Source organism: Eulemur rufifrons, chromosome 6, assembly GCF_041146395.1.
Source record: "Eulemur rufifrons isolate Redbay chromosome 6, OSU_ERuf_1, whole genome shotgun sequence".
Classification (NCBI taxonomy): Eukaryota; Metazoa; Chordata; class Mammalia; order Primates; family Lemuridae; genus Eulemur; species Eulemur rufifrons.
The window spans coordinates 23,939,575-24,011,663 of record NC_090988.1 but is presented as its reverse complement, the minus strand read 5'-3'; the positions used below and the strand labels follow the sequence as shown (position 1 = coordinate 24,011,663).

General features: G+C 38.1%; 1 protein-coding gene across 1 annotated transcript; it reads left to right on the top strand.

Annotated features, from left to right (window-relative positions):
- The first annotated feature begins 28,465 nt into the window (after nt 1-28,465).
- On the top strand, nt 28,466-68,200 carry FDX1 (ferredoxin 1). Its single transcript, XM_069468964.1, has 4 exons — nt 28,466-28,843; nt 34,318-34,442; nt 61,196-61,325; nt 66,088-68,200. Exons 1-4 carry the CDS (start codon nt 28,659-28,661, stop codon nt 66,200-66,202), a joined length of 555 nt encoding a protein of 184 aa, XP_069325065.1. The 5' UTR covers nt 28,466-28,658; the 3' UTR covers nt 66,203-68,200.
- Nucleotides 68,201-72,089: the final 3,889 nt, after the last annotated feature.

Below are 72,089 nucleotides of genomic sequence, written 5' to 3'. Positions count from 1 at the left end.
CCATGCGTAATTTTTAGGGAGGCTTTAACCTCTCCATGAAAACTCACTTCTGTTCAACATTCTACAGATGGTTTTTGAACACCTGAAGTGTGCCAGACATGTCCTAGGCAACGAGGGTATAAAGTAGGTAAGTCTTGGTCCCCTGGACTTTAGTTCAGTGGGGAGCTTGTAGATACCCTCCCTTAGCGCTCAGAGGGATTAATGCAATTGAGCAGAGTTGGGGTGGGAGGGAGGTCCTGCAGTGAGAGTTTTATTAACTTCATGATAAATCCATTTCTGGACTTGAGGAGTATTAAAAAGACCTTGTACTCCCAATCTCTCCCTCCATAGTCCTATTATGATATGCCTAAAGTTTCTGTCATTATTTTCATTCTGCAGGTAAGAAATCATAGGGCTTGGTGATATTGGAAATACTTGGGTGCCAGAAAACACGTAAGCCTCCCATCTTCAATTATCCAGAGCCTAAAAAGCCTCTGATGGATCAGGATTGGAGGATAAAGAAGGTGTTTAAAAAATGCCACGTTCAACCCGGGTGTGGTGGCTCACACCTGTAATCCTGGCACTCCGGGAGGCCAAGGTGGGAGGATTGCTTTTGGCCAGGAGTTCCAGACCAGTGTGAGCAAGAGTGAGACCCCATCTCTACAAAAATTAGAAAAATTAGCTGGATGTTGTGGTGTGTGCCTATAGTCCCAGCTACTGGGGAGGCTAAGGCAGGAGGATCCCTTGAACCTAGGAGTTCGAGGCTGTAGTGAGCTATGATCACACTACTGCACTCTAGTCTGAGGTGACAGAGTGAGACTCAAAAAAAAAAAAAAACGTTCATTGTAGAAAATTTGAAAAAGCACAAAGAGCAGAACACCACCCAGAGATAATCATTGTCAACCTTTTTGGTGAAAATCCTCCCAATCTGTTTTATATCCCCTCAAATTTATAATCTGGTTTTTTTTTTGTTTTTTTTTTTTGAATAACAGTGGTCAGGAACATTTTTGGGCTATGCATTTTTGTAAATGTATACTTTAATAGTTTCAGAAATTTTTTCTCATGAAAAGTAAAAATAAGATAACCAAACACTATTGTTGAACTTATCCTAAAGACTAGTCAGGTGATGATTACAAAAAATAAAAATACAGTTGCTGCCACCTAAAGGGAAAATGCTAAACTGAAATGACACTTTAAGGTGATGTTTGAAGTATTAAGAAATTAAGGGGACTCATTCCGTGTTTTTTTATTTTTTAATTTTTCTTCCTTTGGTTGGTTCTTTCCTCCATTTAAAAAATTATTCATTTGAATAAATAGGTAATACATTCACTATCATAAAATTTTAAGTGACAAAATGATATATAGTGAAAAGTAGCTCCCTTAACTATCCTTGCCTTCCTGACCATAATTCTCCTCCACAGAGTCAAATTTGAGCAGTTTCTTGTGTGTTTTTCCACAGATAGTCTGTACATACATAAGACTCAATGTTTGTGCATGTGTGTATATTTTGATACATATACTTATTTTTTCTCACAAGCAATAGTATATTGGACCCACTAGTCTCTACTTTGTTTTTGTTTGTGTGTTTTGTTTTGTTTTGTGCTGTTTCACAGTTCATGTTAACATATGTTGGGATTTTTTAAAAATATTTGCATTGTACTTAATTTAACAATGATCTGTTTTATCAGTCTCCAACTTAATGCATATTTAAGTTATCTCTAGTTTTGCCATTTCTTGTTCATTAATGGAGTGCCCTTCTTTGTATCTAAATCTTTTCACGTGTCAAAAATACATATAGACTATGATCTTAGGAAGGAAATTGTTGAGGCTTTTATCTCTTATCCCCCTTGCATCTAGGAAGAATCTTGTGACTAGTTCTTTCCAGTGGAAGGAATGTGAGCAGAACCGATGCGTGTCATCTCAAGTGGTGGCGGGATCAGGGGCAAGGGTGGACAAGCAGAGACCACCTAGCTCATGGCAAACCAGCACCAGAGAAGGAATCGAGGGCTGTGGATCCCAGGTCCATGTGAATAGTTCCACTGTATCCCCAGTGTCAGCCCTGCACCTCACTCCTGCCCCTGCTTGGTGCTTGGTGACCCTGCGTCTGGCCTCTCTGGGAAAACTGATTCATGTCCTGTGTACATCCCCTTCTCCAGGCTCTCAGGTTGTAATTTACTCTGATGAGTAAGTTGCTGCTCATTCTTTCACTTTCCATTTTCAAAACCTTCTCAAAATCTTTTTCTGTTATTCTCTTCATCTTTATGCATTATATCATCTCCTTCCTATAACTGTTGTTTTGGTGGATTTTGGGTAGATTAGGGAGTGTATTAGTTTTCTAAGGCTGCTGTGACAAATTATTAATACCACTAAATTAGTGGCTTAAAAAACAGAAATTTGGCTGGGCATGATGGCTCATTCCTATAATCTGCACTTTGGGAGGCTGAAGCAGGAGGATCGCTTGGGGCCAGGAGTTTGAGACCAGCCTGAGCAAGAGCAAGACCCCATCTGTACAAAAAATGGAAAAATTAGCTGAGTGTGTTGGTAGGTGCCTGTAGTCCCAGCTACTGGGGAGGCTGAGGCAGGAGGCTTGCTTGAGACCAGCAGTTTGAAGCTGCAGGGAGCTATGTATGATGACGACACTGCATTCTAGCCTGGGTGACCGAGAGAGACCCTATCTGAAAAAAAAAAAAACAAAAAACAAAAAAAACCAAAACCCAGAAATTTATTCTCTCACAGTTCTGGAAGCCAGAAATCTCCTGAAATCAGTTTTACTAAGCATAAATCAAGGTGTTGGCAGAGCCATATTCTCTCTGTCTGGAGGCTCCAGGAAGAATCCTTTCCTTACTTCTTCCAGCTTCTGGTGGCTGCTGGCATTCCTTGGCTTGTGGCTACATCACTCCACTTTGTGCCTCCATCGTCACATTGCCTCCTCCTCTTCTGTCTGTGTCAAATCTCCCTCGGCCTCTCTCCTATAAGGACACTTGTGATTGCATTTAGGACCCACTCATACAATCCAGGATAATCATCCCATCTCAAGATCCTTAACTTAATCACAGCTGCAAAGTCTTTGCCACATAAAGTAACATTCATAGATTCTGGGGATTAGGATGTAGACATATATTTGGGAGCCATTATTTAGCCGACTACAGGGAGGGATGATAAAAGCATATGGTTAATCCAACATATTTAATGGGCATCTTTTCCATGCTTTCTTCTAGTACCCTTAGATTTCCTTTTATGTGTTTAAATATTCGATCCTGCTGGACTCTGTTTCAGAATGAAGCTTCCCTGTAATCCCAAACACCAGTTATTAAATACTTTGTCTTATCCGCATAGGAATGAAATAAAGGTGACTAGCTCTCAAAAGGGAAACAAAACCGCATTTATTTTCTTGTAACATATACAAAAACATTTTTAAAAGAAAGTAAAAGAAAATAGATATAATTTTGGGGAAATTGCCTTTGCTCATTGTAGCTTCTGGAGGGTGTGAGTGACAGATGTGCCCAACTGTGCCTGGAGAACAGAAAACCCCTTCTCCAGTATCAGCCTTCATCTTAAGGGAACACCCCAGCCCCAGGCACCAGGCTGGAATGTTCCAGGCACTTAGCTTTACACCTACAGACAAACAACAGTGGGTGCACTGTGTGGGTTAGGGAATGATATCCTTGTACTCTTTCTGGCCCTTCCCAGCCTTGCCTACAAGCCTGTCACTGCAATTTATGGAGTGGGTGGTAAGAAGACAAAGCAAGCTAGGTCCCTGATCAGACCTCCTCGGGACCACAGGCCTGGCTGCTCCTCACACTGAGCTTGAAGAGTGAAAAATGTTCACGTTTTCACCCCGATTCTGGCACATCCTGATGCAAATAGCCAGTTGCCTTTGTAGGAGTTTCTGTGCAGGCTGTGAATAAAGATTTTGTATCTCAGCCTTCTTTTCATTCATTGAAGGACAACTTATTGTACGCCGGGATAATTGTTCTGTTTTAAAGCACTGTAATTTAGTTCCTTTCTGGGCCTTCTATGTATGAGTCACTTTCTGTAGTAGTGCTAAGAGATGCAAATAGAAGAATATTATTTCTGAAAGCTTGGGATTTCAAGCTGGGTCTCTTATTTCTTTTCTCTTGTTAGTTTTTGTTGTAATTGTGACATTCATGTTATTAAAAGAATGGCAGAATTGGAATCAGTATTTCATCCTGAGTACTAATGTAATAAGCTGCCTCTTGATTTCACAATGCTCCATTTCTTTCATATGTGTGGGTCACTGTCATTTGGTTTTGTTCTTCTCCACCCCTGAATTCTCTATCTCCCACTGATGTATACACATGTATCTCTGATAGCCTAGATTTTTCTTTATCGGTGATCTAGATTTTTGTGTATTCTCTTTTGTTACCTTTCATACCTGCTAGTATCCCTCTTTAAGTTTGACTCTCTTATACTTGTCCAATACCAGTTTTTCCTTCTCGTCATGGTACAATAACTTGGTTCTAATTTTCTATTTTTGTTCAGACTGTGCCAAAGGGAGAAGAAAGGAGATGGTGAGTTGAAAGGAAGCTGTAGATAAACTAAGAAGAAAACAAGAGGGAGGTATAAGGAGGAAAAGTAGAGACTCTAAAACAAAAATCTTGCATCTTTTCCTGCTTTAAAATTTGAACCCAAATTCAATTGGGTTCAAAGTGCATTTAATTTTGAACTATATGGAATAGCTGACATATGAACAAATACCATAGGAGTAACAAAAGTTAAGTCCACAGCCACTTTTCTTGTATCTCCTCCTTTTTTCCTTGGCTTTCTTGTGAAAACCTTAGCATAGTGCACTATTGCTTGGCTTACACGATGTTTATTTGTTTATACAAGTTGCTAAGGTGGGAGGAGGGATTTCAGAATCAGAAACACCTGGTTTCAAATCTTGGCTTTGCTATATGACCTTGGAAAAATTATATAACCTCCTTACACTTTAGCTTTTCCCTAGTAAGTATTTAACTTCTGAGAGGTAAATGAGAAAATGCATATAAAAATCTTAGTATAGTGCTTGGCATTTCAGACAACCTGAATGTCAAGTATGTTATCCAGTGAGTAATTATTGAATATTTACCGTATGCTGGGCCATCTGCCAGGTGCTGTGGATGCCTGTGGTGAACAGGACAGATAAGATTCCCGTCCTTATGAAGCTTGAATTCTGGTGGAAAAAAACAGACAATAAATATGTAAACAAATCCATAACATAATTAGAGATGGTGAGAAGCCATGAAGGAAATAAACAGAGTGTGTGACCAGGAATAGCAGGGAGGAACTATGTCAGCCGGGGAAGCCAAGGGAGGTTTCACCGCAGCCTGAAGAATGAGAAAGAGCCAGCAGTGCCAAGAGCTGTTTAAGGCAGAAGAAACTGGGTCACTGGCTTAGAGAGAGATTGGGTTCTCTACTTGCTGTCAGAGGCCAGCAGTGCAAGGTTCCTCCTTGTCTTCTTATGGCTTATGTCCTTCTATAGCCCCGGCCACTGAGCATAGGCTCAGACTGCGACTGTGACTTGCCATGCTCATCAACTTCCTTATCCAACTTCAATTCAATGGTTGATCATTGTAACCACCTCCTTCAATAGACCCTAAACGCCCTTGTCTGTCTTGTGGTACTGGATCCTCACTTGGCCAAACTCTGACCCTGGTTAGATCCAGCTCTCCACCCGACTCCATGTCTGCATTCATGGAGTATAGTGAAAGAATAGCCTGCAACCTCATTGATTAGTGGTATAGTCTGAATGTTGGTGTGTTCCCCCAAATCATAGGTTGAAACGTAATCCCCAATGTGATAGTATTAAGAGGTGGGGTTTTGGGGGAAGTGATTAAGTCACAAGGGCTCCACCTTCATAAATGGGATCAGTACCCTTATAAAAAAGATTAAAGGGAGCATGTTTGTGCCTCCTTTCACCATGTGAGGACACAGCAAGAGTTGCCGTTTATGCTGGCACCTTGATCTTGGATTTCACAGCCTCTAGAACTGTAAGCAATAAATTTCTACTGTTTATAAATTACCCAGTCTAAGGTATTTTGTTAGAGCTATATGAACAGACTAAGGCAACTGGTCTCACTTCAAATTCACTGAAGTCCTTATGTTGCCCGGTAATCTTATGAGATTCCCCTGGTACCTCCCTCCCCCACTTTCCTCACTCTAGGTTGATGAAGAGTGGGGTTGAAGTATCATGATCCCCACTCCCCCTCCACCAGGTAGTTAAGAAGAGGGCAGCCTTGTGAACCCAAGCTTGCTTAGCCCCGGCTCCCCTTCCTGCCACACTCTCTCCACCCCATACCATGCCATTCTATTCTTCAAAACACAGCTCTTGTCTCTCTAGAAAGTTGTGTTCTTATTCAGTCAAGCCCACCAAAACCTGTTCAAAGAGTTAAAGAAGGCAGGTGACTCTTGGTAGCCAACAGGAGCTTACAACAAAGGGATGGGAGTACGTAAGACAGGGTCATTTTTTACTAATTGCCCCATTATCTTTGGGCAAATCCTCAATTTCTGTTTCTGAGATTTGTTCTGATGATGATTTATGGGAGAACATTTAAAAAGTAGTAGAGCATAAGCATATCCATGAACTATAATCCAATTCATGATGCTAATAAAATTCATTGAATTGGATTATAATTACTTCTTATATTATTAATTACTGCATGTATAATCAATTAGTCACAGGTATTACAAACCTTTTTAATATTTTTTCTCTTTCTCTGCTTCAAATACACACTTGTTCACCATAAAACCACAGCCTTATAGCTTTAATTTTAATTATAGTTATATATTATATCATTAACATATGATTAATATTAAGTAACATAATAATTATATTATTAATAATTATATAATTTAATAATTATTAGTCTTTTATTTCTAATCCAGGGAGTATCATCCAACCCACCTTAGTTTCTAAAGTTCAAAGTTTTGTATATTTGCAAAAACAAACTCCTGGCATTCAGATTAAAATCAAATTTGTCGTTCTTTCCATTGCTCACTGCTTTGCCTTGATGAACTTTATTAGTTCCTTTCAGGCTCCTTTCTCTCCCTTCACTCCAACTGCCTGGGTAGAACTCCGGTGGGCGGCCTCCTCTCAGGGTCTGGAATCCACAGTGGATTCCCAGGTCCAATCTCCCTATGAGCGATTTTGCAATGCACCAGTCTGTTTCCTTTCTACTCGGGCCCCATCTAGTGGACTAAATGACCAGTGCTGCCAACATTTCTCCCTTAGGGCTTTGTTTGCAATTTTCAAATCAGGTGGAAATCTAATACCTCTTCCCTTTATTAAAATAAAAACTTTAGACAAATTAAATTTAACCGAGTTTAATTGAGCAAAGAACAATTTGTGAATTGGGCAGTCACCAGATCAGAATAGGTTCAGAGAGACTCTGGGGCTGTCACATGGTTGGATAATATTTATGGACAGAAGAAGGAAAATGACATTCATAAAATGAAAGTAAGGTGCAAGAACAGCTGGATTGGTTACAGCTGGGCGTTAGCCTTATTTGAACAAGGTTTGAACAGTTGGCCCCCTGTGATTGGCTGAAACTTGGGTGCTGTGATTGGCTGAGATTTGGTTGCTGTGACTGGCTGAGACTCTGCTACTTGTTACGAGAGGTTACAGCCTGTTTACACAGTTAGGTTACAGTTTGCTAGGTATGGAGAAACCTTTAAGCTGAACTTAAAATACATAAGGATTAAGCTTTAGGCTATGCTTTATTTAACTATTAAACTTAATGTAACACCTTAAAATTATTGTTCTAGTTTATTCGTGCTGCTTAACAAAATACCACAAGCTGGGAAGTCCAAGATCAAGGCACTGGAGGATTCAGTGTCTAGTGAGGGCCTGCTTTCTCATGAACTGTGTGTCTTCTCACTCTGTCCTGATATGGTGGAAGGGGCAAAGGAGCCCCCTTGGGTCTCTTTTATAAGGGCACTAATTCCATTCATAGGACTCCACCCTCAAGACCTAATGCCTTACCAAAGGCCCCACTTGCTAATGCCATTATCACTTTGGGGGTTAGGCTTTCAATACATGAATTTTACTTAATTTTGCCTCTTTCAAGTTCTCTGCTCTCTTCTTGGACACAAATACGTCTGGAAGCTGGAACCTTCCATTCATGTCACTGGTTCTCAATTGCTGTTTTCAATGTGCAAAAGTTGCATTTCTGAAGGACTTTACATTGATAATATTTACCTCTACTAGGATCGCAGGGACTGACGGGGACTTAGGTTCTAAGTGAACACATTGCTTACACAGCTTTCCAGTCCCTTCACCCTCCTCATGTCAGGGAAATCTGGTCTACCAGGTTATCTACAAATTTCCAGCAGTTGGAATTGTATTTCTGGCTGTTTCTACTCTTAAGTCTGAGGGTCAGTTTCTTCAGTTCATTGTTGTTTTTTTTTCCAGCTAATATTTATTGAATGTCTACTATGGGCAAAACACTGATGTAGGCATCAGGAGTATATTAAAGTTGCTGCTCCTCTGAAGGATATATTCTGGGAGGTGGGGAAAGGGTTGACATGGGGACAATAAATAAATAAGTTAAATATATAGTATGTGAGATGGTTGATAAATGCCATAGAGAACAGTAAAGCAAGGAAAGGGAGATAGGAAGGGGGGAGGTGGGTAGTTGCTCTTTTATAATTTGCAAAAGCTTCCCTAATAAAGTGACATTTGGGAAGATGCCTAAAGAAAGTGAGGGAGTGAGGTGTGTGGCTATCTGGGGGAAGAATTGTATGCAAAAGGAGCACGAAGTGAAAAGGCCCTGAGGTAAAAGGAGTGGGTGGCTGGGCTGTAAAGGAACAGGTGAGAGGCAGGAGATAAAATCAGAGGGGCAGGAGGCTGTGGGTCACATGGGGCCTTGCTTGTCACCTTAAGGATTTTTACCTCTGCACTGCATGATCTGGGAAGCCATTTGAATACTTTGAGCATGATCTGACTTGCATTTACTATAAGATTGTTCTGGCTGCTGTTTTGAGAATAACGTACAGGAAGTGTAAATGCAGAAGCAGAGAGATAAAATAAGAGGCTATTGCAACAATTCAGGTGAGAAATTATGGTGGCTTGGACTAGGGTGATAGCAGATGGAGGGTAAGAGGGGTCTGACTTTAATAAATCCTAAGGATAAAACTGACCAAATTTGCTGATTGATTGGGTGTGGGATGGGAGATAAAGGGAGGCCTGGAGCATGACTGCAAGGTTTTTGGCCTAAGAAAACTAGAGGATGGAGTTGTGATTAGTTGAGATGGGGAAGACCGTGAGAGGGGAAAGTTGTTTTTCATGGGTGATGATGCAGAAATCAGTGATTCCATTTTGCACATGTTAATTTGAGATGCCTGTTAGACATCCAGGCAGGGATGTTGAGTAGGTAGTTAGAAAATCTGTTTTGGAACTCAAGGTAGAGACCTGAGCTAGAGATGTACATTTATGCTTCAGCAACATATAGATGTATTTTCAAGCCAGGAGCCTGCATGAGATCCCCTAACGGAAATTGGGAAAATAAAATTTTGAGGATTGATCCCTGGGGCACTCCCACTTTTAGAGTTGGGGACATGAGTATAAACCACCAAAGGAGACTGAGAAAGAACAGTCCCCAAGATAGGAGCAGAACCAAGAATAGTGTCCTCTAAGAGGACAAAAATTGTATTTGTGACGTGATGACATGACAAATGCTGCTGATGGATTAAGTAAGACAAGGACTGAAAATTGACCATGACATTTAGCTATGTGGAAGTCACTGGTGACGTTGACTTAGGTAATTTCCATGGTGTAATGAAGTGAATGTTTAAATTTAATGGTTTAAAGAGAAGATGGGAGGAGAGAAATAGAAGCCAGAGTATAACTCTTTTTAAAATAGTAGTCCAGACTGGAAACAGCTGACCCATCAACAGGTGAATACATAACCAAATTATGCATGTCCATACAATAGAATATAAGTCAGTAATAAAAAGGAATACGTTGCTAATAAACACAATTGGAATGAATCTCAAAAACATGATGCTAAGTGAAAGAAGCCAGAGTAGAAAGAAAGAATAGAAGGAGAGAAATGGAAGACAGAATGTACATAACTCTTTTGAGCAGTTTTTCTGTAAAGAGGCACAGAGAAATGGAGCAGTAGCCAGAGGGCAATGGGACATTGATATTTTTAAAATCAACTTCATTGAGGCACAATTTACATACAATAAAGTATTCATATTTAAAGTATACTCTTCTATGAGTTTTGACAAATGTATATACCCTAGTATACCACCACTACAATCACTATAGAGAATATTTCCATCACTCCAGAAAGTTCCCTCACATTTCTTGCTGTCAGTACTCTTGCGCCCATACCCCCAGGCAACTGCTAATCAGATTTAGTTTTTTTGCCAGTTCTAAACTTGATATGATAGAATCGTACAGTATGCCATCTTTTCTGTCTGGCTTCTTTTGGTTAGCATAATGTTTTTGAGGTTCATTCCTGTTGTGTTTATTAGCAGCTCATTCCTTTCTATTGCTGACTTGTATTCTATCATATAGACATACATAATTTGGTTATGTATTTGCAAGCTGATAGGACAGTTGAATTGTTTCCGATTTGGGTTATCATTAAAAAAGCCACTAAGGAAAATTATGTACAAGCCTTGTAAGGATGGCATTTCATTTCTCTTGGATATGGAATTCTTGCTATAATATTAATAAGTGTGTATATTAAGCATATGTTTAACTTTATAAGAAACTGCTATAATGCCCTCCCAAGTGAGTGTACCATTTCACATTCCCACCAGCAATGTTCCAGTTCCCTCACATCTTCTCCACACTTGATACTGTCATTCTTTTTAATTTTAGCCATTCAAATGAATGTATGGTAGTGTATTTTTGTGGTTTTGATTTCGATTCAATTCAATTTCAATTACTGATGAGTAATAACGTTGAGCATTTTTTCAAGTGCTTACTGGCAAACCCTGTATATTCTTTTGTAAGGTGCTTGTTAAAAAGTTTTTGCCTATTTAAAAACTGGGTTGTCTCTCTTTTTGTTATTGAATTGTAAGAGTTCTTTAAATTCTGGATACAATTCCCTTGTTAGATATATGTGTGGTGAATATTGTCTCCCAAGTCTGTGGCTTGTCTTTTTATTTTCTTACCAATGTCTTTCAAAGAGCAGCAGTTTTAGTTTGGATAAAGTCCAATTTATCAATTTTTCTTTTATGGTTTGTGTTTTTGTGTCCTATCTAGGAAAGCTTTGCCTACTCCACAGTCATAAATACTTTTTTCCTGTGTTTTATTCTAAAAGGCTTATAGTTCAGCTTTTCTGTTTAAGAGTATGATCCATTTGAGTCAATTTTATAAATGGTTTGAAGAAAGCGTCAGGGTTAATATTTTTTACCTCCCCCCAAAGGTTATCCAGTTATTCTAGCCCAATTTGTTGAAAAGACTATCATTTCTTTGTTAAATTACTTTGCATGCTTTGTTGAAAGTCAGTTGACCATACAGGTGTGGGTTTGTTTCTCCACTTGGCATTCTCCCTCTCTCTCCTCGTCTCTTCCTTCTTCCTTAGTTTTTCTTTTTCTTTTTTTAATTAACAAAAGTTCATATTTTATTCATGTTTCCCTACTTAGATTTCCTTAGGACCCAGTGGCTTTTTTCTGTCCCACGATCTCATCCTGGATACCACATTACATTTAATCATCATGTTTCTTCATGTTCCTCTTGGCTGTAACAGTTTCCCAGAATTTCCTTGGTTTTGATGACCCTGATGGTTGTGAGCAGTACTGGTTGGATATTTTGTAGAATGTTTCTCAACTGGGGCTTCTTTGAGTTTTTATAATGATCAGTCTGGGGTTTGAGGTTTGGGAGGAAGACCACAGAGGTAACGTGCCATATTCATCACATCATATCAAGGGTACCTATTGTCAATATGATTTATGACTGTTCATGTTGACCTTGATCACCTGGCTGAGATCGTGTTTGTAGGGATTGTCCCTGAGCAAGAATTGGCTTGAGCTCAGAGTCAGCGAAGCTAGACGTGCTTCTTGGGTCCAAAGGTCAATGGGTCCAGAACGCTCGTTGAGGCCAGAAGTCAATGGGTCCGGACACGGCCCATTGACTGCTGAATGCTTCCTGGAGCTAGCGGTCAATGGCCTATTGAAATAGACAAACTGTTTCCTATGGCAAATAGCCAAGGTGTGTCTCATTGTCCTGCACGGGTAATGAGGTCCAAGGGTTAAGATGCAAACATTTGCCTTCCCTTGAGCAATTTCCATAAGAAATGGAACATGTCGCCTCAGGGCTCTAAAGATAGTCACGTACCAGGAAGTAGCTGCTGGACAAAAGGAGTATAAAAATAAAGCGACTGGTGCTTTCTGCACTGCAGTCTTTACCGCCTTTGTGCATCTGCGTGTTTCTTTGTGTGTCTATATGTATGTTTATGTGTTCATTTCCCGTTCTGTAATCGGGCCGCAACAGTGTTTCTCAGGTGTCTCCAGTATAAAGTATTGTTTGCTCCTCTCTGTCCATTCTGTACTCTTTTGAAGGTAGGTCACTATGCACAAATCTCACTTTTGGGGTGGGGTGGGGTGGCGGTAGGGGTAGGGGTGGGGGTGGAGGGCCGGGTAAGCTCCATTTCTTGAGGGTAGAGTATCTACATAGAATGATTTGGAATTTTTCTGCAGGGGAGGTTTGTCTGTTTCCTACTATTTGTTTATTTGTTCAATCACTCATTTATGCCAATGTGGATATTTATTTTATACTTTGGATTATAATCCTTTATTACTTTAGTTTGCACTCAAATTGTTCTCTTTGGCCATTGGGAGCTCTCTCGGTTGGCTCCTGTGCCCCTTTGACACACCCTAATCATTGTGTGTGTTTGTGTTTCTGAGCACTTCCTTACTTTCTGGCACTACAAGATGCTCCAGGCTCATCTTGTATATTTTCTGCCCCAGGCCTAGAATTAACCATTCCTCCAGGGATATCTTTTTTTATTGGCAAATGGTATTAGAAACCAAGATCTACACATTCTACTTCTATTTTTAATGGTTCATATTATCAATATGAAGAATAAAAGAGAGGATATCACCATAGAATTCTATAAATACTTAAAAGAGAATAAGTGAATATTACTAATAATTGTGTGTCAATAAGCTTGACAACTTAGGTAAATTTGACAAGTTCCCTGAAAAAATACACACACACCATTGAATTTGCTACCAAAAACTTTCCCATAAAGAAACCTCCAGACCCATATGATTTTTGAGAGTTAATTCTATCAAACATTTAAAGATAAATAATACCAATATTACCCCAACTCTTTGAGAAAATAGAAGAGTGAACTCTTCCCAGAACGTTTTATGAAGTCAGCATAAGCCTGATACCAAAACCTGGCAAAGAAATTAAAAGAAAAGAAAATTATTAATTTTTTAATGTTTTTGTGAAAAAATTATAAACTAACACCACTGCTTAACATAGCTACAAAAATCCCCTCTCAAATATTAGCAAATGAAATCTAGAAATATAAACAAGGATAATATATCATGACCAAGTAGGTATTATCATAGAAATGCAAGGTTCATTCACATTAAAAAAAAATCAATATACTGAAAGGGAGAAAAAGTAATAACTTTTCCTCACCCCTTGCAAAGATCATGGCTGACACTCCTATACCAAAAGACAGATCAACAAGAGAAAAGCATAACAAATATAGTTAACAAAATTTTATGTGACATGGGAACCTTTGGGAATGATGACCCAAAAACCCAAGGAAAACTGTGTTTTCATGTTATGTCTAATGAAAGAAGTGGATAGATGTGAAACATGATTAGACAAAAAAGGTATATGCTAATGGTAAATTGGGAGGAACTTAGCAAGGTCTGTTTGTTCAGATTCTTCCTGGCTTCCCTGTAGCATTTCCTCCCCCTCACCGCGACCTGCCCTGCCCAACACACACACACTTGGAATGAGGATACTATGACCTGCTCTCAGGGGAGGTAGCTCAAAGAATTCCATTATGACCATGCTTCCCATAGAAATGGAGGAGAAGGTCAAAGGGACCATTTTGCATCTGCAGCTTTCTCAATTGCCAAGGTACCGTATTTTGTGGTATTGTGTTTTGAGCCCTGACAATATCAACATATGTTTTCTATTTTTTTCTTGAAGTAATTATGTAGCTCATTGTGAGTTTCATATTCTTAGGCATCATAATTTTACACTGCCTGTAGTTTAATACCTGAAAACAGTTGCCTCATATATTTTGTCCAGTTGCAGGGTGTTGGCAAGTGAGAAGACTACCATTTACTCTATAATAGCCAGAAATGAAACTCAGGAAGATGTATCCTTAAGATGGGAAATATTACCACATTTGCACATTGATGGAAATGGTTCAGTAGACAATGAACAATGGATGATGCTTTAAGTGTTGATTTCTTGAACAACGATGGGAGGGTTTCCCTTAATCCCTTTCTGGGCAATTTGCCATTCTAACTTTAGGCTCTTAAGAAATAGGCCTTTTCTGTCCCTCTCTAGCTATTCCGCTGTAGCTTCTGCTGCTGTTTTTTTGTACTCCAGATTATCTAGTCCCTGTGGGACTTTGCCACTCTCTGACTGTGAGTACATAGTAGATCCTGCCAAACTACATGAAAGGAAACAAATCATTAGCATTGAAAGAAACTATCTTTGGATTGAGATCAGAGTTCGCAACCTAAGGATTGAGCCTGTTATTCCTTTCTACTTGTGGTTTACTTTCTGGGCCTTAAATGTAATATAGCCATAGCACCATCCACATATTATCACTTTCATGTGCTTTCTAGATATATCTTCATGAGACAACTTGGATTTAGGACCTTGCTTCTTTGCTTTAATAGATAATATTCTCTGGTCCTCTGGCAGCTGTAACCTGCCTGGAGATTTAGAATCTGCCAGAACTAATTACTTAGTTAGACATCCAGTTAGTTTCCTTTCTAGTTAATCCTATAGGGCAATATACATCATACCCTTGGCTATTTCTGGTCAGTATACTCTAAAATCAAAATGATTCTGTATGTCCTAGTTCCAGACTCCTGGTTATGCCTTCACAGTACACATTTTTACATTAATGCTAATCTTTATTTGATCTTGTGGTCTGGAGGTGTCATCACTTCCCAGGCAACTATCTTCGCATTTCAATTAGAGAAGCCAGACATGGCATTCCCCACAAAGCAACAGGATTCCCTCTTATTCCAGTGCATCTGTGCCAGAGTGGCATGCTGCCTCTACTGCTGAACACAGAAAAGTCAAGTCTTGCATAATTTTTTTTAATTCCACCTCACCAGGCAAGCAAGTTTTACACTGTGGTATGGATCATCACCACCCTCATTTTGTCTTCAATGCTGCATAAAGGATTTATAGATACCTGAACACATATATCAGGGATCAGCAATGTAAGAACAAGACAAAGGAGCTCAGTGTGTAGAGAGAAGATGAAACCCAATCACTCTTTCTTAATAGTCACTTGAGAAGAAGCACAAGGGATATGAATGGTGCTGGCAAAATGGAGTCATTAAAAAGGCAAGATTATCTGACCCAACATACAACTAAAAGAGCTAGGAGAACAAAAAATGAGAAGAGTGTGAAGCTATATAGGCATAATATATATAAATCAAATATCGAATATGTCATAAATTATTTATGTACAATTATATGTGTAAAAATATAATTATATATACTTAATCTTATCTACTGAAATTGGTTTCTTTTATGAGGAAAACTTTTTCTAACCAACAATTAGATGTCAAGGAACACAGTGTCAGAATGTATATGATAATTAATATTTATTTATCATAATCTGTCAGATTATGTGATGACAGCAACAAATAAAATCTGATTGCATCCAAGAGAGATTTTATTTTCTTTTCCTCCATCCAAACACATCAGGCTATTTATTATGTTTTCTGTAAAAAAGCTCATGCTGACTGAGTTGCAAGCCAAAGTAGAACAATTACTAGAATGAGTTAGAGGAAAACAAGGTGCATTAAATGTATTTAGTTTATATAGGTAGGCAGGGAAAGAGTATGAGATTTTAAAGTAAGAAAACCTAGACTGAGTTCTTGAGTGATTACTTATAAATTATATGTCCTTGGGCAAGGTACTAAACTGTTCTCCAAACCTGTTTTTCATCTGTAAAATAAAAGCAATCATAGTAACATTGAGGGAGCACATACTCTAGGTCCCAGGCTAAGTCCTTTATTTGCATTACCTCATTTGGTCTTCACTTTATCTCGTTGAGATAGATACTGTTATATGCCCAGTTTACAGATGAGGAAACTAAGACTTGAGAAGTTAAGTAACTTTTTAAGGTCACACAGCAAGTAGGTGACGAAGAAGGGATTCAAAATTTGACTCCAGAACCCAGGGTCTTAACTATTACATTCCACTCTACTACTGCTATGGTTTGGATATGGTTTGTCTCTGCCAAAACTCATGTTGAAATTTAATTGCCAATATAAGGTTATTGGGAGGTGGAACTTTTAAGATATGGGACCTAATGGGAGGTATTTTGGTGGTGGAGGCTCCACCCTTGCAAGCAGCTTGGTGTTGTGTGTCGCCTCTTCATACACGTCCACTTCCCCATTGACCTCCTGCCATGTTATGAAGCAGCACAATAGCCATTACCAGAAGCTGAGCAGATGCCGGCACCATGCCCCTGGACCTTCCCAGACTGTAGAACCATGAGCTAAATAAACTTCTTTTCTTTATATAAATTACCTAGCCTCGGGTATCTGTTATAGCAACAAAAATGGACTAAGATAACTACCTTATTATAATAACACTGTGATAACCAAAATAGATAGTGTCTATTAAAATGCTTAAAGCACTTTATACATGTTAATTATTTTTATCTCATTAGAGGGGGCATCATTAAAAAGTAGAGAGATAGTAAGATATAAAGAAATAAACATTGAGATTGTTACTCAGGAGTCCTGGGATTCTAGTCCTGTTATCTATAAATTAGCTGAGTGACTATAATAAGTCACTTAACATTTTGGGCCTCAGTTTTCTTTTCTTTTTTTTTTTTGAGACAGAGTCTCACTCTGTTGCCTGGGCTAGAGTATCATGGCATCAGCCTAGCTCACAGCAACCTGAAACTCCTGGGTTCAAGCAATCCTTCTGCCTCAGCCTCCAAGTAGCTGGGACTACAGGCAGGCACCACCATGTCTGGATAATTTTTTTCTATATTTTTAGTTGTCCAGCTAATTTCTTTCTATTTTCTTTTTTCTTTTTCTTTTTTTTTTTTTTTTAAGTAGAGACAGGGTCTCGCTCTTGCTCAGGCTGCTCTCGAACTCCTGAGCTCAAATGATTCACCCACCTCAGCCTATTGTGAATAATGCTGTAATAAACATGGGAGTGTTTTTGATATCTTTTTCATATACTGAATTCCCATCCTTTGGATATATACCTAGCAGTGAGATTGCTGGGTCATATGGTAGTTCTATTTTTAGTTTTTTGAGGAACCTCCATACTGTTCTCCATAGTGCTTGCACTAATTTACATTCCCACCAACAGTGTATGAGGGTTCCCCTTTCTCCACATCCTTGCCAACATTCATTATTGCCTGCCTTTTTGATAAAAGCCATTTTAACTGGGGTGAGATGATATTTTATTGTAATTTTGATTTGCATTTTTCTGATGACTAATGATGTTGAACATTTTTTTCACAGTCTGTTGGCCATTTGTATGTCTTCTTTTGAGAAATGTCCATTCAGATCCTTTGCACATTTTTAAATTGGATTATTTGACTTTTTCCTATTGAGTAGTTGGAGCTCCTTATATATTCTAGTTATTAATCCCTTGTCAGATGGGTAGTTTGCAAATATTTTCTCCTCTTATGTGGGTTGTCTCTTCACTTTGTTGATTGTTTCCTTTGTTGTGCAGAAGCTTTTTTAACTTGATGTGATCCCATTTGTCCAATTTTGCTGTGGTTGCCTGTGTTTTGAGGGTATTACTCAATAAGTCCTTGCCCGACCAATGTCCTGAAGCATTTCCCAATGTTTTCTTTTAGTAGTTTCATGGTCTCAGGTCTTAGATTTAAGTCTTTAATCCATTTTGATTTGATTTTTGTATATAGAGAGATATTATTCTGCATATGGATGTCCAGTTTTCCCAGCACCATTTATTAAAGAGATTGTCCTTTCCCCACTGTATGTTCCTCAGTTTTCTTAATCTATAAAAATGATAAGGTATCATTTAGTGTCTTCTATCTGGGAAATTATGTCATCTTGTCATTTTATGATCTTATAGATCTAGCTCTCTCATATACTGACTCTACGTTTTCTCTTAACAAGACACTGTTGCATTTTTCTCCTTTGCTCCTGCCTTGCTGAATGACTTGAGTTCACATATCCATTATGTGAACAAGATTACCAAAAAGTACAACATGATTAGAAAAATCTATGAAAAATAGAAAGAGTAATCTTTTTTGTTTTGAAAGTTTCATTTATTCTTTCTTTTGGTTTGTTTTGTAGGTAAAGCATATACATTGCCCAGAAGACAAAACACTATCACAAGTCAGACATTGAGAAGTCTTGCTCCCTGCCCCCATTCATTTTTATTTATCCTTCCAGTGTTTATCTATGCAAGTTCAAGCAATATAAATATAAATATTCTTCTTTTATCCCCTTTTTTACATAAAACATAATACATTACATTCACCGTTAGACATTTTGGTTTTTTCACTTAATAATATATTTTGGAAATTACCATATATCAGTACACAAAAGAGCTACCTTCCCTGTTTTGTTCAGCTTCATATTGTTCAATTATAGAGTAGAACCATAGCTTATTGGACTAATTTCCTAATGAGTACACCTGCGGTATGTTTCTAATATGTTGCTATTACAGAAAATGCTGTAAATTAATAACAGACATCATTTCATATTATATACAGATGGATCTGTAGGATAAATTCCCAAAAGTGGGATTCCTAGGTTAAAAGGTACATGAATTTGTGTTTTTAAAAAAATATCATAACATTGCCCTCACTAAAAGTCAGACTCTGCACACCAATTAGCAATGTATCAGAGTTCCTGCTTCACAACAGCTTCACCAACACAATGTGTTGTCAAATGTTGGATTTTTAAATAATCTGATAGGGAAAATGGTATGCAGAGTGATTTTAATTTGCATAAGGAAGCTTTTAGAAGAGTAGGGAAGTTACATGCCCATGAAAATTTAAGGCAAGCTTTGATAGAAATGGATTCTTTAAAGCATCCCCCAATTCTGAAGTTTTGCAATTAGCCAATATATAGAAACTCTTGTAAATAACAATTGGCATTGAAACAAAACAAAATATTTTTCTGTAATCCAAAGCTTTTTGTCAGCCAAGTTCAAGGAAACTTGGCAATTGCGCACTACTCAGTCTCAAACCAGAGAGATCAAATACTGCATTCCTGAGGATTGGCCTTGAGCTATCCCACAGCATTGTCAACTGAATTTTCTTTATTGTTGGGCTCTCATCTGGTCTGCATATTAATAACATCAAATTAATAACTGCATGTTAATAAACTTCAAAGGCAAAATAACACATATCTAATGTCCTGAGCAGATATCCTACATCAAAATGTCAGAAACAAGATGAGATACAGAACTGTAGGAAATTTTCTTCTACATTGAGTCAATTGAATTCACTCTTTTCCCCCACCCAATCCCCCCAACACACATACACACCGCCCCCCAGCAGAAGCATTTCTTTCTAATTCAGAGAAATAGAAATGTATAGATTCTATTCAATTTTCCTCTTAACTCTAAAGGTGAATAAATCCTTTCTTTTGTAGAATGCTATATAAAATATGTACTGTGATTATATGTTATAAAAACTACTATACCAAAGACCATTTCTTTTGGTAAGACTCCAAACCTCATTTAATTTAAATATACACTGTGCTTCAGTTTATTCATCAGTAAAATGGTAATGATGCTGATACCCATCTCATAGTGGTTCTGGTGAAGTGTAAAGTCAAAACATGTAAAGCACCTAGAAGAGTGCTTGGCATAGAGTAAACAATACATGTTCACTATTATAATATTTATTCTTTTGTTAGTAAGAAATTTATTATGACCATAGAATCTTTGGACATGGTGCCCATGGCACCCATGGTGAACATAATATACATTATTTCTATATGTTGAGGAAAGTCTTGAAACCTTAATAATTAATGTACAGTGGTCAAAAGCAGCTCAGAAAGTAAGATGATGGAAAGAACTCTCTAATGGTAAATGTTAATGCTGAACTTGTGTGATATTTAAACCAAAGTGCTGGAGGCAAAATAATGGCCTCCATAGATGTCCATGCTGTAATTCTTGGTACTTGTGAATATGCTACTTTACATAGCAAAAAGGATTCTGCAGATATTATTGGGAGTAGGGACCTTAGGATGGAAAATTGTCTTGGCTTATCAGGATGGGCCCAAATTAATCACATGAATCTTTAAAAGCAGAGAAGCTTTCCTGCTGTGATCAGAGAGATATGATGGAAGAAAGGTCAGAGAGATGCAAGTGAGGACTTGACTAGTGATTGTTGGCTTTGAAGACAGAGGAAGCCAGCCAAGGAATGTAAGCAGTCTCTAGAAGCCAGAAAAAGCAGGGTAAGTTCTCTCCTGGAGGGTCCAGAAAGGAGTGCAGCCCTGCTGACACCTTAATTTTAGCCCAGTGAGACACGTTTCAGAATTCTGACCCATAGAACTGTAAAATAATAAAATTTGTTATAGCAGCAATGGAGAATGAATGCACCAAGGTCACAATCTTTTGCAAGGATATAAAACTTAAGTCCATTTATTATATGTTTTGTCCCAAAAAATCAAAATGAAACATGTCAGAGAGGAATAAACAGCACCACATATTATGTATTCTACTGACTTGAACCACGGATGAATTAGATACATAATATGCCAGTTTGCTGTTCCATAAACATTTGAAGTGGCTTAGTCCAGTCCTGAGGCTGAAGAAAACTTCTGACCTGTTGGAAGGAAAATCAAACCACTGCTGTCACTCAAATACCTGGGACTTTCACACATAGATGGACAAATGTATTGGGGTGACTTTCTCATCCCTGCTGAAACTGGATAAAGTTTTTGGCAAGAAATTATTTGGATAAAATTTCCAAAATTAAAAATATAGCCTACATTACCTTTCTAAAATTGTAGAGTTAAAGAAATTTCAGACCATTTTCTCTGACTTAAAACCTAATGAAAATGAATTAACATTGTGCATTTCACCTTTCTCAATAGCCATAGTGTAAATAAAGAGCTTCTAATACACTGAGCTGCAGTGCAATATGGTACTGAAAACAGAGCATGCCAACAATGAGCTATCAGAATTCTATACATATCTCAGGGTAGTTAACTTATATATAAATCTATTTGGAAAGTTTCTATTCATTTTCTGAAGTACCTATGTTTTAGAACAGCAATAGGTAAATAACCCTTATTCTAACTTATTTCAACTATATTGTAGTCTCTATGATATCAATTTTTTGAGACTTAGGCTTTCCTTATTACCCAGTATATTTTCAATTTTTATGTGTTCCCTCTATGCTTATTGAGAAACTGGATTATTTAATTGGTAAGTAAAGATTATTACATATGTCAAGTTTTCCATGTTTACTAAATGTTTGATCTATCAGTTACTGAGAGAGGTATGTTAAAAATCTAATATGATTGTATATTTGCCAATTTTCCATGTTACTGTGTCATATAGACACACACAGACATACACACAAATATAGATTTAGATAATTTCAAGTTTAGAGTAGCTAGGTATTCCAGGTTAGTTTAAATGTTTAGTATTACACAGTGACCATATTTATAATGTATTTTCTCCTGGAAAGTCCATTTAATCAGGCAGCAATATAGAAAACTAGCTTTATTTTGATCATATTTACCTAGTATTTCTTTTTCTATCCTTTTATCTTCAACCTTTCTGTGTCTTCAAAGTTTTGATGTGTCTCTTCTAAATGTGGTAGACTCAGAATTTTTTTTCACCCTCAATGAAAGTATGCTTTTTCATTGGTGTATTTAACCCATTTACTTTTGATATATTTGGACTTATTTTCAAGATCTCCTTTTATACTTTAAAAATATGTGCCTTTCTAATGCTTTTTCCCCTCATTTTCTTCTTTCTTTTGGAGTTTAAATGATGCATTTGTCAGGATAGAAGTTAAACTGCTTTAACAAGGAGACTTTAAAATAAGTACCTTAACTAGGACAAAAGTTTATTCTCTCCCTTGGAACACTTCAGAAGTAGGCTGGGAGCGGGGCACTGTGTCTTCTGTGGTAGTAGGTGACTCTGCTACTTGAAGTCATACAACGGCCCCAGCTGGTAGGTTGGCTCTGACATCTTTAATGTTTAGCTCCTATTTTTGGATCTCATGTGGTCACTTCAGTTGTTGCCATTTTCTAGCCAGTGGGAAAGAAAAATAGGAAAACAAACAGCTTCCTTATACAAAGTTACCTGGTTGCACACATCACTTCCACTTGCATCCCATTAGCAAAAACTTGATTATAGCAACACACATAGCTACAACAGAAGCTGGGAAACATGGTCTCTGGCTAGTAAACCATGGGCTTGGTTAAAATTCAGGATATTCCATTATTAAAAGGAAAAAAGGGAGAAAGGATCTTGCAAATAACACTCTGGTTCTTACTACTTTTTTTCTGTTCTATATGATACAGTATATTCATCCAGTAATATAAATACAGCTTTATCTTGCTTTTTAAAAATCCTCTGATGAGATCACAGTTGTTGTCATTATTTTACAATCAACTGTTGCTTAGATTTACCCATATGGTTGCTATTTTTTTGCTTATTGTTTCTTCTTGTCTCTTAGACCTTCCTTTGTTTTGAGACAGTCTCGCTCTGTTGCCCAGGCTAGAGTACAGTGGCGTCATCATAGCTCACAGCAACCTCAAACTCCTGGTCTTAAGCAATCCTCCTGCCTCAGCCTTCTGAGTAGCTGGAACTACAGGTGTGCACCACCACACCTGGCTAACTTTTCTATTTTTCTGTAGAGACAGGGTGTCACTCTTGCTCAGGCTGGTCTCAAGCCTCTGACCTCAAGCGATCCTCCCGTCTTGGCCTCCCGGAGTGCTGGGATTACAAGTGTGAGCCACCAGGCCCATCCTCTTATTCCTTCCTCTTGGGTTAAATTTCATTGTTCTTGAAGAACATTGTATTAGCTATCTATTGCTGCCTAACAAATTACTCCAAAACTTAGTGGAGTGAAACATTTGTTACTCACAAATGTTTCTGGAAGTTAAAACCTGGCATGGCTTCTCTGGATCCATTGCTTCAGGGTCTTTCTCATAGGCCATAATCAAGGTGTCATCTGGGGATGTGGTCATCTCAAGGCTCCATTGCGTAAGGATCTGCTTCCTAGCTTACTCAGATGTTTGTTGACTGGATTCAGTTCTTCACAGATCATTGAACTGAGGCTCAGTTCCTTGCTGGCTGTTGGCCAGAGGCAACTCTCAGTTTTTTTCCGGGTGAGCTTGCTTCATCAGAGCATGTAAGCCAAAAGGGAAAAAGAGAGAGTCAGGGAGAAAGAAAGCACAGTCTTTTATAACCTCATCACAGAAGTGATAGCCCATCACTTCTGCTGTCTTCTATTTGTTAGAAGCAAATCACTAAGTGATTTGGCCACAATCAAGGGAAGGGGATTACACACCTGGGCACAAACACCAGCAGGTGGAGATCATTGGGAGCCATGTCCAAAGCTGCCTGCCATGAACATCCTCTTTATAAGTTCTTGCAGTGAGAGTCCGATGGTAATAAGCTCTGTCAATTTTTGTTGGTTTAAAAATATAGCCATGTACTGCATAATGATATTTTGGTCAACAATCGATCATATATATGATGGTGGTCCTATGAGATTCTAACGAAGCTGAAAAATTTCTATTGCCCAGTGATGTAGCAGTTGTAACGTCATAGTGCAATGCCTTACTCCCGTGTTTGTGGTGATGCTGGTGTAAACAAACCTACTGCACTGACTTTTGATCATTATTTTATAGTGTACTTCTACTTATAAAAAAAGTTAACTATAAAACAGCCTCAGGTAGGTCCTTCAGGAGCTATGCCAGAAGAAGGCATTGTTATCGTAGTAGATGACAGCTCCACATATGTCATTGTAACTGAAGGTCTTCCAGTGGGACAAGATATGGAGGTGGAAGACAGTGATATGGATGATCCTGACCCTGTGTAGGTCTAGGCTAATGTGTGTGTTTCTGTCTTCATTTTTAACAAGAAAGTCTAAAAAGTAAAAAGTAATTTTTTTTAAGATAGAAAAAAGCTTGTAGAATAAGAACATAAAGAAAATATTTTGTATAGCTATGTAATGTGTTTGTGTTTTAAGCGAAGTGTTACTACAAAAGCATCAAAAATTTTAAAAATGAAAAAGTTTATGAAGTAAAAATGTTACAGGCAGGGTGTGGTGGCTTACACCTGTAATCCCAGCACTTTGAGAGGCCAAGGTGGGAGGATTGCTTGAGCCCAGGAGCTTGAGGCCAGCCTGGGTAACATAAAGACTCCACCTCTACAAAAATAAAAAAAAACGTTAGCTGGGCACAGTGCCAAATACCTGTAGCCCCAGATACTCAGGAGGCTGAGGCAGTTGGATCACCTGAGCCTAAGAGTTCAAGGCTGCAGTGAGCTATGTTCATGCCATTGCACTCCAGACTGGGCAGCAGAGCAAGACTCTGTCTCTTAAAAAAAAAAAAATATATATATATATATATATATATATATATATGTGTGTATGTGTGTGTGTTACAGTAAGCTAAGGTTAATTTATTATTACTGAAGAAAAATATTTTTTATAAACATAGTGTAGCCTAAGTGTACAGTGTTTATGAAGTCTACAGTAGTGTACAGTAATGTCCTAGCCCTTCAAATTCACTCACCACTCACTGACTGACTCACCCAGAATAACTTCCAGTCCTATAAGCTCCACTCATGGTAAGTGCCCTAGACCTGTGGTCCCCAATCCCTGGGCTGCAGCTGGGTACCAGTCCATAGCCTTTTAGGAAGCTGGCAGTGCATCACCGCCTGAACTCTGCACCCCACCCCACAACACCCTCCTGCTCCACACCCGGTCCATGAAAGATTGTCTTCCCTGAAACCAGTCCCTGGTGCCAAAAAGTTGGGGACCACTGCACAGACATACAGTTATTTATTTTTTTTTTTTGAGACAGAGTCTCACTCTGTTGCCCAGGCTAGAGTGCTGTGGCATCAGCCTAGCTCACAGCAACTTCAAACTCCTGGGCTCAAGCAATCCTCCTGCCTCAGCCTCCCAAGTAGCTGAGACTACAGGAATGCGCCACCATGCTAATTTTTTTCTATATATATTTTTTTAGCTGTCTATATAATTTCTTTCTATTTTTAGTAGAGACAGGGTCTCGCTCTTGCTCAGGCTGGTCTCGAACTCCTGAGCTCAAACAATCTGCCCGCCTCGGCCTCCCACAGGCGTGAGCCACCACGCCCAGCCAGACATACAATTTTTTAAAATCATTTTTACCATATTTTTACTGTACCTTTTGTATGTTTAAATATGCAAATACTTACCATTGTGTTACAACTGCCTACAGTATTCAGTACAGTAACATGCTGTACAGGTTTGTAGCCTAGGAGCAATAGGTCATACCATATAGCCTAGGTATGTACTAGGTTATACCATCTAGGTTTGTATTAATAGTACACTCTATGACTGTACAACAAAATTGCCTAATGAACACATTTCTCAGAACATATGCCCATCATCAAGTGACCCATGACTGCATTTTTATTTTAGCCTTATTCATGTCCTTTCTTTCTGGGACTCCAAAGAGAAATACGTTAGACCATTTGATATTGTCCCACAGTCAATGATGCTACATTATTTTTTCAGTTTTTTTTTCCTCTTTGTACATCATTTTGAAAAGTTTCTATTGCTGTGTCTTCAAGTTTACTGATCTTTTCTTCTGCAGTGTTTTTTGGTATATTTTTTGTACATTTAGAAACTTATAGTCAACTATATTTATAAACTGCCTTGTGGTAATTTATTGGGATGAAATATACTTAGGTCTAAGTACATACTTGAAAAAAATTCAGATAATATTTTGTAACCTTATTCTGAAATTAATGGATTATGTAGAATCTTCAGCATCTACTGCTGACTATCATTTGAGTTAAAAAATATATACATCAATAATAATTTCCTGTGCTTATGCCCTGGACTTAGGACCAAAAAGATCTAGATTTGAATTTTATATCTACTACTTAGTAGAAATATGATTCTAAGAAAGTCACAAACACAGTGTGCCTCAGTTTCCTCATCTGTAAAATCAGAGAGCAAGAATTGTTTTGTTTACTTCTGTGTCTCCAGCACTAGCATAGTTACACTCTTAAATGACGTCCATAAGTATTTATTGATTAAAAGCATATCTACTCCACAGAGTTGCTGTGATAATTATATGAAATAAAAATTGTATAAGTTTCTAACAGAGATATTAAATGGATGCTCCATGCAGGGCACTACGCTGGGTGCTGGGGATATGATAATGAGTAAGACAACATCCCTATCCTTTGGAAGCTTTCGTCTAGAGGACTACACAAATTATGTGTGACGGAGTAGAAAGTACCATGAAGAGTAGGTGTTCAATAAACATTGAATTTTTATAGCACTTTATACTTTACAAAGCAATTTCATGAACATTATTGCATTTGAAACAATGGATACAGTAAGTTTTATGGGAATAAACATAGGTTTCAGGTGTTCAACAGAAACACCTGTTGTGATGAATAGGCACTACTTCATGGGAAAGATGGAATTTGAGGGCTTCAAAAAAAAATGGATGGATTTTGACACGAATAAAAGATAAGGGGTGAGGTTTTATAGACAAGGAAATGCATTAAGCAAATAGGTAACCAAAAGCATGCCCTCAGTAATTCCAGGTTGCTTTATCTGTATTCATGACCATATGTTTACAAATCTCCTCTGAAATTCTGCTGAATATGGATATTTGTAATCTTTGGAATTAACTTCCATCCACCTTTGAAAATCTGGAGAACATTTTTTCCATCTCTAATTTTCATGAACATGCTTAATGAATTTTGATGATTACTAATGGAAGTTACATGACAACACTAATTTATTCACAAATACTTATTGAACCCTTGATATGTGCAAGACCCTGTATTTGATGCTGTGGGGGGGGCTACAAGATGAACTATATAAGTAACTACTCTATGTATACAAAGAACTAACAAGACAGCTGTAAGTGCCATAACTGAGTTGAAGCTTCATTTGCCATAGGAGGGAAGAGAGGGAACATCTGCAGTTTCTTTTTCCAATTCTCTTCCTACAACTAATTCATCTAACCTTGGGGATTTGATCTTATTATTATTTTTTTTTTAAAGTTAACTGTTCTTTTACAACTGCCTCTTCGGAATTACTTTTGAGGGTTTGTTGTGTCCTTTCCAACTTGAATGTCTTTCTCTTTATCCAAAGATTGACACAATTAGGAGCCGACAGCCTTCCATCTGCCATCAGGTTTAATATGCAGCATATGTCATCCAGAGAGACTTTACTCAGATCTCTACTTTCTTGTTCTGAATATTCTTTACAGTATCTTCTATTGTGCTTAGCATATTTGCCATATCCACTTGACTTTGGCCTTTAGCCTCATCAAGAGTACCCTTACGAAGGAAGGTCCAGAAAGTGTTATGATTTATTTTGTGACGCACTGTTCATGTGCGTTAGTGTAACTCTCAGAACGGCCCTCAAGGACGGAACATCTTATCTGTATTTAGAGTTACGGAAAGTCTGATCCTCTCAGAGAATAATTTTTTTTTTTTTTCAGAGAATAATTTTTTCAAGGTCTCAGATCTCCTAAGTGGTAGTCCTTGGAATTTGAACATTGCTATTTCTGACCTCAAATCCCATGTTTTTTCCACAACATAATAACCATGGATAAGGTGTATTTTAAAATTCACCTTTCCGGTTTTTGTAAAGTCTTCTAGAAATTTCAGATCATCAAAAAGTTTCCTAAGCGAGCATTTATTTGCCAGTCAAGGCCTAGAATTATCTGCCTTCTATAGCAGCCCGAAGTCTGTTCCTTTTGTGATCATTTATAATCTTACAGTCATAATTATTTCTGTGTATAATGTGTATTGGCATTCTGAGATTTTCTAAAATTGACAACGCTCAGAATACCCTTGTACTCTAATTTGATTCCAAAATGATTCAATTTCCTACTTTTTTTTTAATGGGGGAAGGGCGTAACAGAACAAAGAGGTGGTTTTACTATATCTCTCCGCCCAACGTTCAGCTATCTTTTAAATTTTTTTGTTCCTGCGTGGCAACTCTAGACGCTAACAAGGCATGAAGTTTACCACAAAACGTGGTCGGTAACTAAAACAATCACTTAGCCACGCCCCCTAAAAAAAAAAGCCCCGTCCCGGAGGGTGGGAACGGGCAGGGGGCGGGGCTGCGGTCGGATCGCTGATGGGTTTATAGGTCACCCGGAAGGCACGCGGATACCTCTGCGGCGCTCTGAGCAGGGCCTCGCGGAGACCCACCCCAGCCCCCGCGCGCCCCTCGCCGTCAGCGCCGGCGCAGCGCTCCGCCCGCCCCGCCGAGCCTGTCGCGGCTGCTGCCTGCCAGGCGGCCCGCGTCGCAGCCGTAGTTAGCCGAGCGCGGGCTATGGCCACCGCAGGGGGCGCCCGGCTCCTGCGCGCCGCCTCCGCGGCCTTGGGCGGTCCGGCCCGCCGGTGGCTGCTCCTCGCGGGACCCTGCGCTGGAGCAAGAGGCCTGCTGGGGACCCGGGGCCCGGGCGGGAGCGCGGGGGCGAGCCGGCCGCTGAGCGTGTCGGCGCCGGCGCGGAGCAGGTAAGGCGCGGGCCAGGCACGGTCGGGCGGGGCTCCCGGGCCGGCCTCTCCTTTTGTCGGCCTCCCCAGGGCGCCTGTGTGCGGGGCCCGCCGCGGAGGCCCGCTCCTCCTGCGCACCCCTTCGCGTCTCCGTTTTGCCGCTCGGTGGCGTCGCTGCCTCCCTTCGCATCGCCAAGTTTCCTTCCTGAACCACCCATGCCTGGCGGGAAATGGTGACCTGGGACCCCCGAGTTCGGTTTCCCAGCGCCCCCTGTGCCCTCCGGAAAGCCGGCACTTTGCTGCGGCAGGTTCTCCGTGTGTTTTGGCTGGAGTCTAGCCCTAGCTCTGCCCCCCACCTGCAGTGCCCTTCCCGACATGCTCCAATTGTTGTCCCGGCCTGACATTCCTGCGGGCCTTCTCGTTCTCGGGGGCCTTTCTCCTGTAGTGGTAGGACACTGCGACCCCAGTTCTTTGTCAGATAGTGTCCACGTGGAATACACTCACTCTATTCCCCATGCTGCGCTGTCTGCTCTCTTCTAGTTGTTAAAGAGTTAAGGGCCCCTGCATTGGAGTGGGTAAGGCAGGGCTTTAAACTGGACTTCACATGCTATATAACTTGTCCAACTTCCTCAATCCCTAGAAACCTCCATTTCCCCATTTGTAAATAGAGGGTAACAATAGTATATGCCTCCGAGGGTTATTTGAAGAATAAATGGGATAATACGGAAGATACAGGTGGTCTTGTGCCTAGCAAATAGTGCTGGGTCCATAGATGCCACCTGTCCGCAGCAGCAGCGCCCTCTTAGACGGTGTCGAAACAGGGTTTTGTATTAAATGTTGAAAGAGATGTAAAAAGTTTTCCCCTAAATGTGTAGAAATTTTATATTCTTGGGTGTATTTAGTTTTTAAAGACACTGCCCTCTTAGATATACTAGAGAGAAAATATACTCATAATTTTAGAGCATGGCAACATGGTGGAGATTTATATAATGCAGATCTCTCAACAGCTCTTTGGAAGTGTAGCAGGAAGCAAGAACTGTAGGGAACGTGCGTTGGATTTGTACGTTGCTTTTTTGAATTTCTTCCTGATATGGTCCCTGGGAACAGAGTCTAGGATTTATTCATCTCTTCCCCCTTAATCCTGTTATGCAGTTGGATGCTCAGTAAGATTTTCTTGCATGAACTATGAGGGAAATCATGGAGCAGGCAAGCCAGATTTCTTTGTTCCTATTTCCCCTGCACTTCCCTGCCTTTGATCTGTCTGTGTGGGTCCCTTTCTTTCTACTATGGGTGCCTTTGGAAAAACTGTATACATTGGGACAGATATTGAACATATTTGTGTAACTAGTGTTTAAGAGAACATTAATGTTTTTTGCAAATGGGAATTATCTCCCTCAAATTTATTGTTTGGATTTGGTTATGTCATGTTGTCTCATCCATTCTTTTATAATCCTGCCTTCCCCTTGATTGACACAGTTTCTAACGATGGCCTTGTACTTGCTGACACAGACTTTGGAGCTACAGCTAGATTTTCCAGCTCTCATTAGCCAAGACTTGTGCTGTCCAATATGGTAGCCACTAACCACATACGGCTTTTGAAGTTGAAGATAATTAAAGTTAAATAAAATTAAGGACTCAGTCTTTCAGTTGCACTGGCCACATTTAAAGTATTCAGTAGCTGCATGTGGCCACTGGCTTCTGTATTGGACATCGCAAATATGTGTAGAACATCTTTTGTTATTGTGCAGAGTTCTGTTGGACAGAGCAGTTCTGTTATAGAAGCTGTGGTTCTGACTTTGAAGATTAACAATTAGATAAGCTATCAGCAATTGAGAGTCAAAAAACTCCTTTTACTCTTAAAAACCCTGACATAGTACTTTATATTTTGCAATGATTTAGGTTGTAAAGGGCTTTCACATACCTTACTTGATTCTTAAGACAATCCTATGAGATAGGGAGGGTAGATAAATGGGAATAAAATTTTCATATTAAATAGCTGGTAAAACTAGGACTAGAACTCAAGTAGTTATTGTTTATTTGTTTTTTCAGCACTGTAATAGTTGATAATAAAGTCTGTAGTTTAGTGAGTCATCTGGAAGAGGTAAGATGGGCATGGAAGTAGTGAGCCCTGGACTGGGCCCTTTTCTGGGGCCTAAGGCTGCAGCTTGGGTGGGCTGTAACCTCTTTCCCTACCGGAAGCCTGCTAAGAACTGTATGTATCACAGCAACCCCTGACAGCTTTGTTAAAATGTCTGCTGTGCTTGAGCAGAGTAAATGGTAAAGGATGGTAAAGGATGGTAAAGGTAATCAGATGAGTAAATGGCTAACAAGTGAAGAAAATAGTTTGTGGTGATGGCTGATTAACTGGTAGTCACAGAAGGTTAGAAGGATCATACTTATTTTCCAGTGCTTGAAATCTTATCCTTGAGAACAGCTAAAAGCTTTTGCTAGTCCCTAGGCTTGGGAAAACAAATCTATAAAATCCACCAACACCAATTGTTAATAGTGAATGGGTAAAGTTACTTGGGTAAAGTACATGTGTGTAGTGCTTTCAGGAACAAAGTATTACCAGAAACTTTCTCTTTTAGTACCCTCTTGTAATTATTTAAATTAAATTCTTAAATCCACAGTGTGATAAACTCACTATTAAGCTCTTTTACCCGTAAGTAAGTAAGTGGCTTCCTGTTTATCTAATGAGTATGTTAGAACCAGGGCTAGCATCTTCATCTTCTGACTCTTAGGTTCCATACTCTTTATTTATTTATTTTTTTAAGATAGAACTTTACTTTCATATTTATTGAATGAATAAATAAATATATAATCAAAAACTCAGAATAATACTGGGAGTGTATTAACCCCACTATCAATATTGATTAATTGATTACAAAATTAGCAGAACATTGGCATTAATAATATAATTGTCTTCTAAATAGAGTTATGCCTGAAATTTACACTGAAAATAAAGGAAGTTTTAGAATAGAAACTTTGAGAAGTGGCAATTTTAAACTGTCTGAATCCTGTACTATTAATATATTCAAATATGCATTTACATTTGGGAAAGTATCTTATAAATAATTTTTTTCTAATTATTATAACTTATACCGTTATCTTAGATCTTTACATTTAAAATAACCCCTCTTTTTTTAAATTTCAGCTTACTATGGGGGTACAAAAGTTTAGGTTATGTGTATTGCCCATCCCTCCCATCCCCCCGAGTCAGAGCTTCAAGCGTGTCCATTCCCCAGACAGTGCGCGTCACACTCATCGTGTAGGTATACACCCATCCCCTGCCCCCAACACCCCACATCTGTCCGACACCCAGTTGGTGTTATTCCCAAATGTGCACTTAGGTGATGATCAGGGAAACCAATTTGCTGGTGAGCACATGTGGTGCTTATTTTTCCATTCGGTTCCATACTCTTTAAACTGCAGAATTACCTTTTCTTTCTCATTTCTGCTTCCTCTCCTATCCATTGGTAAATCTGTTAATACTCTGCAGTTTTCCATAGTGCTGTACGCCTTTAATACATAGCAGCAGGTCAGGCTTCTTAAGTAGCAAAAGGGCCTGGGCTTTAAATAATAGTTATCAGTGTTTGTTGAGTTCTACTATGTGTTAGGTATTTTGCATACATTGTCAAAATTGTAAGATAAATGTTGCCCTGATTTGACAGGACAGGAGGAGAAAGGAAAAGGAGGCTGATATAGAATAGATTTCTAATTCCTTTGTTCTAAGCTTAGCTCTAGAGTGCTCCAGAACAGCAATCCTAAAATCTCTGAATTTCAGTAGTGTGTATAAATGATGGAATTCTCTCTGTTGTATTTCTGTAGCTGTAGCTACCAGGCATTTGTTGATGTCAAATCTGTAGAGTTCCCTGCTAGGCTTGGACCCAGATTTCCATCTGGCTTCTGAACATTCTCATCTGGCTTTTTCCTTTATTAAGTTAAGCAGGTCTAAACTTTAACTCATTTCCATCTTCCCCAAAGCTCCTTCTCTCTTAAACCTAGGTTAAACTGTACCACCTGATTGCCAATTGCCAGAGCTGGAAATCTCAGTGTTATTTCTTTCTTCTTTCTCAATTCACCTTATATAGATGTTCATTAAAAGCTTTCATTCTACCTCCTGGATACTTAGATCAACGTCTTCTATATTCTTGCTTAGTTTGTGCTCTTTTGTCTCTCTGCCTCCAAGGTATCTTCATTCTCAGCCATTTTACCTTGAAAAAAAATGGCCGTAGTCACGTTGAAAATCATGAATAATGTTTGGGAATACTTGTTTTAAAGTATTTTTTGGTACGAAAAGAAGTCGGAGGGCACAGGCCCTTTTGAGGGACATTCTTATACACATACTTTTGATAACTTTTAATTAACAACATCCTCTTTTTATTCAGTGTTGTAATATCAGGGCTTTATCCAGTAGGGGGGCTTCAGTTTCCTAATTTGTAAAATGAGAAAATTGGACTTGATAGTTTTCAAGATATTTGTAGCTCTGAAATTATTTAATTCTGGGTTTTACTTACATTAAATGAAGTTTTCTTTGATGGACTATTGCCATCTGTTAATAGTAATGAAAATTACCACTAATTTAAGTTGAAGTGCATCTTTTTTAATTATTAAATACAAGGTACAGATTAAAGTGAACAATGGTAGAGGATACAGATCTAGTTGCTAGCAGATCTACAAAAAGTAAAAAAAATTAGCTGGGTGTGTTGTCACATGCCTATAGTCCCAGCTACTTGGGGAGCTGAGACAGGAGGATCGCTTGAACCCAGGATTTGGAGGATGCAGTGACCTATGATGACGCCACTGCACTGTAGCCCAGGCAACAGACTGAGGCCCTGTCTCAAAACAAATAGACAAAAAACCTCCCAAAACCACATGTAAGGAGGTATTTTATTTATCTTTCCACAGATACAGAGAAACAAAAACTTTTCCTCGTCCCTTTGAATTTTGAGTACACAATGTGGACTGAAATGAGATGTTCAAATACTCGGAAAACTGTCGGACTACTGCATCTCAGCAACAGTATTCTGTCAGGCACCTGCACAGCAGTTGCCTTGTTGATAGCAGAATGATTTGCTTTTTTAAAAGCTCATGTCACCACAACCCTGGTTTTCACTTTTAGGGACACATTCATGTTTTTCAGAGCTGTGTGAGAGTAAAATAGACTTTAAAAGTGATAGTGATTACCACGTGTTCACGGAAGTGACCACTGGGGAGACATACTACAGACTACCAGATGGCCTTGACCAGGTAGTTGTTGCCGTTTCCTTTAAGGAGTAGAGCCTGTCACCTGGGAGGTGGATGGGTAGATACGTCTTTGATTTGTGATGTCTTCTTCCCAAATAAACTTTGGAAAGAAGAGACAATACTTGTAAAAGAGCATATTCATACACACGTGTGTGCACCATTTCTGTGACCTCCCAGGTTCTTGAGCCATTTATTTAAAGTTATATTTGAAATTACTAAAAATACTAAACGAGTACTTTCTTTTCCAGCTCAGAAGATAAAATAACAGTCCACTTTATAAACCGTGATGGTGAAACACTAACAGCCAAAGGAAAAGTTGGTGATTCTTTGCTAGATGTTGTGGTTGAAAATCATCTAGATATTGATGGTTTTGGTGAGTATGGGACATTTCTTAAAACTCGTAAGTGAAACTATTGAATAAGTTTCAACCTTTTTTTTTTTTTTTTTTAATTTTAACCTATAGCTTGCTAGGTAAAATATTAAAATTCTGGATGTGTTAGTGTTATGTTTATAAAGAATAACAGAGTGACACTTTTTCTATTCTTTGTACATTGAAGTAGCTGTGTGGCCAGAAATGTACTGTGGCCTCATTACCTTGCTGTTTACCTATGTGATGCAAAGCTGGGGGTAGGGAGTGGAGTTAAAAGGTACCACCTTAGAGATAATAAATGTCGTATCACAGAGGGGTAGTTAAATAGTTTCAACTTAATCTTGATTGTCAGCTCACCTCCTAGGAAGGGTAACTTATCCTATGGTGTTTTATTTGGAAAATTTTCATTTCCAGACTTCTGACTATATTCCTTAACCACACATACAAAGCCCATCTTCCAACACTGCCATTTTGCAGTTCCTCTGGCACCCGTCAGTTTTGCTCAAGCACTGGCTCTGTCTGGAATGGTAGGTCTCAGAGAGGGTTCCCTTGACCATTATTAGCATCATTATCACCTGGGAAATGCAGATTCTCACACTGCCACTCCAGACTTACTGAGTCAGAAAGTCTGGGATAGGGCCCAGCAATGTGTGTTTTAACAAGCCATCCAGGTGATTTTGATGCACGTTCAAGTTTGAGAACTGACCAGAGTAAGGTCTGAGAAAATTATCTGACTGCTTCTTTCAAGGTACAGTTCACGTTACACTTTTAAGAACTATTTCTAGATCAGAATTAATTTCTCCTTCCTCTGTTTTCCCATGATATATTAAATCTACCTCTCATTGTTAACTTGTCCTGACTTGGAAGTATTGCTAAATATCTAAGTAAATAATTTTTTTCAGTTTCAAAGTAATTGTAATCGTAACTCCTAACATTTGAGTGTGTACTACATTCTAGTATGTGTTATCTGAGGTAGATTTTTTTTTTAACTCTCCATTTTATAGGTGAAGAAACTAAGGCTCAGAGAAATTAATTTTCCCTGGTCATACGTGAAGAGTAAGAGGGCTCAGATTCAAACCTAAGTCTAACTCCTAAGTTTCTCCCATTTGCTATATGCTATTTTCTTTAAGGAGTGTCTTTTCTGTGTAAACACTTATTATAGAAATTATGTGTTGAAATAGTTGATATAATCCTAATTTTAAGGAATTATGTAGTTTAATGCAGTGGTTCTTGGCTGGGATTGAGTTTCAGAACTGCGTTACAAAACTTTTAAAAGTGCATACATTTGTGTTCCATCCTAGATAGACAGCATAAGGAAAGAGGGAAATTTTGCAGACATATTCTTAAAAGCTCCGTATGATCCATACCATAATTAAGAACAGCTAATTTAGTGAAAGAAGTCATTAATAATTTTTTTTTTTTTTTAAGAGACAGGGTCTCACTCTGTCACTCAGGCTGGAGAGCAGTGGCACGATCATAGTTCACTGTAGCCCTGAATTCTTGGGCTCAAGTGATCCTCCCACCTCAGCCTCCCAAAGTGCTGGGATTTCAGGAGTGAGCCACTGTGCCAGGCCCATTGATTATTTATTGGACTGAGCAGAAGAGAACAGGAGCCATGTGGGAATATACTATAAAACTTATATAAATTGATCTCCTTCATATGAGTTCATATTCAGTTACACTTTTGACTATACTTAGTTTCACTGAATTACTCTTTCACAAGTGAAAGGTAGTATAGCAGTCCTCTCTTATCCACACGGGATCTGCTCCAAGAACCCTACTGGGTGCCTGAAACCATGGGTAGTACTGCACCCTATACATACTATGTTTCTTCCTATGATAAACTTTCACCTTTTCACTTAAAAGAAGCACTTTCTGGCTTCTCTTTGGCATATCTGAAATGGCCAGCATCACTACTCATGTCCTTTGGGGCCATTATTAAGTAAAAGAAGGGTTATTGGAACAGAAGCACTGCGGTAGCACAACAGTTAATATCTACTAAGTGACTAGCTGGTGGGTAGCGTAGACAGCGCGGAGATGATGGACGAAGGGATGACTCACATCTGGGACAGGATAGAGCAGGATAGCGTGAAGTTTCGTGATGCTACTCAGAACAGTGTACAATTTAAAACTTCTTAATTGTTTGTTTCTGGAATTTTTTACTTAATATTTTTGGACTGTAATTGACTCAGACTGAGGGTAATTGAGGCTGTGGAAAGCAAAATCCTGCATGGGGGGAACTGCTGTACATAGCACAGTAATTAAGAGTAGACTCTGGAATCAGACAGATTATGGTTCATAAACCAACACTGTCACTTACTAACCATGAGATCTGGCACAAACTAGTTTAACTTCTTTATGCCTGTTTCTTATTCTGTAAAATAGGGTAATAATTGTTCTAACCTCATAAGGTAGTTGAAGATTAAATGCTATATTGGAAGTGAAGTGCTTGGCACAGGGCCTGCCTTGGTAAGAACAGTAGGATTTGTGGCATTTTAACTTGGCCTACTCTCCTTCTCCCTTCTCCAGATCCACAGTAGCCCTGAAAACCAGCATCTTTATAAGCACAGTAGCTGTGAAAACCAGCAGCCTTGCAGCCACTGGAAGGGCTGACTGGGTTTGAGTTCCTCAAAAAGTCTCATCCCCAGAACATTGTCATTATTAGACCCGTCTTGCAGCTTCTTGAAAAAGCTCCATTTCAGGGAGTTGTTATTTGACCTTCCTAAGAGATTGCTCTGTGGGAAAAGCTCCATTTCCAGGGCATTTATCTAAAATTATCAGCTGTAATTGTTTACCATTTTAGCTTCCCAAGTCTGTTATACCAGTTGGGGCAAACAAAAGCCTAGCCAAAAATTTAAAAGGAAGATCTGGGGAATGAGATGTCCATAGTGGGCTTTGAAATGCTCTGGAGATAGAGAATGCTGTGCATGTGTGCAAGACTGTGTGCATGCCCAGGAAGGACCTGAGAGGGCCCCAGTCTCTCATCTCTGGCTGTCTTTCAGGTCCTTTGCACACAGTAAGTGAAGGCTGAGACAGACATAAACTTTCTGAATTTTGAAGGTGTGCCAAGTCGCACACCAAGCCCTTTGGCAAAGGATGAAAAACTTATTGGTTCAAAACATTGAAGGGAGTCTCTGCCCAGTCATTTAGCTTCCCGGAGACTTCCATGACTGTACACTATAAGAAATATAGACTTTAGGGAATTCATCCAGGACAAATCACTAGAGAAACAAACAAGCAGCATCAACCACCACCAAAAAGCCCGCAACAACAGCAAACCCAGAGGTTAGGGTAGTGCTCCTGATCTCCAGAGTTACCATATTGTTATTTAAAATGTCCACTTTACAACAAAAAATTTGAGGCAAACAAAAAACCAGGAAAATATGTCCCTTATTCAGGAAAAAGCAGTCATTGGAAACTCCGTGAGGAGGCCCAGATGTTGGACTTACTAGACAAGGATGTAAAATCAGCTATTATGAAAGCTTAAAGAATTGAAGGAAACTATGTGGAGATGTTCTTTGACATTTCTCACATCTATACATCTTTGTCTGGGGAAGCCATAACCATTCTGTGTAAGGATACATAAAAGAAATAGTGAATGTTCCTGCCCTTGAGAAAGCTGATCTTTGTGATCTTGGAAGGCTAATTAGCTCTTGCTGGCTAATCCAGCAAGTCTATTTCTATAAATTTCTTTGAAGATTCAGTCTCACTTTTAGGAAAGACCTATATACTGGGCTGTTTACTGCAGAGATATTTGTAACAACAAAAGATTTGAAACAACCAGATGTCCATCAGTAGAGAACTGGTATATAATAATAGAATGGGATATTATATAGTTGTTTTTTAAAAAAAAAATCTCTAGTTTTAAAAACAAATGTCCTTGATTACCTGTTGGTAGGGGAGAGGCAGGAAGGAGATTTACATTATAAAAGTTTATACTTTTTGATTTTAGAACAATGTAAAGGGGTTATTTATTTTTAAAACATGTTTAGAAAAATAGAGGAAACAATCTAATCCCTAACAATAGAGATTGTTTAAGTCCATAATGGCATTTCTAAATTAAAGAACACTATGCATCTGTTATGAATAATGTTGACAATGAATTTGTGATCACATAGGTAGATGCTTGTAAGTGAAAAACACACAATGTATTTAGTTGCTTTCAATTTTCAGAGTGCATTGAAAGAAAATACTAAAAGGAGAGGTAGCTAAACATTTAATGTTGGTTTTTTTCTTCCTGATCTGATTGAGGATTTTTCATCTTCCTTCCACTGCTTATATTTTAATTTTTTTTTCTATATTGACTTACTAGTTTAATACCCTGTGACTTTCAGTTACTGACCTTCCCTGTTCCTCATTTTCATTGTCTATCAAATGAAGGTAATAGTACTTACTTCAAAGGACTTTTGTGATGACTAAATCGTTTGTTCAGAACAGTATCTGACACATAGTAGTATAAGTAATTGTATTAGTCTATTTTATTATATAAAAATAATCCACATACACAATGAAATACCACTTTATGCCTATCAGGGTGGCTATTACAAAAAAAAAAAAAAAAAAAAAAAAAGGACCAAAAAGTGTTGGCAAGGATGAGGAGAAATTGGAACCCTTGTACATTGCTGATGGGAATGTAATGTGGTACAGCCAGTGTGGGAAACAATTTGGTGGTTCCTAAAAAAGTTAAACATAGAATTACCATATGATCTAGCAATTCCACTCCTGGGTATATATCTGAAAGAATTGAATGCAGGGACTCTAACAGAGACTGTTATGCTAGTGTTCATATCAGCATTATTTGCAATAGCCAAAAGGTAGAATCAACTCAAGGATCCATCAATACTTCATTGATTAGAGTTATAATAAAAAAATCCATGAATGGATAAACAGAATGTGGTATATGCATACAGTGGAATGTTATTCAGCCATAAAAAGGAATGAAAGGAGGAAGGAGAAGATAGTGGTCCAGAGACACCAACTGCAGGATAGTCTCAGAAAGAAGGAAAAGTTTTAGATGAAAAAGAAAAAAACAAACAAACATCGGGTGTAATTCTGAGGGAAAAGTGCCAGAACCTCCAAGAGATTCCTTGGGAAGAAGATGCAGAGCAAAACAAGAAGGAGCGAGATAATTGGTAGAGGTCAACTCCTGAGAGGCTTAGAGTCCAGTGAAAAGGGTAGGTGGAGCGGTTTGTTTCTCCCTCCCTCACATCTCTGGCAGTCAGCAGGCTGCTGAACTGCTGGAGATCCTTTTTACCCTCACAAGCCCAAAAGCAGCTGCTGCCAGTGAACTGGGAGCTTCTTGAGGACAAAGCACCAGGCTGCCAGTGCCCTTAAGGTCACTTCCCATCACCGCAGATCTGAGCCAGGAGAGCAGGTGCCGTTTTGCTTCTCCACCCACTGTGTGCTTTTTTCCTCCCCAGAGGGCTTCAGCCCATCAGTTTTCATCTTGCTTGTTCCCACACAAACATTTCTTAACTCCGGCCCAGGCTGCAGGAGTCACAGGGACTGGTGGGTCACTCATTTCTGCATAAAGGCATGGAAATTAAACAACCTGTTACTGAACAATTATTGGGTCAATAATGAAAGTAAGATGGAAATGAAAAGATTCCTCAAACTGAGTATCAAAAGGGACACAGCTACCAGAATCTGTGGGATTCAGCAAAAGCAGTCCTAAGGGGAAACTTCATAGCCTTAAATGCCTACATCAAAAAGATAGATAGTCACAAATTGACAATCTAATGACATGTCTTAAGGAACTAGAAATGGAAGAGCAAACCAAACCCAAAGCCAGCAGAAGAAAAGAAATAACTAAGGTCAGAGCAGAACTAAACAAAATGGAAAATAAACAATTCAAAAGGATCAATGAAACAAAAAGTGGGTTCTTTGAAAAGATAAAATTGATAGACCTCTTGCTAGATTAACCAGGCATAGAAGAAAAAGGACCCAAATAACATTCAGAAATGAAAAAGGGGATATTCACAATCATACCACAGAAATATAAAATATCATCTGTGAATACTGTGAAAATCTCTTCTCACATAAATTCGAAAATATAGAGGACATGGACAAGTTCCTGGAAACATACAACCTACCAAGACTCCATCAGGAAAAAATGGAACTCCTGAGCAACAACAAGCAATGAGATTGAAGCAGTAATAAAAAAAAATCTTCCAACCAAAAAAAGCCCCAGACCAGATGGATTCACAGCTGAATTTTTCAAGACCGCTGAAGAAGAGCTGGAACCCATATTGTAGAAATTATGCCATAACATTTAGAAGGAGGGAATCATTCTACAAAACCTGTGTCACCTTGATACCAAAGCCAGGAAAGGACACAACAAAGAAATAAAATTATAAGCCAATATGCCTTATGAATATAGGTGCAAAAATCCTGAATAAAATACTGCAAACTGAATTCAGCAGCACATCAAAACAAAATAAAACAAAACCAAAAAAACACCACTGTGACCAAGTGGGTTTCATCGCACAGATGCAAGGATGGTTCAACATATGTAAATCAATAAATGTGATTCACCACATAACCAGCAGCAAAAACAAAGATATGATTATCTCAATAGATGCAGAAAAAACATTCGACAAAATCCAGGACCTTTTCATGATAAAAACCCTCAACAAATTAGACATAGGAGGAACATATCTCAAGATCATAAAAGCCATATACAACAAACCCACAGCCAACATCATACAGGAAAAGTTGAAAGCATTCCCCCTAAGTTCTAGAACAAGACAAGCATGCCCACTGCCACCACTTCTGTTAAACGTAGTGCTGGAAGTCCTAGCCGGAGCAATTAGGCAAGAGAAGGAAATAAAAGGTGTCCAAATTGGGAAAGAGGAGGTGAAGCTATCACTTTTGCTGACGATATGATCTTATATCTAGAAAACCCTGAAGATTCTGCCAAGAGACTTCTGGAATTGATAAATAAATTCAGCAGAGTCTCAGGTTACAAAATAATGTACACAAACCAGGAGCATTTCTTTTGTATATATCAGTAATAGTCGAGCTGAAAGTCAGAGACTCAATACTATTCACAATAGGTATAAAGAAAATAAAATACCTAGTTATGTACTTAATTAAAGAGGTTAAAGATCTCTGCAAAGAAAACTACGAAACACTGAGGAAAGGAATTGCAGATGACACAAACAAATGGAAAAACCACACATCATGCTCATGGATTGGTATAATCAACATTGTTAAAATGTCTATATAACCCAAAGTGATTTACTGATTCAATATAATATCCTCAAAATACCAGTGTTATATTTTGCAAAACTAGAAAAAATTCTATGCTTCATTTGGAACCAGAAAAGAACCTGAATAGTCCAAGCAATCCTAAGCAAAAAGAACAAATATGGAGACATCACATTACCAGATTACTACAAGGTTATAGTAACCAAAACCAGCGTAGTATTGGCACAAAAATAGAGACATAGACCAATGGAACAGAACAGAGGACCCAGGTATAAAACCATCTGTGTACAGTCAACTGATCTTTGACAAAGGAGTATATATACTGGGGTAAAGAAACCCTATTCAGTAAATGGTGCTGGGAAAATTGGACAGCCACATGCAGAGGAATGAAGCAGGATCCATATCTCTCACCACTCACAAAAATTAATTCAAGATGGATAAAAGACTTAAATGTAAGTCATGAAACCATACAAATACTAGAAGAAAATATTGGAAAAACTCTTCTAGATATTGGCATAGGCAAAGAATTTATGAAGAAGTCCCAATGGCAATCACAGCAATAACAAAAATTAATAAATGGGACTTGATTAAATTAAAAGGCTTCTGTACGGCTAAGGAAACAACAGAGCAAATAGACAACCTACAGAATGGGAGAAAACGTTTACAAGCTATACATCTGATAAAGGGCTAATAACGAGAATCTACAAAGAACTCAAGCAAATCAGTAAGAAAAAAACAGCCCCATTAGAAAGTGGGCAAAAGTCATGAACAGAAGCTTTTCAAAAGAAGATAGACAAATGGCTAGTAAACATGAAAAAATGCTCATCACTAATCATCAGGGAAATGCAAATTAAAACCACAATGAGATACTACCTTACCCCCATTAGAATGGCTTTTATTAAAAAGGCCAAAAACAATAGCTGCTGGCATAGATGCAGAGAGAAGGGAATGCCTATATATACTTTTTTTTTTTTTTTTTTGAGACAAAGTGTCGCTTTGTTGCCCTGGCTAGAGTGAGTGCTGTGGTGTCAGCCTAGCTCACAGCAACCTCAAACTCCTGGGCTTAAGCGATCCTACTGCCTCAGCCTCCCAAGTAGCTGGGACTACAGGCATGCGCCACCATGTCCAGCTAATTTTTTCTGTATATATTTTAGTTGGCCAGATAATTTCTTTCTATTTTTAGTAGAGACAGGGTCTCACTCTTGCTCTTGCTCAGGCTGGTCTCAAACTCCTGACCTCGAGCGATCCACCTGCCTTGGCCTCCCAGAATACTAGCATTACAGGCCTGAGCCACCACGCCCGGCCTACACTCTTGGTGGGACTGCAAATTAGTACAATCTCTATGGAAAATTGGAGATTCCTCAAAGAACTAAAAGTAGACCTACCATTTGATCCAGCAATCCCACTACTGGGTATTTACCTGAAGGAAAAGAAATCATTTTATCAAAAAGACACCTGCACTTGAAGGTTTATGGCTGCACAATTCACAGTTGCAAAGATGTGGTATCAACCCACATGCCCATCAATTTATGAGTGGATTAACAAAATATGGTACGTGTATAATGTAGAATACTACTCAATCATGAGGAAGGATGAATTAAGGCGTTTTGCATCAATTTGATGGAAGGAGACCATTATCCTAAGTGAAGTATCTAAAGAATAGAAAAACAAACACCACATGTACTTGCTATTAAATTGGAACTAACCAATAAGTACACATGTGCACATATGTGCACAGAGGGAAGTGAAATACAGTGGAAATCAAGTGGGAGGGAGCAAGGAGGAGGGAGTGGGCGAAAACCTACCTAATGAGTGCATTGAACACTATCTGGATGATGGGCGCACTTATAACCCTGACTTTTAACCATAACAAAATTGGTATATGTAACCAAAAACATTTGTACCCTGGTAATATTTTGAAATAATAAAGGAATGAAATTCTAACATGTTATAATATGGATGAACCTTGAGAAAATTATGCCAAGTGAAATAAGCCAGATACAAAAGGATAAATAAAATGTAATTCCACTTACATGAGGTACCTAGAATAGGCAAATATATAAAGATAGAAAGTAGAATAGACATTACCAAGGACTGATGAGAAGGAGGAATGAGGAATTATTAGTAAATACGGAGTTTTTGTTTGAGATAAATTTCTGGAAATATAGTGATGGTCACACAACATTTTGAATGTACTTAATATCACTGAATTGTACACTTAAAAGTAGTTAAAAATGTAGATTTTATGTATATTTCACAATTAAAAATTGAGACTAAAATCTGTATAAATACAGAAAATAACATTTTTATCTGATTTAAAAAATGAATACACAGTCATAGGGAATTTTGGAAAATTAAAACACATAAAACAAAAATCATCCATTCTTCTACTCCCTATAACTACTAATAGCATTTCTATGCTTTTATTTAAACATAAATTATGGTTACATTTTATGCAAATGTGAACTATATAAAATAAAGGCAATATGAAAATATTAGTTATATATTATATACACATTTTAAATTGTAGGAATTTGTCCATATTTTTAAAATGTCAAGAGATTTGCTTAATTTTAAAGCTGACAGTCTTGGTGAATTGTAAACTGTATTTGTGCTAATGCAATGTGATGGAGCCAGTTTAGCTGATAGAAATATTTCCTGACCTTTGACAGAAGGTGGTGAACCATGCTGTTGTTTGTTTGCATTGGAACTTGTGACTGTTAGGCTGTTGAAAAATTTAAATCTTAATATCTTGTAACAGTGTTAACTTTCATTTAGTGATGGTGTGGTGCTGAAATACACCCCAAAATCAATAACTTTGGAATGGAAGTTAAACATACTCTAACACCATGAATACGGTTTAACAATCACCCTGACATTCCATGCTGTTTAATTTAGGAGTAGAAAAATCTAAGTAGTAGATTTTCTATGTACTTTTGCCTAGTAATTACGTAATTACTAGGCAAAAGTACATAGAAAATATGATTTTTAAAAAGGCATTAAAGTAGGTATAGTTTTAAGTTCACAAAAATTACTTGGGCAAGGATAATGGAAAGCAATACTGGTGTCATAGTTGCAGGCAAAGCACTGAGGGTCATGTGCCTCGTTGTGCAGTGGCTGAAAATGCATCTGCACCCGGCCCTGTCCCTCTTTCCGTTTATTTCTATGGGAAAATTTGTCTCGACTTAAGTTTTGAATTATGTGAAGATTTCAAAACTAGTATCTTTTGTATAAAAACAAGTTTAATGGTTTTAGATATTCTTCTCCGCATTGAACATATGGGAGAATATCTGTGATTAAATATTCTTTTGTAAACATCATTTTAAATGGCTACATACTTGTATATGGATTTGTTATGATTTAATGCTTACTCTTTTCTGAACATTGAGATAGCTACAATTTTCAACTGTAATATTAAGTAATATTAAGGAGAATATCTTCAGAAATGCTTTTCTATGTATGTATTTTATAATTTTCCTGCAATAAATTCCCAGTGATGGAATTACCTAGTAAAGTTTATTTTATAAATTGCATACTGAAATTATTTTCTTGTTTTTCTGATGGGGTATTATTTATTTTTATTGGTTAGCAAAAGCTCTTTAAATGTTCTATTTGACAAAAAATCATGAAGACAAAAATTAACTTTAAACATTTGCTTAAATGGCTTTCAACTTGTATTTTACATGAAGCAACATTTTCTCAAAATAATGTAAAGCACTTTATTTGCATGATAATTTTCATGAGTTGATTTACATTAAGTTCTTCTAAATTAAAACATAAGTATTGTGATCTTAATACTGGAAAGTATCTCTTAAAATTTCTAAAAATATTTTTACTGTCATCATTTGTGACTGTATATTGCAGTACTATATGCTGTTTTTCAAAAGAGGTGGCAACCATTGCTGGGTCATGAAATCAATTTAGTAGCTACCCAACTAGCATTTTAAAGAAATCAAAAAGAAAGAAAACATAAAAACATGCCATCTTTTGCAAAGGAGTTATTTTATGAACTATTTTTTTAGCCAATTTACAAAATATGTGTGTACTGGGTCATGATATAAAATGAAATTCATAGTGTGAGTCACAGTTAAAAAAAGTTTTTTGAGGGCTTTTGGTTGGAATGGTTAACAAGGGAGTCTTCTACCTGAGCTCGTTTCCCAGCTCTGTCAGCTTACCAGCTTTGTGACCTTGGGTAGGTACCTAGCCTCTTGATACCTCGTCTGGTCATCTGTAAAATGGGGATAAGGATAATATTGATATCTACTTAATAAGGTTGCTGTAAAGATCAAATGAGTTAATCTAAGCAAGTGCTAACTAAATGCTAACATTATTGTTAAAATAGGTATTAATAGAGCTTCAGTGTTCATTATAGCAAATTTTTAAAATACATTAAAAAATAAAACTTCATGATCTCATCACACAGAGATAAGCACTAAAATAATCTTTTTTTCCTAACACCCCAGAAATGTAGAAAATTTAATGCCAACACAATTTTTAGGAGTTTGGTAAGAGTTCTGCTGGTATCATAGAAATTCACATATTAAGACTTAGAAGAAAAGCTTTAAAGATGAAGGACCCTGATATGTCCAGAAATCTTGACATGCAAAGATAAGCTTGAGATAAGCTAAAGTAGCTTCGCCAAAGGCAGAGTTAAGCCTAAGCCTCTTTCTGTAATGGAAGAAAGATGAAAGAAATGAAATCAAGAAATCTGAATGTTATCTTTATAATCAGGGATTTATTATACCAACATTATGGGCGGGGGCATCTATTCATTAATTCCAAAGCTGAATGCAGGAACCGCTCTAAATATTGCCCTTGTCTTGAGTTATAGTCACAGAGGGTCAGAACACCATGCTCCAAATGTGGCTGACCAAGTATGTAGTCTCTATTCCTGTGTGATCTCATCTATTCTGTGACCTTAAATCCTTCCTAGATGCTGATAAACTCTTAAATTTACACCCTTAGCTCAGACCTGTCTCCTCTGAGTCCTGTACTTACAGGTCTAACTTCCTACTTGACATATCTTCTTGGAAATCTCACATATTTTAAAACAGCTTTGGATCCCCTCCCCCACACCAAAACCTGTTCTTCCTCTAGTCTTTTCTAGCTCTGTTATGAGAACTGCCCAGCTGCTCAAGCCTGAAACTAGAGAGTATCTTTCATTCCTCCACCTCCCCATCCCTGGGATCCAGTCCTTCAGCCACACCTGTCAGCTGTGCTCCAAGATATGTCTCCAGTGTGTCCTTTTGGCTCCATGCTTACACTTAGCACTTGGGGCTGGCCAGTCACTGTATACCTAGAACTGTGCTGACCTGCTTCTGCTCTTGAGCCCAGCAGCCAGAGTGACTTGTAACAGAAATCAGACATGTCAGTCCCCTGATTAAGAACCACGAATGACTTCCTGTTGCACTTGGGATAAAGTTCATATTCCTTACCCCAACCTAGAAGGCTCTGCGTGTCCGACCCCACCTGCTGTTCTTTCTCTCCTCTTCCTAGTTGTTCTTGCTCTCACTTTGGCTGCACTGGCCTTTTCTCAAGAGCTTGCACTCACTCAAAATTTCTGTCTTTCAGACTTTGTGGGCACTTTACCCTCTGCCTGAGATGCATCCCCCTCCCTCAGCCCCAAAACTTCCATTTGCTGCTTTCATCCATCAAGTCTAAGTTTGTATGATGCCTTCCTTAAGCATGGCTTTGCCTAAACACCCAGTCCAGGTTTCTTTCCTTTGAAGCTTCTCTTGTTACCCCAAACCCAGGATCCCCCATTACAGCATCCTTTCATTTCTGTTGTAGCTTTTGTCACAACCTGGTAACTATATATTTCTTTACTTGTATATCTCTTTCCCAGTAGACTCCCATGAGGGATACAATGATTCCTGTTTTATTCCTAATTGTGTATGAAATGAAGTAATGAGTGAATAAGTGAGTAAAAAGGGACAATTATGAATTTTGGAAGCAATGCAAACTTATAAACATACTTACGGCCAACTTTTATTTTAATGTAGATCATTTGGATGATGCAGGTATCTTTAAAAGTTTTTAGAGCCAATTGTAATATTCTTTCACTAGGGGGCAGTTACACATCTGTGATAAAACTTACCTAGTTTATTACCTCAGATTTTGTTTTTTTCTTTTATATTACCTATTCCTTTCATATGTCTGTTTTGAGGGAAATTACTCAAATTGGAAGATCCTGATAATGTTTACATAAATCTGTATTTATTCCTATCGTGCTTTGATTCCCTATTGGTATATTTCTGACTGTGCTAGGTCAATCTTTACTCTAGAAAATTAGGTTTTATGTTTACGCATAATTTTACATTTTTAATATATAATATTCCCATGCAGCTGTCCTCTTAGATTTTTGTTTGGGACAGAGGGTTAGGTGTGGGGGTGGGCAATCTATCCTATCAGCATTTTAATAGATACACAAAATGATCTTAATATAAGATGCACGCACGAAACTATCTTTTCCTGTCGGGAAGGCACTCAAATTGCATGAAAGGGGCTGGGCACAGTGGCTCATGCCTGTAGTCATAGCATTTTCGGAGGCTGAGGCTAGAGGATTGTTTGAGGCCAGGAGTTCAAGATTGGCCAGCACAATAATGAGACCCCACCTCTACAGTAAATAAAAAAATTAGCTGAGTGTGGTAGTGTGCACCTGTAGTCCCAGCTACTTGGGAGGTTGAGGCCGGAGGATCACTTGAGCCCAGGTGTTTCAGGAGTTTGAAGTTGCAGTGAGCTACGATGATGCCAGTGTACTCTAGCCTGAGCAACAGAGTGAGACCCTGTCTCAAAAAAAAAAAAAAAAAAAAGAAAGAAAGAAAAGAAAAAGAAAAAGAAAGCAAGCATGAAAGGAAAGGAATAATAGTCTGCAGATATTTAACTTTTCTCTGGGAATTAATTTTATGGCAAGAATTTCTGAGATGGAATGAAGACAGCAGATGAGAAAAACCACCAGCCAGAGTGTCTCTGGTAAAAAGATAGATTTTAGATGAAAGTGAAAAAACAAACAGGCAGGCAAACATAAATTGGATGACGGTTGGAAGGAAGGATGCCTGAAACTACAGACTCCACGGGAAGAAGTTGCAGAGCAGAACTGGAAGGAGAAAGGCATGGGCAGGGTCTAAACCCCGAGAGGCTTGGAAACCAGCCACAAGGGTAGGTGGAGGGGTTAAATTTCCCTTCCCTTGCATTTTGGACTGCTGGTGGGCTCATGAGCTGCCGCAGAGACCTGCCAACACCAATCCTGAGATATATGCCACCAGTGAGCAGTGAGCCTCTTGCAGACAGGGCACCAGGCTCCCAGCACTCTTGGAGCACCTCCCACCCCACAGACTTGAGCCTATCGGCAGGCGCCATATTGCTTCATTCTCATCTTCCCCTCCCCTACCTGTGGCTGCTGAGATGCTTTAGCCACTACCCAGAGGCATCCACAGGGAACGGAACCTTTCCTTTTGGGGCCCTGCAGTAGATTGAGGGGTACTCAAACTGTGAGCTCTCTACCTGCCAGCCCTCCCAGGTGCTGCTTGCCTGGTGACTCCAGCAGATCGGGGCAAATCCTGAGGCGCAGACATTGATCCAGCTTAGGCATCCCATGGGTGACTTGAGACCAGCACTCTTCTCTCTGGCAGGGTAAGGGATTGATCTCCAGGGCCCTGGGGATAGGCCTGCAGGCTAGATCCCATACACTCAGGTCTTGATTGCATTGCCTGGGGGCACAGAAGGGATATCTGTGAACTAGTCTCCTGAAGTGTGTGTGCCTTCAGGGGCAGATCAGAGTGGGTCCTACCTGCAGCATGCTTGATGGGCAACCCTCCTTCCACAGGAGGCCTGTGCTCCCAGCTCAGACTGTAATCCTGGGCAGGGAATCTCTTGGCTCACATCACAGTCAGGGGAGATCCGCTGGTTTGAGGTCCTTCCTACTGGCAGAGGCCCAGGAGAAACTGTGGAATAGGGGAGAGTGGAAAGGAGCAAGGCCTGCTCTAGAGTGCAGGTCTCGGGCCCACCTCCACATGCAGACTTTTTAGCTGAGTGGAAGCCCCTCCCTGGCAGCTTTGCCCAGAAACAGACAACAGACCTTTGACCCTGGCTAACAGCATTTGTGGAGCTTGAGAGCAGGCTCATTCAACCCAGCCTTGCCCAGTATTATTCCCCCACCTCCCCCTGCTGAGGTGGAGAATAAGGAGACACCTGGAAGTCCCAGGGCCTCACCCACCACCTGAGGCACTAGAGTGCCTCTCCAGAGGAAGGAGAGCTGGTTACAGGACCCAAAAACAACACTGCAGCTTGCTTCTCCCAGCAAATGCCACCTACTGACAGGGAGGTCAATTTGCATATCTATCTTCTGCATTTACTGATTCATACAGGGTGTGGTCCGATTCTCACCCACAAACACCACCTACAGGCTCAGAGACTAAATTGGGTGTGTCATTATCTAAACGAAAATCTAAAGGTAAGAAGCCACAGCTGTTCCAGGTGGGAAGGAATCAGTGAAAGAACACTGCAAGTATGAAGCATCAAATGGAAAGCACACCCCCAGAGGGGAACACCAGCTATCTAGCAATGGTTATCAACCAAATTGAGAACACTAAAATGACAGAAGAAGAATTTCAAACACAGACTCTAAAAAAACTCAGTGGTATGCAAGAGAAAATGGATAACAACACAAAGGAACCACAAAAAAAATCCACGACTATGGAAGAAAAATTTACTAAAGAAATTGAAATATCAAAGAAAAATCAAACAGAACTGGAAATGAAGAATTTATTCAAGGAAATACAAAACACGATGGAAAACCTCAGGAATAGGGTAGATCGAACAGAAGAATCTCAGGAATTGAAGATAACACCTTTCAATTAAATAAGTCAGTTGTAGCGATAGAGCAGAGGAATAAGAGAAAAGAGCAAAGCCTACAAGAAATGTGGGATTATGTAAAAAGGCCTAACATGAGAATTATAGGCATCCCTGAGGGTGAAGAAGAAAATATACAAGGGTTGGATAAACTATCTGAGGATATAATGGAGGAAAATTTCCTGACCTTGCTAAAAATCTAGATAAACAGGTACAAGAAGCTCAAAGTGCTCCTGAGAGATTCATTGCAAACAGGAAGACACCAGGACAACACAGTCATCAGACTGGCCAAAATAACCATTAAAGAGGTCCTTCTACAAGCTGTAAGGTGAAAGAAGCAGGAAACCTACAAACCCATCAGACTTACTGCAGACTTCTTAACTGAGACCTTACAAGCCAGAAGAGACTGGAGCCCCATTTTCACTCTTCTCAGACAGAATAATGCCCAGCCTAGAATCTTGTACCCTGCAAAACTAAGTTTCTTTTATGAAGGAGAAAGAAAGACCTTTCAGACAAGCAAAGACTGAGGGAATTTATCAAGACAAGACCTGCCCTCCAGGAAATACTCAAAACAGTGTTAAACACAGATCGGCACAACAAACACTCACCACTATAAAATCATCCAAAAGCTAAAGATCAAAGGACAGATACCACAGTGGCTCAAGATGGAAAACAGAGCAACAAAGTTCAACTCAACAGAATGAACAGAAATCTGCCCCACTTACTGATTCTTTCAATACATGTGACTGGCTTGAACTGCCCATAGGCCGATGAATGGATAAATACACACGAGCGAAGTATCTGCTGTCTTCAGGAAACACACTAACCCACAAGGATGCATTCAAACTCAAGGTGAAGCAGTGGAAAATAATATTTCATGCAAATAGAAGCCAAAAGAAAGCTGGCGTAGCACTTCTGGTTTCGGATAACTTAGCCTTCAAATCAACAAAAGTAATGAAAGACAAAGATGGTCACTATATGATAGTGAAAGGTACAATTCAACAAAAAAAATAACAATTCTAAATATTTATGGACATAACTCAGGTACACCCAGATTCATAAAGCAAATCCTACTTGATCTAAACAAAATGATAAACAGCAATACCATAATAGCCAGGGACTTCAACATCCCTCTGACAGAATAGGGCAGATCCTCCAAACAGAAAATAAGCAAAGAAATAATGAACTTAAACAGAACTCTAGAACAAATGGGCTTGACTGACATTTACAGAACATTCTACCCCAAAACAACTTAATATACATTTTTCTCATCAGCTCATGGGACATTCTCTAAGATTGACCATATCCTAGGTCACAAAGCATGTCTCAAAAAAAAAAAAAAAAAAAAAAATAGAAATATACCATGCACCTTCTCAGACCACAGTGGAATAAAATTAGAAATCAACTCTAACAGAAATTCTCATCTCTACACAAAAGTCATGGAAACTAAACGACCTTCTACTGAATAATTATTGCATTAAGGAGGAAATGAAGATAGAAATCAAAAGATTTTTTTGAACTAAATGACAAAGGAGACATAAGTTATCAAAATCTGTGGGACACAGCTAAAGCAGTCCTGAGAGGAAAATTTATATCCATAAATGCCTATATCCAAAAGACAGATCACAAATCAGCAATCTAATGAATCATCTCAAAGAACTGGAAAAGGATGAGCAAAACAGCCCCAAACCCAGCAGAAAAAAAGAATGAACAAAGATCAGAGCAGAACTAAATGAAATCAGTAACAAAAAAACTATATGGAAGACTAATAAAACAAAAAGGTGGTTCTTTGAAAAAATAAAATTGACATACCTTTTGCTAGATTAATGAGAAGCGGAAAAGAAAGGACTCTAATAAGCTAAATCAGGAATGAAAAAGGAGAAATTACAACTGATACCATGGATATACAAAATATCATCTATGAATGCTATAAAAACCTCTATGCACATAAACTTCAAAATATAGAGGAAATGGACAAATTCTTAGACACACAGCCTCCCTGGGCTCAATCCAGAACAAATAGAATTCCTGAACAGACCAGTATCAAGTACTGAAATTGAAGCAGCAATAAAAAACACTCCTAAGAAGAAAAGTCCTGGACTGGATGATTTCACACCTGAATTTTACCAGACCTTCAAACAAGAACTGGTGCGTATCCTGCAGAAATTATTCCCCAGTATTGAGAAGGAAGGAATCCTCCCCAACAGGTCATATGAAGTCAACATCACCCTGACACCCAAACCAGGAAAGGATGCAACAAAAAAAGAAAATTATAGACCAATATCCCTTATGCATATAGATGCAAAAATTCTCAAGAAAATCCTAGCAAACCAAATTCAGGTGCTTATCAAAAAAATAATCCATGATGACCAAGTGGGCTTCATCCCAGAGATGGAGGGATGGTTCAATATGTGCAAATCTGTGAATGTAATTCACCACATAAATAGAAGCAAAAACAAAGACCATATGATCCTCTCAATAGACGTAGAAAAAGCATTCCGCAAAATTAGGCATCCGTTTATGGTAAGAACGCGTAACAAAATAGGCATAGATGGGAGTTACCTAAAAATGATAAAAAGCCGTATATGACAAACCTAAAGCCAACATCATACTGAACCAGGAAAAATTGAAAGCATACCTGCTTAGAACTAGAACCAGACAAGATTGCCCACTATCACCGCTTCTATTCAGCATAGAGCTGGAAGTCCTAGCCAGAACAATCAGACAAGAAAAGGAAATGAAGGACACCCAAATGGGGGCAGAGGTCAAACTATCGCTCTTTGCTAACGATATGCTCTTATATCTAGAAAACCCCAAAGATTCTGCCATGAGACTATTGGAATTGATAAACAAATTCAGCAAAGTCTCAGATTATGAAATTAATGTACAGAAATCAGTAGCATTCCTATATGCCAATAACAGTCAAACAGAGAACTAAATCAAAGTATCAATACCCTTCATAATGGCAACAACAACAACAAAAAAATACCTAGGAATATATTTAACTAAGGAGGTAAAAGACCTCTACAGGGAGAACTACGAAACACTGAGGAAGGAAATGCAGAGGACATAAACTGGTGGGAAAATATACCATGCTCATGGGTTGGCAGAATCAGCATTGTTAAAATGTCTGTAGTAGCCCAAAGTGATCTACAGATTCAATCACTCCCTATTAAAATAACAGCATCATTTTTTGCAGATGTAGAAAAAATAATTCTATGCTTTGTACGGAACCAGAGAAAACCCTGTATAACAAAAGCAATCTTAAGCAAAAAGAACAAATTGGGAGGCATCAATTTACCAGAGTTCAAGCTATAATACAAGTAACTAAAACAGCATGGTACTGGCACACGAACAAAGATATAGACCAATAGAACAGAACTGAGAACCCAGATATAAAGCCATCCTCATAGAGCCATCCAATCTTTGACAAAGGAGAGAAAAACATACACTGGGAAAAAGAATCCCTGTTCAATAAATGGTGCTGAGAAAATTGGATAGCTACTTGTAGAAGACTGAAACACCGTCTGCACCTTTCACCTCACAAAAATCGACACACAGTAGATAACAGACTTAAACCTAAGGCATGAAACTATAAGAATGTTGGAAAAACTCTTACAGATATTGGCCTAGGCGAGGAATTTATGAAGAAGACCCCAAAGGCAATCACAGGAGCAACAAAAATAATTAAATGGGACCTGATCAAATTAAAAAACTTCTGCACAGTCAAGGAAATTTTCAAGAGAGCAAACAGGCAATGTACAGAATGGGAGAAAATATTTACATGTTGCACATCCGATAAAGGGCTGATAACTAGAATCTATATAGAACTCAGGACAATCAGCAAGAAAAAAAATCAAACAGCCCTATCAAAAAGTGGGCAAAGGACATGAACAGAAATTTTTCAAAAGAAGACAGAAGAATGGCCAACAAACATGAAAAAATGCTCAACATCTCTAAGAATCAGGGAAATGCAAATCAAAACCACAATGAGATATCACTTGACTCTGGTGAAAATGGCCTTTATCAAAAAGTCCCAAAACAATAAATGTTGGCATGGATGTGGAGAGACAGGAACACTCATACACTGCTAGTGGGACTGCAAACTTGTACAACCTCTGTGGAAAGTAATATGGAGATACCTCAGAGAGATATAAGTAGAACCACCATTTGATCCAGCAATTCCATGACTTGGCATCTACCTAAAGGAAAAAAAGACATTGTATACAAAAGACATCTGCCCTCGAATGTTTGTAACAGCACGATTCACAATTGCAAAGATGTGGAAACAACTCAAGTGCCCATCAATCCATGAGTGGATTAATAAAATGTGGTATATGTATACCATGGAGTTCTACTCAGCCACAAAAAACAATGGGGATCTAGCACCTCTTGTACTATCCTATATAGAGCTGGAGCCCATTTTACTAAGTGAAGTATCCGAAGAATGGAAAAACAAGCACCACATGTACTCACCTTCAAATTAGTATTAACTGATCAATACTTATGTGCACATATAGTAGTAATTTTCATGAGGTGTTGGGCAGGTGGGAGCGGGGAGGAGGGGATGGGTATATTCACACCTAGTGGGTGCAGTGCTCACTATCTGGGGGATGGACACGCTTGAAGTTCTGACTCGGATAGGGCAAAGGCAATATATGTTACCTAAAAAAACATTTGTACCCCCATAATATGCTGAAATAATAAAGAATTTCTGAGGATTTGCTCAAATGTTTACTATCATTCTTGTTAAAAAAAAAAAAAAACCAAAAACTCAGTCCAGACATTTTATTACTCACTGACCTTGAAATCATTATAGTATCTGTGCCTTACTATTCTTTATTTAAATATTATGTAGATTTGAAATTGTTTAGATTAACAATATTAAGATTCTTACCGTAGTAAAATCAGAAGTATTCTGAAAACCATAACTATTGTTAAGAATCCCCTAATTCCAAGCTGGCAGGCTGTGTGAATTGTAATTTTACATTTGTTAGTGCAGCTAAAGTGGTCCCAATTTAGATAATAAGCAAATACCTGCTATCCTTTGTGAGGATTACGTGAACCATGCTATTTATAGACATCTGAATGATTGTTTGATTTTGTTGACTATGGTGTTGATATTTTAAGCTGTGGTTATACTTTAAAACCATTTTTAAAGACTTATATCAGTTTCACCCAAGCATTAAGTGCTAATGATGAAAAACACATGTGAAAATCAGTTATTTAGGAACAAAATTTAGATGTGACAAAATGCTGTGAAGAAAGCCATACATCTATCATATGTATTACTATTAGTTTAGGAGAAGGAATTCTGCACTGTTAACCAGAATGCCAACAAAATAAAAGGACTAAAGTGTATATACCTTTAAGTTCATAAAAATTGTTGTATAACCAAGCAAGGATGGTAGATAAAATGCTGGAATTAGGGGCTAATATCAGTGTGGCTATAATGTGTCCCTAAATCAGGTTATCATTTTTGCTAAGGCATGAAGTATTTTATTATTATTTTTAAGTGACAGATCATAATTGTCTATATATATGGGATACAACGTGATGTTTTGATATATGTATACCATATGGAATGATTAAATCCAGCTAATATAGCTTTTACTTCACTTATTTTTTGTGGTAAGACATCTGAAATTTAGCAGTTTTGGAATATACACCACTATTATTAACTATAGTCACTATGCTGTGCTATAGATCTTAAAAATCTAGTTCTTCCTGTCTAACTGAAACTTTTTGAACAGCACACCTTCGTTTCCTCCCCTCCCCATTCTCTTATAACTACTATTTTATTCTCTAAGGGGTGAACCATTTTTGATTATTTGAAAGGTGGACATACTAATGTAAAAAGTTTTACTCTAAATGTTTGTTCTACTTTAGTATATTTTTAAACAAAAATATACAAGGATTTAAAATTTATGAACTTCAAGAATTCATTTCCCTGTTTTACATTTTGTTTCATTGAGAAAATAATTCTTGAAATATGAGCCTTGCACAATTTTCAAAATCTTAAAGCATCCCTCGGAAAATGTGGTCCCTTTGTGTTTGCATACATGGATGTCTGTTTATATATACATATGCACATATGTACATACATAGATATAGATTTACATACTCAAACACATACATACACATTTTCCCCATTCATTTACTTCTATATAACCAAACACTTATAAAGACACTAAAAGCGGACAGCCACCAATATTACTCTGGGTCTGTATATAATAATTTATATAAATTTTATACTTCATCCCTCCACATATATCATTATATTAGTGTACCCATATTCTGATCAGCTTCTAGTTTTAGATAGGCTTGTAGTTGTTTGTTACTTTTGTATCCTTTTTCCTTTTGAAGGTTGTCTTCCACTGCTTATTTTCTAGGGTTGTTCCCAGTGTATGTGAAAAGCAAAAGAATAAAAAAAATGCTCCCCATTTTATGAATAGTTTTTGTTTCAGATCAGTTCCTTGGCATTTGGCATATAGTTTTTCCATATATACATGGTGGCTAAATTTCCAAACCAACACACAGAACCTATTTCTTCATAATTGACTTAATTACCATTTATAGCTTGGTTTTTATGAGAAAATGCCTTGTAACTTCTAACTCCTGCAATTTCTAATTTCCTAACCCTATTCAAGAACACCTTCTTAACTCCCTGGGCCCATACCTTCCCCTCCCCACCCCCCCACACAGACACACACAAATAATACAGGGATTCCTTTCTCCATGTTGCACCCGAGTCTGGGAGTGGGAATATACGCACAGCTGATTCTCAGTGCAAAAGATTTCATGGTGGATAGGAACCTGGGAATTCTGTGATGCGAAAGAAGAATTAGAAGATGAGGCCTAAAAACAATGTCATCTCCTTTGTTACTGTTCACAGCTTTGGCAATTTGGGCTGTATGGCTCTAGTGGAGTTGGGAGGTACCGTGATGTTAAGGATGTGAACTCACTGTCTCCTTTGGGAGATAAAGAATTGGTGGCAGCTCCCATGTTTTAATTGAAAATAAGTAGTCAGTGCCAGATCAGCTCTGGTTGCGCAAAATAAGGTGTAAAGGGCATCTACAAAAAACCTACAGCTAACATCGTACTTAATGGTGAAAGATGGAATGCCTTTCCCCTAAAGTTGGAAACAAGGCCAGGATGTCCACTCTCACCACTCCTATTTAACATCATACTGGAAAGTGTTAACCAGTGTATTAAGGCCAAATGAAGAAGTTAAAAGACACATAGATTGAAAAAGAAGAAATAAAACTGCTTCTAGATGACATGATCATTTACATAGAAAATCACAAGGCATCTACAGAAAACTTCTTAGAACTTATAAGTGAGTTTAGCAAGGTCCTAGGAGACAAGGTCATCACACAAAAATCAATTGTATTTCTATGTACTAACAATGAACATTTGGAAACCAAAATTTTTTAAAAGTAGTATGTATAATAGCTCCCCAAGTGAAAATTTTAGATTTAAATGTAACAAAATAACCTCTTGTTCTCATAATTTTAGGCTGTCTTTATATCCAAATCTTTACCTTATTTTTTCAGTTTTTTTTTCCTAAATACCTTTTACAGATACATGCCTCCACTCTTCTCTAATTTTTTTTTAATAAGTTAAATCTCAAAATTCAAAAAACTCCTTATCTTGTCTTCTTATGGAGTTTTGCAGGATTGAGTATTTTTTCTAATAAGTGCTATCCATGGGGTCTTATGAATTCTTGCTGCAGGTTTGTTTCTGTAGCAATAATTGCAATACAGTCTGACCATTGGGTTTCAATGGCTCAGTGTTAGCCCTCTCACACAGGCTGAGTTGATTTCATTCTGAATCTTAAAGTTTCTATTACATTTGAGTTTCCTTTCAGCGCAAAGAATAAGAAAAGGATAATTTATTGATAACTTTTTGTGGCAGAAAAAGTTTGAAAGGGACCATAGATGCATTCATTTAAAGAATAAATACAGTAGAATGTATATCATAGGAACTTAGCATGTGGGAACCAAAAGGTAATCTTCTGTATATATTCAACGTTTGTCAAATTCTTACTTCAATACTCTCTTCATCTCTGAGCTTGGCAACTTAAGCAAGATGTGGAGACAATTGCCACGGTTCCTGAGAAGAACAATGAAAATTATTAGAGAGTAAGACCTTTAAGAGAAAGTTAAAAGCATTGAAGTTTCCCAGGGAAGGGAGAGTGGGCAAAGCCTATGAAGAGCTGGGACACCGAAGGGAACTCTTCATTTCGGCAGGACAGGTGGTACAAAAAGGAATGTTTTTCTAGAGGAATTTATTGCCATATGAACCTTTTATCTCTGTTTAATATTTAAGTAAGGTGACTTAGATTATTGTACGGCAGGAACTAGTTGTCTTCAGTGTTGGGAAACTTAGCTGAAGTCCCAACTCATCTCTAACTAGTAGTATGACTGACCTTAGTCCATTTCTTTAACTTCTTGGGTTTAATTTCTCTTATCGTTAAAAAGAAAGTTGAATTAATTCAAGCTTTCTTATAAATTCCAAATAATAATAATAATAATCATGATTACCAACACTTACATAGTGTTTACTATCTGCCAGTCATGGCTGTCAGGACATATATTAGTATTTTAACATATATTTAGTACACACTCATATGTAATTCTTGCAACTACCATGTGAGGTTGATACAGTTACTGTTGAGGAAACTGAGGCACAGAGGGGAAAGCAGCACAGGTGACGTGGTTAGTAAAAAGGGGAGTTGAGGCTGAAGCTGGGGAGTCTGGCTGCAGAGCCCGTGCTTTTAACTCCTGTACTCCAGTGTATGGTCTCCCTGTAGTCCTGTTACTGCTTTGAACTGTAAAAGTTTCAAGTAACCCTAAAAAGGTTACTAGTTATTAATAGTGGTTCAGTTACATATTTTTATAGCATTTGTTAACCAATAGGAAATCTAAATCAAACTTAAGTTACTCCAAAGACTCTACAGTCTTTAATGTTGTGCAGTTTTGGCTTTAAAAATTTATTAAAAAACAATCCAAAGTAACTTTTTAAAGTCAGATTTAACCAGAATGTGATTCTTCACGACTCTGTTGTCAGGTCCTCCCCTGGAATACTAATGTGTTCTGAATACCATATATGTGTTTTATTAATAGTATCTTAATAACATTTTTATTTGTACAGTTTTGTCACATACCTAGATTGTGTAGTAGTCAGGTCAGAGCTTCTATGGTATCTATCACCTGAATAGCATACATTGTGCCCTTTAAGTAATTTCTCCCCATCCACACTGCTCTCGCCCCTCACCCTTCTGCAACTCCGTTGCCTATTATTCCACTCCCTACATTCATGCGGATGTAGTGCCCGCTGTTGAGTAAGAACATGTGGATGCCACGTTTTAAGAAAAGCTCAACCAGCTTGAGGGAAGGGATTTGAAACTGTCATGTAAGAAAAAATTGAACATCCAGAAGAAGGAAGAACAATCTCAAAAATATAAAAAGTTATTGTTTAGAAGGATTTGAGGCTGGCTGCAGTAGCTCATGCCTGTAATCCTAGCACTGTGGGAGGCCAAAGCAGGAGGATCGCTTGAGGCCAGGAGTTCAAGATCAGCCTGGGCAACATAGTGAGACTCCATCTCTAAAAAAATGAAATAGAAAAATTAGCTGGGTGTGGTGGTGTGCCCCTGTGGTCCCCGCTACTTGGGAGGCTGAGGCAGAAGGATCACTTGAGCCTAGGAGTTTATGGTTGCAGTCAGCTATGATGACATTACCACACTCCAGCTGGGTGACAGAGCAAGACCCTGTTTCAAAAAAAGAAAAAAAAAATTTGACTCCACAGGATAAAGTTGGACCAGTAGGTGGAAGTTAGAGTGGCAGACTTTAGCTAGGTGGAAGCCAGCCAAATGTGAAATTGGCTTACTTATGCGGTGTAGGTTTGTTTGGCAGGAAATTTTCAAGCAAAGACTGGGTAACCCTGGAAAAGAGACATTGCAGAACAAATTCCGTCCTGGTTTGGCTGGATGAGATGACTTTTTAGTTCCCTTTTCCCAGTGCCTGGCACATAATAGGCACTCAGTAAACAACTGTTAAATTAATGACTTAAAAAAGAATGAAACGAGAAATACTCTTATCTCATTTGAAACCAAGGTGACTCTTACAAGTAGTATGCTAACCGATTTTGCAACTGGAGTTTCTGAGAGTGACTCTTAAAAAGACTTATTTGTCCAGATTATAAGGAGCGATTGACAGGAAAGAATATTATTATTTAGGTGTAGTTACGGTTGCTTTCTAGTTCCTCTTATACACACACCACAGTCTTCATAAACTGTGCTGAGCTCTCCAGGAAAAGGTAAATAACTTGCATTGGTATTATATAAATTATTGTGTAAGTTTAAAAATGCACATTTTATATATATGTACACAGCTTGTCATAATAACTTGTAAGCTCTTTGATATTAGGACAGTATATGTTTATAGTTTCCATTCACAGCGCCAAACCCAGAATCATTCACATACCTTTGCGAAAGAGTATGTGAATGATTTCACCTGTGTGTGTGTGTGGGGTGGGGGAGGTTGCCTCTAATTCTGTTATTCAGAAATAAAGTCCTTTCGTTTCTGTATTCTAATGCTGATTCTAAAATTTAGAAATATTTAACTTTAATGAACCGGTTTGAATTGTGTCTGATATAGAGCGGAGTGTGTTCAGTGTTTGTGGCTTTTGTTTAGGTGCGTGCGAGGGAACCTTGGCTTGCTCTACTTGTCACCTCATCTTTGAAGACCACATATTCGAGAATTTAGATCCAATCACTGATGAGGAGAATGACATGCTTGATCTGGCGTATGGACTAACAGACAGGTAAGATTTTAGGACTGCTTCAGTTGTACTAATAATCTGGGAGGGTAAATGTTTTATTACTTTGTGTCTATTCAAGACCAGACCCATGAATATGATAGTATTCTCCCGGCCTAGATTATAGTCACAGATTTTTAACATCAAATATGTGGTATTTCTCTTGTTTTCACTGTTTTATAGTCTAGCCCTTATGAAACGTTCTGTTTTACAAAAGTTAAAAAAAAAAATGAAAGTATTGAAAGTGTAAGTTCTAGATACTAATAAATCTTCTTTGGTCTATTTTTATTCCAGGAATTAATATTTATTACATTTTAATGGATGGAATTAAATTTAATACTTTTTATAGTATTCTTGAAGGACACATTTGATAATTGAACAAAATTATAGGGGAAAGTTTTACCTATTTGAAAGAACAGAATTTTTAAAGCAACTTAGTGTAGAATAGTAATTATGTTAAAGTGAATAGTTCTTTTTCTAAGTGTACATTAAAGTAAATTAACCAGAGCTTATTCTTTTTATTAATGAGTAAAGTTACTCTTAAAAGTGGTATGATTTTCAGTAACAAGTGACTTCAAGTACCTTTTTTTTTTTTTAAATTATCTTTTGGTTGGAGTCAAGGAAGGTAGCTAGTTGATTTACTGTTTCAAGGAGTAAGATAATGAGGGCTTATTACTTAAGATTGGCTTTAGCTGTTATTTGGTGACCCTAATAGTAATTTTTTAAAAATTTAAAATAGTAGTAAAAATAATAGTTTTATTTTCATCTTTATTATGTAACTAATTTTGTTAGACACTTAAACTACTTCACTTAATCCTCACAAAAATTTTTAGGTCATTTGTACTTACTGTTTTGTTTCCTTTATAGTTCATTTCCCTCTTGGTGGAGATGAGACTGACACTCTGGGAAGAGAAACTGGGAAAATAGTATCTCTTTAGACACCAGAGGAAAGTGGATTGTGGCTGCCATCTACCTGTCCTCTCTCACATTTTCAGTGCCACGTTCTCTATTAACACTTCCTTTTTTTTTTTGTCCTGAAGAATTACACAGCAAATACATTCAGTAGCTGCATTAGCTTGGTTCTGAGAGTTGTGTCTCTTAACAAGAGGGTTAAATCACAGCCAACTGCTTGCCCTTTTATTCAGATAAAATTTGTAGGTACATGTAATAGATAATATTCTAAGTGAAAAAAAAAGAAAATAGTGGGAGAGCTACAGTTAGAAGAGATACAGAATGTAATAAGATACAAAAGGCCTATAATAACTGTAAACTAGCCAAGAGCAGTGATAATAAAATTTCCAAGTTTTAGAAATAGATAATGGAGAGCAAGAAATAGCTGTTACAGTGTTTTATAGCTGGTATTCTTAAGTACACAGAATTTTAGTAGAGATACTTTGTGGGGAAAGAGTGTAATGTGTTTCACAGGTAGGATTTATAAAACACTTTGACATATTTGGAATGGAAGGAATTTTGTTTAAAGCTAGTAACCACATGTAAACTCCTATTTTTAGGGTACCATAAAGTTCTAAAACAAAGAAATAGGGAAATTCAGCCTTTTAGTTTATACACTTACTTTACTTTAAAGTTAAGTGCTATGTAAATGCTTTTAATTTTTAGGAGGAAACACCATTGTTTTAATATTTATTATTGGATATACTTAACCTTGATTGTTGATGGATTGATGATACATGGACAGCCCCATCTGGTTTTTTTTCATCCTGGTTACTTGTCTCTTTTTCTCTTTAGAACAGGGCCATGTCTTATCATTGTATCTCCAGTGCCTGGTTCACAATAGGGAGTCACCAACTGGTTGTGGAATTAATAGTTGATGGAAAGGGAGATTCAGGAATTATCTGTGAATCTATAATACACTGGATAATTGTCATTGTTCCCTGCCACCAGTTTCCATGGATAACCTACACAGAGGCCTCAGATTCCTTATCTCTAAGAGGAAGATAATAATAGTACCTCCCTCATGGGGTTGCTGTGTTGAGTTAATGAATAAATATATGTGATGCTCTTGAACAGTGCCTGGTGAAGAAAGCATTCATTAAATGGTAGTTGTTAGCATTATAACTACAGTCGTATCAATTTATATGTTGGGAACTTACCCTAATGCCTGGGCACTTAACGAATATGATCTCTATCTAACCTTCAGGGTTAGGCAGTATTATCACCATTTTGTAGGTGGGAAAGCAAGGTTTGTTATCACATATTTGCTCAAGGCTGTTCAGCCAGTGGGTGACGGAGCTCTGATTTGAACCCAGCTATGTTGGGCCTCAGAGCCCTTGGTCTGTTACTATTTCCCGCTGCTTTTCTGAATTAAAAAACGAAATCGTAGAAGTAAAGTAAACGGAACACCCAGTATATTTTCACTGAGGGTTATGTGGCAAGAGTGACTGGAGAAACTGTTGGCACAAGTGTCAGAACTTTGTGGGACTAACAGTATGAAGTGAAGGAGATTTGCTGTCTGTCTCCTCTAGAGACACTGTCTATGCTGGGTGGATGTTGGAGCCAGAGACCTTGACGGAAGTTGAGGAAGTAGGAGAGTGAGAAGGCCGCCATGGGGTGCCACGGCTTATCTTCTAGAGTGAGCAGAAGTTCTCTGTGTCGCCTCTCTCTCTGTTCCCATAACAGACTTCTTGTTCATCTATCACCACACTATGGTGTCCTGCCCTGTTTCATTGATAACTGTTCCCATCTCTTTTTTCCCTTACTAAAGTAACAGTTCCTTGAAGGCTAGCATTGTCTTACTGGCTTTATATGAAAACTGTGAGTAACCAAGTCTCTCTGGGGCTCGCTATAGTCCTAATGAATTTGTCCAGATTGGCTGGCCACATTTTCTCTCTTGCAGAAAGAGCTTAATGCGTAGTTGAGTATTGTCAAGGTTATTTCTAATTCTACAAATAACTATTGGTAGGGGAGATTTTTTCTGTCTGCAATCATTATTTCCGTAGTTAAGCATACTCCTTACTCCAGAACTTCCCAGTGGTTCCTCATTGCTCACCAATTAAAACATAAACTCCTTAATTAGTATTCAAAGCTTTTCGAGGCCCTGGCCACCTTTGTGGCCCCTCATTCTCTTTGTCCTGGTCTACGCCACGTAGTGGCCAAGCTAAAACACCCATTTTGCCTCAAATGTGCCTTGAACTCCCCTGCATTCTATTTGCCTTATGCATCAAATGCTTTTCTCCTTTACCTTTTACTAAAAAGTAAATCCTACTCATCTTCCAAAGCCATTCTGGATACCAGCACCATCTCCCCTGGCCAGAAGTAAGTGCTTTCTCCTCAGACCTCTCAGAGCCGTTTGGCTTTCTCTCTCTCTGGCATTTGTCACAGCACTTTCTCCATGTTAATCATCTGCATATGTGTCTCATCTATTCTGTTTGATTGAAAGTTCACTCATTAATGCTGACATTAGCAACTAATCCTCACAGCAGTCCTGTGAGACTCTCTTATTATCCATCTGGAGGATTATGTTAGGAACTTAATGTTCACGAGGTTAAGCAAAAACAAGTTGCCTGTGAACACGCTGTATGAAGGGTGGATTTTAGACCACGGGGCTGTTTGGCTCTAACCCCTGTGCTGTCTCTTTATTGCATCTCTGGTGCCGAGCACCAAAGAGGTGTTCAGTAAGAAAGTCCTGAATTGAGTGCTCTTCTCTGCGTACTCACTGACATTAGTACTCTGCCTTTAGGTGCTCAGTTAATGCTTGATGAATACATTAATGAAACCAAGACCTGCATATCACATTTCATCAAATTGAAGACAATTTGATTAGAAGATTAACATTTATTTTCATGTGCCAATAAGAAAGAAAAAAGCATTGCTAATTAAAACATGGCACAATGTTATCACTTAGCGTATTTTGTGCATATTGGAAGAGTTATGTAGACTTCTCTAGACATAGATTAGAATTATATATCACTGTTAAAAAAAGGAAAATATAAATAAAATTGGTATTCATTCTGTAAAAAGGAAATAAATTATAGTCATCTTTCCAATGACAAGAATTTACTAATATCAAATTTATACTGTGCTGTGTTTTTGTATTCTTCTTAATTTTTGTTTTGTAATCTTTTTGAACTTATTTTGAAAGGTAGTTAAAATCAATACATGTGGTATTAATGTACTTCCCATAACTAAATAGAAGAATCCCCCATATGAATATTGTAACCAAATTTTCAGCTATGACATTCCATTACTTCTCAGTGTAGCAGTGATCATAAGATGCCATTGATTTTAAGATGCTTCCTGATTTCATAGATAGTAAAAATGTGGGATGTGGGGAAAAATATGCTCTTATAATTGATGATTTAAGTCTATGCCTTTATTCCAAATTTTTTGTTTTAAGGGCTTTTAAAAGTGTGGCTTTCTCCTATGTTCTGTATGGTTTTAATTATCTAGGAAATGATTAATCATTTTCTTGGCTTTGCTAATGACCTCAGTTCTCTTCTCCCCATCGTGCCTTCTGCTTATTTCATTGCTTGTCAGCCTTTTCACCAAAAAGTAGTTGTTCTGGTGAAACAATTAGTGGGGAATAGAAACGAAAGGCCATAATGAAGCTTTGGCACACCAGGTCTGTTGTTTTTCATATTTACCTTCTAGTTAATTGGGTTGGTTATTTATATTTTGACCTAATGGAAATTTGAAAGGTTAATAAATTCCCTGACTTCTTTGGATAAGAAACTATTAAAGTATCTTAAAGAACTGCATTGCCTTCTGAATAATACTTCCTACTAAACCATACCTTCCCTGTTTTTTATAGATCACGCTTGGGCTGCCAAATCTGTTTGACGAAATCTATGAACAACATGACTGTTCGAGTACCTGAAGCAGTGGCCGATGCCAGACAGTCCATTGACATGGGCAAGACCTCCTAAGCTAGAATAAATAGGAATATTTTTGCGAAACTTTACCTATTTTTATAATTATTATTGATGTAATTAAATGTGAACATGGGTGAACAAACCATGACTAGCTTCACTACTTTAATTCACCTTGTATGACTACTGAATTTTGTAGTTCTGAAAATATGCAATCTTTATTTTGGTTAAATTATAAAAATGTCAACAAAATATTAGGAAATAGTTAATATGACAAAACCTAACATCTTTTACCTTACATTTGTTTAGCAACTTTAGCAAAATATTTTCACATAATCTTGTACCTGTTTACCTAGAAGGTAGGTTTTAAAAAAGGCATCATTATCCCTGTTGATGGGAGGGAAGGCAGAGATCTAAAACAGCTTGTTTAGGGCCATATAACTAATTATAAAATCTGTATTAGAGCCTGCATCTTGTTACTACTACAAGTTATATGTTTAGACTAAAACTGCAGAAATTATGACTATCTTATTTATAGCGATAATTAAGTCTGAATGTGTACGGACAAAAATATTTAATTGCTCAGTGAACTGCCTAAGTTTAAAGATAGTTATTCACCTTATAAATGAATATTTCAAAATTTTGATTCCCTGATAAGAACAAGTCTGACCATAGACATTAATTATAATAGCACTGTCAAAGAAGTTTGATCTCTGCTTTGACTAAACAGGAGGAATAAACTAAAATTAGATGTCTTTATTTTTTTTTAATTCCAAGCAGAACAGTCTGTCTTTGTAATCTTTTAGAAACAATGCTGATTTATAAATCTCTGCCTCTGATAGGATGGAAATTTTATGAATTAGGTTTCTGTGTCCTGAGCTGGAGAAGGGAGTGAGCAGGCTGCCACATCGCACAGCCCCAGGGGGCGCCCTTCTCTCACACAAGGACAGAGCTGCACAGTGCGCAGCTTACACAGCTGTGAATGGCAGTCTCAGAAAGGACGGGATGGTCTGAACACCAGATTGCCAGTTATGTGCGGAAGACATTTGTATCCTTACCTTTACTATAAATAAATTCATGAAAGTTAACAAAGGGGTACAGAGTACAGTCTTTGGAAATATAATAAAAGATCAACTAACTTGGACTAATTGTGAGGAAGGGTAGAACAAATTAGTAAAAAAAACGAATTATAAGAGAATTGTATTAGTTTCGTGTATATCACTGCAGTTTGATCATTTGTATGAATATTCATCAGGTACAGTGCTTGACATCCAGCATTGTGTTATGCCCACTGGGGTACAGAGATGAACAAGACAAGGAATGCCCTCAGGGAACTCACCTTTATGAGGAAAAGATAAAACAGTTGTATGTGAGATAATTTCCTTGAACTAAACCGGCCAGTTTGCAAAATAGGACTTCAATTAATATGTGAAAAGTGATTAGGAAGAACTGGAAGCATCTAATTTTCACTTAACGCATAACTATTGAATGCTTTCTATGTGGAGAGTGCTTGTTTTAGTTTTTCTGTTGCTGTAACAGGATACCACAGAGTGGGTGATGTATAAAGTAAAGACATTTATTTGAGTCATGGTTCTGGAGACTGGGAAGTCCAAGAGCATGGTGCCAGCATCTGCTTGGCATCTGGTGAGAGCCTAAGAAAGCTGTATTGTAACATGGTGAAAGGGTGAGAGAGCAAATGGGGGCCAAACTTATCCTTTTATCCAGAGCCCACTCCTGAGATGACTAACCTACTTCCAAGATAATGGCATTAATGCATTCATGACCTAATCACCTCTTAAAGGCACCACTTTTTGATATTACATTGGCAATTAAATTTCAACATGAATTTTGAAGGAGACATTCAAACCACAGCAGTACTATACTTTTAAAGTACTTTAAAAACAATTTATTCTCTTAATTAGCTTCAGTATTCTTGTCTTGTTGTGTGGATTACCTAAGCTCTCCAGAGCTACTTTAATGATGATACTGAACCAAAACACTCTAAAATTTAGAGTCTGAATTCTCAGATTCCAAATTAGGAAAGTTCAAATTAATAAAATTTAATTGTATTACTTAAATAAAACCTTCTAAATGTATTAAATGGAGGACATATCTATGATTGGTTTGTGTAAAGGTTATTTTTCTCGTTTGAAAAAAATCCTTTCATGTTAGATGTATGTATGTTCTAGGTAAATGATTTGGTTTACCTATTGCTGCAAAACAAACTACTCCAAAACTTGGTGGCTTAAAACAACAATAACCTTTTATTATTACAGATACTTTCGATGAGTTGGGGAATTCAGAGAATTCAAATTAGGGATGGCTTGTTCTGCTCCACAATACCCGGGTCCTAAGCTAAAAGGCTCAAAGGCCAGGTGCTGGAATCATCTGCAGGCTCATCCTCGTATGACTGGCAGCTGATGCTGGTGTCAGCTGAGGGGTCTGGGAAGGGATGTTGGCTGGAACACCCACACATGGGGCTGGACTTCCTTACAGCATGGTAGCTAAACTCTAAGAGCAAGTGCTTTGAGAGGGAGCACGCTTGCCAGGCAGAAGCTATATCCTTTTTGTGACCTAGATGTATCCCTCACACCCATTGTTTTCATTAGAAGTGAGGCTCTAAGTTTGGCCCATGGTTAGAGGGGAAAGATATCAAAGAATTCGTAGACTTCACAGTAACCATTCTTTCCAGGTTAACTTACTGGCCTTTATTGCCTCTGAATACTGGCCTTTCAACTAGCAGGCCTCTAAACTTCTTCAGAGAAGCTAGTTTTTCCTCTTATGTTTCAAAGATTCTTATATTGTCTTTATTACCATGGCTTATTTGTTTTATTCTATAACTCTGAACATTTTTCTTCTTGACTATTGATTTAAACAAAAGGGAAAAATGGTGGACCCCCTTTCAGTGCTGCATGATTTTAGTTTACCTTTCTTAGTCATTTTGCCATCAAGAAAGGCATCTTCCTTTGGTATAGTATTCTATGTAACTGTTGGTTGTGTGCTAATACTTAATATTGTATTTGGTTTTCACAGATAAAACCAACCAATAATTACAGAAGTAATTCAGAACAACTGAATTAATTTCTTCAGTGAACATTGTGAAGATTTCTAAAACTTTTTTTTTTTTTTTTTTTGAGACAGAGTCTCACTTTGTTGCCCGGGCTAGAGTGAGTGCCATGGCGTCAGCCTAGCTCACAGCAACCTCAAACTCCTGGGCTCAAGCGATCCTACTGCCTCAGCCTCCCGAGTAGCTGGGACTACAGGCACGCGCCACCATGCCCGGCTAATTTTTTCTATATATATTTTAGTTGGCCAGATAATTTCTTTCTATTTTTAGTAGAGATGGGGTCTCACTCTTGCTCAGGCTGGTCTCGAACTCCTGACCTTGAGCGATCCACCCGCCTCGGCCTCCCGGAGTGTTAGGATTACAGGCGTGAGCCACCGCGCCCGGCCAGATTTCTAAAACTTTTTGTCTTTCACTGTGAAAATACTGTGTAATTTTTCTATCTCAAAGGACAACTTTCTTCTTTTCTTAATAGCTATTTAAGTATCATAATCCATGTGGTCTCTGTAATGGTCATTCGGCAGTTATTAGAACAATTAACATTTCACTTGAAAGATTGTTTTCTGAAGGAGATTTAGACTCTACATGTTTCCCATCTTTTCTTTTTCTTCCTTTTTACAACTCTTTTAATTGCTTTTCCTTCCTTAAACTACCTGAAATTTTATGGCAAACCATATTTTGGATCAGAATTTCTAAGATGGCTTTCTTATTGATAGGGTAACTTATTCTGTAAGTTTAAAAAATAGAAAGGATATATGTACATCACTAAAACTAGTAGTGAAACTTTATTATATTTTATAGTTTTTTAAGAGACAGGAGACAGGGTCTTGCTGTGTTGCCCAGGCTGGACTTCTGGGCTCAAACAATCCTGTCTTAGCCTTCCAAATAGCTGGGACTACAGGTGTGCATCACACCTGGCTTTGAAACTTTAAGTATAAGCCATAGTAAGACATTCAAACATTATATATAGACTTTGTGTTCTATTAGAGAAATAGTGAAGAATAGAAATATCATCTTGCTTAAGTAACAACAGGATTCCTGTAATGTGTCTATACATCACATGATATCAAGTTATTTTTATCAGGTTTTCTTCCGTTTATAAGTTTCTAGAAACTGAAAAATTAGAAAACCAGCTGGCAGAAGGAAGGCATGATTGCTAGCGGACACAAATAAAGATGGCCATAAATGGAAATGGGGCGATAAAAGATAACTTAAATCTACCAGAAGCAACTTCCAAGAGGAGTTGATGGGAAAGATCTTAACAGTGACAGGCATCACTTCTGCAATTACTGTTAGTAATCAGCCACCCAATAGATATCTCATGCCTCTTTCCTTTTGACTATTTGCTTATTATCTAAGATATTGTCATTTAATTTTTAAACTTTATTTAATATTGTAAAATTAAGCAAAGCCTTTTTGCCTTTCTGGTTCCCCTTGTATATTAGCATTTCTGAAATCATCACCACTCAGCTCGATCTACCTCAGTAGTCCTTCCCACTCTCCCTCCCATCTGCCCCACTGCTCTGCCTCAGAATGCCTTTGAGAGCACTTACTGCACATAGCAATTGACACTGATTACATCAGCATTTTCCCCCTGATAGAATATAGCATTTATTTTTCTTAAGAATAAGGGCTGAGTTGTGTTCGATTTTGTAACTGCAATGTCTGTCGTAGTATTTAGTCTATAGTAGGTATATAACAAGTTTGAATTAATGAAAACCTGGTATTACAGGGAAAATGCTTCTAGCCTTTGGCTGTGTGGCAGTAACCTGTTATGGATGGGACTACCTGAACTCAGCGTAGGCCAGTATACTGAGCCTGTGTTCTAACTCTAATTCAGCAGGAGACAGAACACCCAGGAATGTTTTCTTGAGAGGTCAAGAGAATTTCTACTATATTGAAAAAATGCATCAACTTTTTTTTTTTTTTTTTAAACATACCTCAGATGAAGCAGCTTTTGAATGAGCTCAATGCAGGTCTCTCTGCTGGTTTTGATCTTGTAAACCAGTGGATCGGAAGTGTGAGTCCTGAAGTTCCTATAGGTGGCACCTGGACTCCATCCCCTTGAATCGTGTGGTACCATCATGGTCATGTCTCAGCTTGAGTGCTCCTCCGTCACATGGAAGCCCCCAGTGACTTCCCATAGTATTAGGCTTCCCCTGAGTTCTGATGAGGGTTCCTCAAGGCAGTGGAAAAGGCATGTGTGGTTCACAGAGTATTTTCCCTAAGCAAGCAAGCCAAGACAGAAATATTGAGAAATGCTTTTCTTAGTATTTTTTGTTTTAACCTCCTTTCTTTGATAGGGCCTTATTTCTTAATCTGAACTCCAAACACTGAGCCTTAGAGAGGCAGCAAAGTAAGTTCTCTTATGTCGCAGGAGAAAGTATCGGATTTATCATTCGAAGACCTGGGTATTGTTTTAAAAATTATCTAAAACTTGGAAATAAAGCAGAAAGATCATTGCATGTCTCTTCAGAGTTGTACAGTCCTCTGTGTATAATTTTGAAGAGACATGCAGTGGGCCACCTGGGGATCATCTGGTGTTTTAGGGCAGGGGTTGGCAAACTATGTCCTGTGGGTTGAACCTACTGCACTCTTTTTTCATAAATAAAGTTTATGGGAACACAGGCATGATCATTCATTACTGACTGCTGTTTTCATACTACAACAGCAAAATTAAATAATTGTATTTGCTATTTGGCCCTGTACAGAAAAAGTTTGCTAACCCCTGCTCTAGGGGAAGGTAACTAATTGCATACTATTGAGTAGTTCCCAACCCTCTGAAGTTAGATGTTAACTTAGAAAAGATTGATAAGTTGCAAAAGATTTCCATTTGGTAGAAAAGGTAACTCCAAGAGTTAACAGTTTTCTTGCCTTAAA

Coding starts and splice junctions, on each gene's coding strand:
- FDX1 (XM_069468964.1), top strand. CDS start 28,659: ATGGCCACCGCAGGGGGCGCCCGGCTCCTGCGCGCCGCCTCCGCGGCC. Junction 28,844..34,317: donor TCGGCGCCGGCGCGGAGCAG/GTAAGGCGCGGG, acceptor TTTCTTTTCCAG/CTCAGAAGATAAAATAACAG. Junction 34,443..61,195: donor TCTAGATATTGATGGTTTTG/GTGAGTATGGGA, acceptor GCTTTTGTTTAG/GTGCGTGCGAGGGAACCTTG.